The 72089-nt window shown below is 44.5% G+C and overlaps 4 protein-coding genes across 4 annotated transcripts; all 4 read left to right on the top strand.

Annotated features, from left to right (window-relative positions):
- Positions 1–29364: 29364 nt before the first annotated feature.
- LOC123427872 lies at positions 29365–30920 on the top strand. Its single transcript, XM_045112008.1, has 2 exons — positions 29365–29496; positions 30465–30920. Exon 2 carries the CDS (start codon positions 30493–30495, stop codon positions 30748–30750), a length of 258 nt encoding a protein of 85 aa, XP_044967943.1. The 5' UTR covers positions 29365–29496; positions 30465–30492; the 3' UTR covers positions 30751–30920.
- Positions 30921–36543: 5623 nt separating this feature from the next.
- On the top strand, positions 36544–39644 carry LOC123427873 (alpha-1,3/1,6-mannosyltransferase ALG2). The gene is made up of 8 exons (XM_045112009.1): positions 36544–36851; positions 37324–37440; positions 37738–37931; positions 38012–38117; positions 38237–38384; positions 38524–38654; positions 38785–38951; positions 39048–39644. The coding sequence occupies exons 1-8, from the start codon at positions 36761–36763 to the stop codon at positions 39339–39341; spliced, it is 1248 nt and encodes a 415-aa protein (XP_044967944.1). The 5' UTR covers positions 36544–36760; the 3' UTR covers positions 39342–39644.
- Positions 39645–42549: 2905 nt separating this feature from the next.
- LOC123430843 (E3 ubiquitin-protein ligase PUB23-like) lies at positions 42550–44301 on the top strand. The gene has a single exon (XM_045114679.1). It carries the CDS (start codon positions 42670–42672, stop codon positions 43924–43926), a length of 1257 nt encoding a protein of 418 aa, XP_044970614.1. The 5' UTR covers positions 42550–42669; the 3' UTR covers positions 43927–44301.
- A 6098-nt stretch (positions 44302–50399) lies between these two features.
- LOC123430844 lies at positions 50400–53320 on the top strand. Its single transcript, XM_045114680.1, has 4 exons — positions 50400–50501; positions 50626–50665; positions 50774–50892; positions 50991–53320. Exons 1-4 carry the CDS (start codon positions 50463–50465, stop codon positions 53073–53075), a joined length of 2283 nt encoding a protein of 760 aa, XP_044970615.1. The 5' UTR covers positions 50400–50462; the 3' UTR covers positions 53076–53320.
- Positions 53321–72089: the final 18769 nt, after the last annotated feature.

Consider the following 72089-nt stretch of genomic DNA (forward strand, 5'->3'; position numbering starts at 1 on the left):
TGAAAACTGGCGGCAACGGAGATGCCGATGCAATGCAGATGATTCGCATGATGCGATGATGATGCGACAAAAGAAAAATAGACACACGACGAAAACGGAAAGAAAGGAGAATCTTCTGGAACGTCGGCATCGGGCTGTCACAACTCTCCTACACTACAAGAGGATCTGGCCCCGAGATCCAAGAATGAAAGGGGGAGAGGATGAGAAAGCAAGAGGTAAAAATTTAGTCGCTTCTTGACAAACGAGTGAAACCAACGATCCTTGAAGGTTGCAAGGAGATGAGGAATGACATGGGAAAGAAGCAAGAATTCACGGAAAATTTCGGCAGCACTTCGGCAGGAAAATGGGACAAAAAATTCGATAAGAAGGTAGAAATAGACAATATTCACAACAAACAAGTAAATAGAACAAGGGAGCACCATGACCTTGATAGGATAACATGATTGACCCAAAGAGCAACGTCACAATGCCTCCGGAACAAGAGAATATTAACTAGCTCATACGGAAGAAGAGAATGAAGAAAAGAATGACAACTATCATCACAATAGAATTGAAGAGCCTCCGGACTGAGAATTGACGTAGCAATTGGAAAACCAACAACCAAAGGAACAAGATAGTAGTGGGCTTATGAAAATCATCTCAACAAATACGAAGTGACAACCAACCACTAAAGGAACAAGGATAGCTTGGGAGCAACAAGAAATGGACACTTCTTACACCAAGAGGGTACATTGAGAACTGGGATTAATGACAAACACCATGATAGCAACAATCCATAGGAAAAGCTATAGGTGAAATCCAAACCAAGATAGCTCAATGAGGAAATCATGGATTGAAATATCTCATGATCAAAGAATTGGTGGGCTTAATTATCTCATTCTTGAAAGGAAAAATCTTCGAGGCTCCTACACTAACAAGAATGCTATAATACCACCTCAAAGGATAAAGGAAGAACAATTGCACATATAAATGCAAGAGAAAGGATACTTGAGGTTCTCCAACAAGAATCTTGAAGAACACTTGAGAAAGAATTGAAACCTTGATGAACCACCATGAAGGACCTCCGTATACAAATGAACGATGCAAAGATATGAAGGTAGAAAAGAATATGATTATGACCTTGCCAAGATTAAGATGAAGCCTCACAAAGAGATACTAAAAAGAACTTGGAACTCCGGAAAAGAAAAGATAACAACACTTGAGAAAAAGGAATTGACATAATGAGCCACTCCGGAAGAAGAATTGAAATCTCTTGGAAGAAGGAAGAACAGGAATAAGAATTATGTTATGCTTATCCTTCATCAAGTTAAATTGATGACAAGCAACGAATTTAGCATACAGCTTATTCCTCTTGATAGAATCTTGAAGAGAGAGAGAGATATAAGCACCACTTGAAGCATAATTGAAGGAAGCACTGGTAAGAATTCACAATTGAATGGGAATACCAAGAAAGCATGGATACAGATGAGAATGAAGAGATCAAGATCCACCTGAGAGAGAAATTTAAACAAGACACCAGAATAATTGAGAGACGAACGAAGAGACAACAATTGAGAAGATTTGAGGATGAAAGCTGAAAGCTGAGAACGAAGAATCTTCAGAAATGATGGCCTTCGGAGGAACGAGAAATAAAAACAACTCAGAAATGCATCGGATAGCAAGAAAGAAATTACTCATGATTGAAAACAAATTCAAGATGATAACACGAAGCTGAGATGACAATCTTCACAAGAATGGAAAAAGACTGAGAGAAACACTCCTTCGAATTTGCAAGCTAAGAATGATGACGAGGAACACCACCAAGAATAGCTGAGACCTCCGGAATAAAGAAGAATGCAAGATTGAGCCAAATATGAGAATTAACTCCAATTGATCTTGAAGAATGAATATGACTGATGAAAATCATACTTACGTCATAGTTGAAAAGAATTAAAGATCTCCAGATGATTAAAAGAGCGAGACAAGATCCTGGGAAAACCTGTGGGTTATGGGCCCACTCAAAGAAACCACCGTTAGAAAAGATTGCTTAGAAGAGAGATATTGCACCGGTATAAGAGAACTAGATGAGGTTAGCACCTCGAAATAATTAAAAGAATTGAAAACAAGAAACTACTGAAATATGAATAAAGAAACAAGAATGAATAAAGATGAACATGAAGCTCCTAAGAATCTTCACGATGAATCACCGGATAGGACACGGAATAAAAGATAGCTGAAGCACAATGAAATGAATGCGCTTGGATGAAATCCAATCATCGAAGAAAAAGAGCGGGAGGGCGGGGAAAAACAAAGACGACTTGGGACAGATGAGATGAACTCCGGATGAAATGAGAGAACGATCTAGCAAAATTAAAGAGGATGGAGTACACTTGAAGAGGAGCACACAGGTTGGAAAAAAATTAACATGACGACTCTCGTTGACAAGAATTAACAAGAGAATTGATTAAGCAAAAGGATTTGCATTCTCACATAAAAAACATGAGAACACAGATTAGAAAAGAACTGAAATCACCACTTTACATCGAAGCAACACGAATTACCACATTCCAACAAAACAAAGGGTGAGGCTTATGAAACAAGCCAGAACAACTCATGAGGAAGATTTCGTCCGATATTTTCGTGGACAGGATCGCACGGGCTCGATTTGACAGTAGCCATCAAGTGCAAGGCAGTGCACCCGACATACGAAGTGTCCCCGAGTCGTAGCAAGCTACAAGGACTCTTTAAGACACAACGTGTACCGCTATAAGTCGACCGTGAACAAACGAATCCACTAGATGTCGAACCCCAACCTAACATCATGCATTTGTTGGAAGATTGTCCTATAAGCAACTACTTGAATTCCCACCTATGAATTCCCGCAATATCTGGTCATGGAATCTGGTACACGGATACAAGGAGTAATAACACACAACTCCTATACTAACCCGTCACTTGTATCACATCCGTCAACACACGACCAGAATCTCGGACCTTCATCTACAACACACCCTCGTGATCACAACGATACAAAGTATGGCAGTACTCCTGAACAATCTGCACCAATACTGGGGACATCGGGGTTATCTCGCCACTACTAGTATTGAAGCAATTACGAACATCCTGTTGGGGAACGTCGCATGGGAAACAAAAAATTTCCTACGCGCACGAAGACCTATCATCGTGATGTCCATCTACGAGAGGGGATGAGTGATCTACGTACCCTTGTAGATCGTACAGCAGAAGCGTTAGTGAACGCGGTTGATGTAGTGGAACATCCTCACGTCCCTCGATCCGCCCCGCGAACAATCCCGCGATCAGTCCCACGATCTAGTACCGAACGGACGGCACCTCCGCGTTCAGCACACGTACAGCTCGACGATGATCTCGGCCTTCTTGATCCAGCAAGAGAGACGGAGAGGTAGAAGAGTTCTCCGGCAGCGTGACGGCGCTCCGGAGGTTGGTGATGACCTTGTCTCAGCAGGGCTCCGCCCGAGCTCCGCAGAAACGCGATCTAGAGGAAAAACCGTGGAGGTATGTGGTCGGGCTGCCGTGGAAAAGTCGTCTCAAATCAGCCCCAATACCTCCGTATATATAGGTGGGAGGGAGGGGACCTTGCCTTGGGGCTCAAGGAGCCCCAAGCGGGTCGGCCGAGTCCAAGGGGGGAAGGCTCCCCCCCAAACCGAGTTGGACTTGGTTTGGTGGGTGGGAGTCCTTCCCTTCCTTCCCACCTCCCTTTTTTTTTTCTTTATCTTTGATTTTTCTTTGTATGGCGCATAGGGCCCTTTTGGGCTGTCCCACCAGCCCACTAAGGGCTGGTGCGCCACCCTTATGGCCTATGGGCTTCCCCGGGGTGGGTTTCCCCCCCCCCCCCGGGTGAACTCCCGGAACCCATTCGTCATTCCCGGTACATTCCCGGTAACTCCGAAAACCTTCCGGTAATCAAATGAGGTCATCCTATATATCAATCTTCGTTTCCGGACTATTCCGGAAACCCTCGTGACGTCCGTGATCTCATCCAGGACTCCGAACAACATCCAGTTATCAAGCAACAACACCTTGTTCATAGTCAGAAGACACTGACTATCTTTGATCAACTGGCTAGCCAACTAGAGGCTTGCTAGGGACGGTGTTTTGTCTATGTATCCACACATGTAAATGAGTCTTCATTCAATATAATTATAGCATGGATAATAAACGATTATCTTGATACAGGAATTATAATAATAACTATATTTATTATTGCCTCTAGGGCATAATTCCAACTGTTTCCCACTTGCACTAGAGTCAATAATCTAGCCCTCACATCATCATGCGAATTACATTGTAATAAATCTAACACCCATACAGTTCTGGTGTTGATCATGCTTTGCCCGTGGAAGAGGCTTAGTCAGTCGGTCTACTACATTCAGATCCGTGTGCACTTTGCATATATTTACGTCCTCCCCTTCGACGTAGTCGCGGATGAGGTTGAAGCGTCGTTTGATGTGTCTGGACTTCTTGTGAAACCGTGGTTCCTTTGCTAAGGCAATGGCACCCGTGTTGTCACAGAACAAGGTTATTGGATTCAGTGCGCTTTGCACCACTCCAAGATCCGTCATGAATTGCTTCATCCAGACACCCTCCTTAGCCGCCTCCGAGGCAGCCATGTACTCCGCTTCACATGTAGAATCTGCTACGACGCTTTGCTTGGAACTGCACCAGCTTACCGCACCCCCATTAAGAATAAATACGTATCCGGTTTGCGACTTAGAGTCATCCGGATCTGTGTCAAAGCTTGCATCGACGTAACCTTTTACGACGAGCTCTTCGTCACCTCCATACACGAGAAACATCTCCTTAGTTCTTTTCAGGTACTTCAGGATATTCTTGACCGCCGTCCAGTGATCCAAAAGTCCATCGGCATGGAGTTTCTTCATGCGCTTTACATCAATATGACCTAAGCGGCAGTGCCACAAAAATATGGCACTATCATTGTTAACTCTAACTCTTTTGGTCTCAATGTTATGTATGTGTGTATCGCTATCAAGATTCAATATGAACAATCCTCTCACATTGGGTGCATGACCATAAAAGATGTTACTCATAGAAACAGAACAACCATTATTCTCTGACTTAAAAGAGTAACCGTCTCGCAATAAACAAGATCCAGATATAATGTTCATGATCAACGCAGGCACTAAATAACAATGATTCAAGTTCATAACTAATCCTGATGGTAACTGAAGTGAAACTGTGCCGACGGCGATTGCATCAACCTTGGAACCATTTCCTACGCGCATCGTCACTTCATCTTTCGCCAGCCTTCGTCTATTCCGCAGTTCCTGTTTCGAGTTGCAAATATGAGCAACAGAACCGGTATCGAATACCCAGGCACTACTACGAGAGCTGGTTAAGTACACATCAATAACATGTATATCAAATATACCTGATTTTAATTTGGCCGCCTTCTTATCTGCCAGATACTTGGGGCAATTGCGCTTCCAGTGACCCATACCCTTGCAATAGTAACACTCTGTTTCAGGCTTAGGTCCAGCTTTGGGTTTCTTCGTCGAATTGGCAACAGGCTTGCCGCTCTTCTTTGAATTACCCTTCTTGCCTTTGCCGTTTCTCTTGAAACTAGTGGTTTTATTCACCATCAACACTTGATGCTCTTTACGGAGTTCAGACTCTGCGACTTTCAGCATCGCAAACAACTCGCCAGGAGAATTGTTCATCCCTTGCATGTTGTAGTTCAACACAAAGCCTTTATAGCTTGGCGGCAGTGATTGAAGGATTCTGTCAGTGATAGCCTCTTGCGGGAGTTCAATCCCCAGCTCAGCTAGACGGTTTGAGTACCCAGACATTTTGAGCACATGTTCACTGACACACGAGTTCTCCTCCATCTTGCAAGCATAGAATTTATCGGAGGTCTCATACCTCTCGATCGGGGCGTTCTTCTGAAAGATAAACTTCAACTCCTGGAACATCTCAAATGCTCCATGACGCTCAAAGCGACGTTGAAGTCCCGGTTCTAAGCCATACAAGACTGCACATTGAACTACTGAGTAGTCCTCCTTACGTGCTAACCAAGCGTTCTTAACATCCTGATCAGCCGTAGCGGGTGGTTCATCTCCTAGCGCAGCATTAAGGACATAATCCTTCTTCCCAGCTTGTAAGATTAGCTTAAGATTACGAGCCCAGTCTACAAAGTTGCTTCCATCATCTTTCGACTTAGCTTTCTCTAGGAACGTATTAAAATTCAGGGTGACTGTCGCGTGAGCCATGATCTACAACACAAATATATTCAAAGTGGACTTAGACTATGTTCAAGATAATTAGAGTTTAACTTAATCAAACTATTCGCTAAACTCCCACTCAAAAAGTACATCTCTCTAGTCATTTGAGTGGTTCATGATCCACTTACACTAGCTCAAGTCCGATCATCTCGTGAGTTGAGTATAGTTTTAGTGGTAAGCATCCCTATGCTAATCATATCATCTATATGATTCATGATCGACCTTTCGGTCTCATGTGTTCCGAGGCCATGTCTGCACATGCTAGGCTCGTCAAGCTTAACCCGAGTGTTCCGCGTGCGCAACTGTTTTGCACCCGTTGTATGTGAACGTTGAGTCTATCACACCCGATCATCACGTGGTGTCTCGAAACGACGAACTGTAGCAACGGTGCACAGTTGGGGAGAACACAATTTCGTCTTGAAATTTTAGTGAGAGATCACCTCATAATGCTACCGTCGTTCTAAGCAAAATAAGGTGCATAAAAGGATTAACATCACATGCAATTCATAAGTGACATGATATGGCCATCATCACGTGCTCCTTGATCTCCATCACCAAAGCACCGGCACGATCTTCTTGTCACCGGCGCCACACCATGATCTCCATCAACGTGTCGCCATCGGGGTTGTCGTGCTACTCATGCTATTACTACTAAAGCTACATCCTAGCAAAATAGTAAACGCATGTGCAAGCACAAACATTAGTATAAAGACAACCCTATGGCTCCTGCCGGTTGCCGTACCATCAACGTGCAAGTCGATATTATCTATTACAACATGATCATCTCATACATCCAATATATCACATCACATCGTTGGCCATATCACATCACAAGCATACCGTGCAAAAACAAGTTAGACGTCCTCTAATTTTGTTGTTGCATGTTTTACGTGGTGACCATGGGTATCTAGTAGGATCGCATCTTACTTACGCAAACACCACAAAGGAGATATATGAGTTGCTATTTAACCTCATCCAAGGACCTCCTCGGTCAAATCCGATTCAACTAAAGTTGGAGAAACTGACACTTGCCAGTCATCTTTGAGCAACGGGGTTACTCGTAGCGATGAAACCAGTCTCTTGTAAGCATACGAGTAATGTCGGTCCAAGCCGCTTCAATCCAACAATACCGCGGAATCAAGAAAAGACTAAGGAGGGCAGCAAAACGCACATCACAGCCCACAAAACCTTTTGTGTTCTACTCGAGAAGACATCTACGCATGAACCTAGCTCATGATGCCACTGTTGGGGAACGTCGCATGGGAAACAAAAATTTTCCTACGCGCACGAAGACCTATCATCGTGATGTCCATCTACGAGAGGGGATGTGTGATCTACGTACCCTTGTAGACCGTACAGCAGAAGTGTTAGTGAACGCGGTTGATGTAGTGGAACATCCTCACGTCCCTCGATCCGCCCCGCGAACCGTCCCGCGATCAGTCCCACGATCTAGTGCCGAACGGACGGCACCTCCGCGTGCAGCACACGTACAGCTCGACGATGATCTCGGCCTTCTTGATGCAGCAAGAGAGACAGAGAGGTAGAAGAGTTCTCCGGCAGCATGACGGCACTCTGGAGGTTGGTGATGATCTTGTCTCAGCAGGGCTCCGCCCGAGCTCCGCAGAAACGCGATCTAGAGGAAAAACCGTGGAGGTATGTGGTCGGGCTGCCGTGGAAAAGTCGTCTCAAATCAGCCCTAAAACCTCTGTATATATAGGTGGGAGAGGGGGGGCCTTGCCTTGGGGCTCAAGGAGCCCCAAGGGGGTCGGCCGAGCCAAGGGGGGAAGGTCTCCCCCCCAAACCGAGTCCTACTTGGTTTGGTGGGTGGAGTCCTTCTTTCCTTTCCCACCTCCTCCTTTTTTTTCTTTTCTCTTTGATTTTCTTCCTATAGCGCATAGGGCCTTCTTGGGCTGTCCCACCAGCCCACTAAGGTCTGGTGTGCCACCCCCAAGGCCTATGGGCTTCCCCGGGGTGGGTTGCCCCCCCCCCCCCCCCCGGTGAACTCCCGGAACCCATTCGTCATTCCCGGTACATTCCCGGTAACTCCGAAAACCTTCCGGTAATCAAATGAGGTCATCCTATATATCAATCTTCATTTCCGGACCATTGCGGAAACCCTCGTGACGTCCGTGATCTCATCCGGGACTCCGAACAACATTCGGTAACCAACCATATAACTCAAATACGCATAAAACAACGTCGAACCTTAAGTGTGCAGACCCTGCGGGTTCGAGAACTATGTAGACATGACCCGAGAGACTCCTCGGTCAATATCCAATAGCGGGACCTGGATGCCCATATTGGATCCTACATATTCTACGAAGATCTTATCGTTTGAACCTCAGTGCCAAGGATTCATATAATCCCGTATGTCATTCCCTTTGTCCTTCGGTATGTTACTTGCCCGAGATTCGATCGTGAGTATCCGCATACCTATTTCAATCTCGTTTACCGGCAAGTCTCTTTACTCGTTCCGTAATACAAGATCCCGCAACTTACACTAAGTTACATTGCTTGCACGGCTTGGGTGTGATGTTGTATTACCGAGTGGGCCCCGAGATACCTCTCCGTCACACGGAGTGACAAATCTCAGTCTTGATCCATACTAACTCAACGAAAACCTTCGGAGATACGTGTAGAGCATCTTTATAGTCACCCAGTTACGTTGCGACGTTTGATACACACAAAGTATTCCTCCGGTGTTAGTGAGTTATATGATCTCATGGTCATAGGAACAAATACTTGACACGCAGAAAAACAGTAGCAACAAAATGACACGATCAACATGCTACGTCTATTAGTTTGGGTCTAGTCCATCACGTGATTCTCCTAATGACGTGATCCAGTGATCAAGCAACAACACCTTGTTTATAATCAGAAGACACTGACTATCTTTGATCAACTGGCTAGCCAACTAGAGGCTTGCTAGGGACAGTGTTTTGTCTATGTATCCACACATGTAAATGAGTCTTCATTCAATACAATTATAGCATGGATAATAAACGATTATCTTGATACAGGAATTATAATAATAACTATATTTATTATTGCCTCTAGGGCATAATTCCAACAGTCTCCCACTTGCACTAGAGTCAATAATCTAGCTCTCACATCATCATGCGAATTGCATTGTAATAAATCTAACACCCATACAGTTCTGGTGTTGATCATGCTTTGCCCGTGGAAGAGGCTTAGTTAGCGGGTCTGCTACATTCAGATCCGTGTGCACTTTGCATATATTTACGTCCTCCCCTTCGACGTAGTCGCGGATGAGGTTGAAGCGTCGTTTGATGTGTCTGGACTTCTTGTGAAACCGTGGTTCCTTTGCTAAGGCAATGGCACCCGTGTTGTCACAGAACAAGGTTATTGGATTCAGTGCGCTTGGCACCACTCCAAGATCCGTCATGAATTGCTTCATCCAGACACCCTCCTTAGCCGCCTCCGAGGCAGCCATGTACTCCGCTTCACATTTAGAATCTGCTACGACGCTTTGCTTGGAACTGCACCAGCTTACCGCACCCACATTAAGAATAAATACGTATCCGGTTTGCGACTTAGAGTCGTCCGGATCTGTGTCAAAGCTTGCATCGACGTAACCTTTTACGACGAGCTCTTTGTCACCTCCATACACGAGAAACATCTCCTTAGTCCTTTTCAGGTACTTCAGGATATTCTTGACCGCCGTCCAGTGATCCACTCCTGGATTACTGTGGAACCTACCTGCCATACTTATGGCCAGGCTAACGTCCGGTCTAGTGCACAGCATTGCATACATGATAGAACCTATGGCTGAAGCATAGGGGACGGCGCGCATATGCTCTCTATCCTCATCAGTTGTTGGGCACTGAGTCTTACTCAATCTCGTACCTTGTAAAACTGGAAAGAACCCTTTCTTGGACTGTTCCATTTTGAACCTCTTCAAAACTTTACCAAGGTATGTGCTTTGTGAAAGTCCTATCACGCGTTTTGATCTATACCTATAGATCTTAATGCCTAGAATGTAAGCAGCTTCTCCTAGGTCCTTCATAGAGAAACTTTTATTCAAGTAATCCTTTATGCTCTCCAAAAACTCTACATTGTTTCCAATCAGCAATATGTCATCCACATATAATATTAGAAACACCACAGAGCTCCCACTCACTTTCTTGTAAATACAAGATTCTCCAACCACTTGTATAAACCCAAAAGCTTTGATCACCTCATCAAAGCGTTTGTTCCAACTCCGAGATGCTTGCACCAGTCCATAAATGGATCGCTGGAGCTTGCACGCCTTGTTAGCATTCTTAGGATCGACAAAACCTTCGGGTTGCATCATATACAATACTTCCTTAAGGAAACCGTTAAGGAACGCCGTTTTGACATCCATCTGCCAGATTTCATAATCGAAAAATGCAGCTATTGCTAACATGATTCTGACGGACTTAAGCATCGATACGGGTGAGAATGTCTCATCGTAGTCAACTCCTTGAACTTGTGAAAAACCCTTTGCCACAAGTCGAGCTTTATAAACGGTCACATTACCGTCAGCGTCCGTCTTCCTCTTAAAGATCCATTTGTTCTGAATAGCCTTGCGGCCCTCAGGCAGTACCTCCAAAGTCCACACTTTGTTCTCATACATGGATCCTATCTCGGACTTCATGGCTTCTAGCCATTTGTTGGAATCTGGGCCCACCATTGCTTCTTCATAATTTGCAGGTTCATTATTGTCCAACAACATGATTGATAAGACGGGATTACCGTACCACTCTGGAGCAGCACGTGGTCTCGTCGACCTGCGTGGTTCGACAGAAACTTGAACCGGAGTTTCATGATCATTATCATTAACTTCCTCCTCAACCGGCATCGCAACGACAGAGGTTTCCCCTTGCCCTGCGCCACCATCCAGAGGGATGAGAGGTTCGACAACCTCGTCAAGTTCTATCTTCCTCCCACTCAATTCTCTCGAGAGAAACTCCTTCTCGAGAAAAGCTCCGTTTTTAGCAACAAACACTTTGCCTCGGATTTGAGATAGAAGGTGTACCCAATTGTCTCTTTTGGGTAACCTATGAAGACGTACCTTTCCGCTTTGGGTTCCAACTTTTCAAGCTGAAGCTTTTTGACATAAGCATCACATCCCCAAACTTTAAGAAACGACAACTTTGGCCTTTTGTAATACCACAGTTCGTATGGTGTCGTCTCAACGGATTTTGATGGTGCCCTATTTCAAGTGAATGCAGCTGTTTCTAATGCATAACCCCAAAACGATAACGGCAAATCGGTAAGAGACATCATAGATCGCACCATCTCTAATAAAGTACGATTACGACGTTCGGACACACCATTATGATGTGGTGTTCCAGGCGGTGTCAACTGTGAAACAATTCCACATTGTCTTAAGTGAGCACCAAACTCGAAACTCAGATATTCACCCCCACGATCAGACCGTAGAAACTTGATCTTCTTGTTACGATGATTTTCAACTTCACTCTGAAATTGCTTGAACTTTTCAAATGTTTCAGACTTGTGCTTCATTAAGTAGACATAACCATATCTACTCAAATCGTCAGTGAAGGTGAGAAAATAACGATATCCGCCGCGTGCCTCTACGCTCATCGGACCACACACATCGGTATGTATGATTTCCAACAAGTCACTTGCACGCTCCATTGTTCCGGAGAACGGAGTTTTAGTCATCTTGCCCATGAGGCATGGTTCGCACGTGTCAAGTGAATCAAAGTCAAGTGACTCCAAAAGTCCATCGGCATGGAGTTTCTTCATGCGCTTTACACCAATATGACCTAAGCGGGAGTGCCACAAAAATATGGCGCTATCATTGTTAACTCTAACTCTTTTGGTCTCAATGTTATGTATGTGTGTATCGCTATCAAGATTCAATATGAACAATCCTCTCACATTGGGTGCATGACCATAAAAGATGTTACTCATAGAAATAGAACAACCATTATTCTCTGACTTAAAAGAGTAACCGTCTCGCAATAAACAAGATCGAGATATAATGTTCATGCTCAACGCAGGCACTAAATAACAATGATTCAAGTTCATAACTAATCCTGATGGTAACTGAAGTGAAACTGTGCCGACGGCGATTGCATCAACCTTGGAACCATTTCCTACGCGCATCGTCACTTCATCTTTCGCCAGCCTTCGTCTATTCCGCAGTTCCTGTTTCGAGTTGCAAATATGAGCAACAGAACCGGTATCGAATACCCAGGCACTACTACGAGAGCTGGTTAAGTACACATCAATAACATGTATATCAAATATACCTGATTTTTCTTTGGCCGCCTTCTTATCTGCCAGATACTTGGGGCAATTGCGCTTCCAGTGACCCATACCCTTGCGATAGTAACACTCTGTTTCAGGCTTAGGTCCAGCTTTGGGTTTCTTCGTCGGATTGGCAACAGGCTTGCCGCTCTTCTTTGAATTACCCTTCTTGCCTTTGCCGTTTCTCTTGAAACTAGTGGTTTTATTCACCATCAACACTTGATGCTCTTTACGGAGTTCAGACTCTGCGACTTTCAGCATCGCAAACAACTCGCCAGGAGACTTGTTCATCCCTTGCATGTTGTAGTTCAACACAAAGCCTTTATAGCTTGGCGGCAGTGATTGAAGGATTCTGTCAGTGATAGCCTCTTGCGGGAGTTCAATCCCCAGCTCAGCTAGACGGTTTGAGTACCCAGACATTTTGAGCACATGTTCACTGACAAACGAGTTCTCCTCCATCTTGCAAGCATAGAATTTATCGGAGGTCTCATACCTCTCGATCGGGGCGTTCTTCTGAAAGATAAACTTCAACTCCTGGAACATCTCAAATGCTCCATGACGCTCAAAGCGACGTTGAAGTCCCGGTTCTAAGCCATACAAGACTGCACATTGAACTACTGAGTAGTCCTCCTTACGTGCTAACCAAGCGTTCTTAACATCTTGATCAGCCGTAGCGGGTGGTTCATCTCCTAGCGCAGCATTAAGGACATAATCCTTCTTCCCAGCTTGTAAGATTAGCTAAAGATTATGAGCCCAGTCTACAAAGTTGCTTCCATCATCTTTCAACTTAGCTTTCTCTAGGAACGTATTAAAATTCAGGGTGACTGTCGCGTGAGCCATGATCTACAACACAAATATATTCAAAGTGGACTTAGACTATGTTCAAGATAATTAGAGTTTAACTTAATCAAATTATTCGCTAAACTCCCACTCAAAAAATACATCTCTCTAGTCATTTGAGTGGTTCATGATCCACTTACACTAGCTCAAGTCCGATCATCACGTGAGTTGAGTATAGTTTTAGTGGTAAGCATCCCTATGCTAATCATATCATCTATATGATTCATGATCAACCTTTCGGTCTCATGTGTTCCGAGGCCATGTCTGCACATGCTAGGCTCGTCAAGCTTAACCCGAGTGTTCCGCGTGCGCAACTGTTTTGCACCCGTTGTATGTGAACGTTGAGTCTATCACACCCGATCATCACGTGGTGTCTCGAAACGACGAACTGTAGCAACGGTGCACAGTCGGGGAGAACACAATTTCGTCTTGAAATTTTAGTGAGAGATCACCTCATAATGCTACCGTCGTTCTAAGCAAAATAAGGTGCATAAAAGGATTAACATCACATGCAATTCATAAGTGACATGATATGGCCATCATCACGTGCTCCTTGATCTCCATCACCAAAGCACCGGCACGATCTTCTTGTCACCGGCGCCACACCATGATCTCCATCAACGTGTCGCCATCGGGGTTGTCGTTCTACTCATGCTATTACTACTAAAGCTACATCCTAGCAAAATAGTAAACGCATGTGCAAGCACAAACATTAGTATAAAGACAACCCTATGGCTCCTGCCGGTTGCCGTACCATCAACGTGCAAGTCGATATTATCTATTACAACATGATCATCTCATACATCCAATATATCACATCACATCATTGGCCATATCACATCACAAGCATACCGTGCAAAAACAAGTTAGACGTCCTCTAATTTTGTTGTTGCATGTGTTACGTGGTGACCATGGGTATCTAGTAGGATCGCATCTTACTTACGCAAACACCACAAAGGAGATATATGAGTTGCTATTTAACCTCATCCAAGGACCTCCTCGGTCAAATCCGATTCAACTAAAGTTGGAGAAACTGACACTTGCCAGTCATCTTTGAGCAACGGGGTTACTCGTAGCGATGAAACCAGTCTCTCGTAAGCGTACGAGTAATGTCGGTCCAAGCCGCTTCAATCCAACAATACCGCGGAATCAAGAAAAGACTAAGGAGGGCAGAAAAACGCATATCACCGCCCACAAAAACATTTGTGTTCTACTCGAGAAGACATCTACGCATGAACCTAGCTCATGATGCCACTGTTGGGGAACGTCGCATGGGAAAGAAAAAATTTCCTACGCGCACGAAGACCTATCATGGTGATGTCCATCTACGAGAGGGGATGTGTGATCTACGTACCCTTGTAGACCGTACAGCAGAAGCGTTAGTGGACGCGGTTGATGTAGTGGAACATCCTCACGTCCCTCGATCCGCCCCGCGAACATTCCCGCGATCAGTCCCACGATCTAGTGCCAAACGAACGGCACCTCCGCGTTCAGCACACGTACAGCTCGACGATGATCTCGGCCTTCTTGATCCAGAAAGAGAGACGGAGAGGTAGAAGAGTTCTCCGGAAGTGTGATGGCGCTCCGGAGGTTGGTGATGATCTTGTCTCAGCAGGGCTTCGCCCGAGCTCCGCAGAAACGCGATCTAGAGGAAAAACCGTGGAGGTATGTGGTCGGGCTGCCGTGGAAAAGTCGTCTCAAATCAGCCCTAAAACCTCTGTATATATAGGTGGGAGAGGGGGAGCCTTGCCTTGGGGCTCAAGGAGCCCCAAGGGGGTCGGCCGAGCCAAGGGGGGAAGGTCTCCCCCCCAAACCGAGTCCTACTTGGTTTGGTGGGTGGAGTCCTTCTTTCCTTTCCCACCTCCTCCTTTTTTTTCTTTTCTCTTTGATTTTCTTCCTATGGCGCATAGGGCCTTCTTGGGCTGTCCCACCAGCCCACTAAGGGCTGGTGTGCCATGCCAAGGCCTATGGGCTTCCCCGGGGTGGGTTGCCCCCCCCCCCCCCGGTGAACTCCCGGAACCCATTCGTCATTCCCGGTACATTCCCGGTAACTCCGAAAACCTTCCGGTAATCAAATGAGGTCATCCTATATATCAATCTTCGTTTTCGGACCATTCCGGAAACCCTCGTGACGTCTGTGATCTCATCCGGGACTCCGAACAACATTCAGTAACCAACCATATAACTAAAATACGCATAAAACAACGTCGAACCTTAAGTGTGCAGACCGTGCGGGTTCGAGAACTATGTAGACATGACCCGAGAGACTCCTCGGTCAATATCCAATAGCGGGACCTGGATGCCCATATTGGATCCTACATATTCTACGAAGATCTTATCGTTTGAACCTCAGTGCCAAGGATTCATATAATCCCGTATGTCATTCCCTTTGTCCTTCGGTATGTTACTTGCCCGAGATTCGATCGTCAGTATCTGCATACCTATTTCAATCTCGTTTACCGGCAAGTCTCTTTACTCGTTCCGTAATACAAGATCCCACAACTTACACTAAGTTACATTGCTTGCAAGGCTTGTGTGTGATGTTGTATTACCGAGTGGGCCCCGAGATACCTCTCCGTCACACGGAGTGACAAATCCGAGTCTTGATCCATACTAACTCAACGAACACCTTCGGAGATACGTGTAGAGCATCTTTATAGTCACCCAGTTACGTTGCGACGTTTGATACACACAAAGTATTCCTCCGGTGTTAGTGAGTTATATGATCTCATGGTCATAGGAACAAATACTTGACACGCAGAAAAACAGTAGCAACAAAATGACACGATCAACATGCTACGTCTATTAGTTTGGGTCTAGTCCATCACGTGATTCTCCTAATGACGTGATCCAGTTATCAAGCAACAACACCTTGTTTATAATCAGAAGACACTGACTATCTTTGATCAACTGGCTAGCCAACTAGAGGCTTGCTAGGGACAGTGTTTTGTCTATGTATCCACACATGTAAATGAGTCTTCATTCAATACAATTATAGCATGGATAATAAACGATTATCTTGATACAGGAATTATAATAATAACTATATTTATTATTGCCTCTAGGGCATAATTCCAACACTATCATGGTGATGTCCATCTACGAGAGGGGATGTGTGATCTACGTACCCTTGTAGACCGTACAGCAGAAGCGTTAGTGAACGCGGTTGATGTAGTGGAAGGTCCTCACGTCCCTCGATCCGCCCCGCGAACCGTCCCGCGATCAGTCCCACGATCTAGTGCCGAACGGACGGCACCTCCGCGTTCAGCACATGTACAGCTCGACGATGATCTCGGCCTTCTTGATCCAGCAAGAGAGACAGAGACGTAGAAGAGTTCTCCGGCAGCGTGACGGCGCTCCGGAGGTTGGTGGTGATCTTATCTCAGCAGGGCTCCGCCCGAGCTCCGCAGAAACGCGATCTAGAGGAAAAACCGTGGAGGTATGTGGTCGGGCTGCCGTGGAAAAAGTCGTCTCAAATCAGCCCTAAAACCTCCGTATATATAGGGGGAAGAGGGGGAGCCTTGCCTTGGGGTCCAAGGACCCCTAAGGGTTTCGGCCGAGCCAAGGGGGGCAGCCCTCCCCTTCCAAACCGAGTCCAACTAGGTTTGGAAGGAGGAGTCCTTCCCTCTTTTCCCACCTCCTCTTTTTTTTCTTTTCTCTTTGATTTTCTTCCTATGGCGCATAGGGCCTTCTTGGGCTGTCCCACCAGCCCACTAAGGGCTGGTGTGCCACCCCCAAGGCCTATGGGCTTCCCCGGGGTGGGTTGCCCCCCCCCCCCCCCGGTGAACTCCCGGAACCCATTCGTCATTCCCAGTACATTCCCGGTAACTCCGAAAACCTTGCGGTAATCAAATGAGGTCATCCTATATATCAATCTTCGTTTCCGGACCATTCTGGAAACCCTCGTGACGTCTGTGATCTCATCCGGTACTCCGAACAACATTCGGTAACCAACCATATAACTCAAATACGCATAAAACAACGTCGAACCTTAAGTGTGCAGACCCTGCGGGTTCGAGAACTATGTAGACATGACCCGAGAGACTCCTCGGTCAATATCCAATAGCGGGACCTAGATGCCCATATTGGATCCTACATATTCTACGAAGATCTTATAGTTTGAACCTCAGTGCCAAGGATTCATATAATCCCGTATGTCATTCCCTTTGTCCTTCGGTATGTTACTTGCCCGAGATTCGATCGTCAGTATCCGTATACCTATTTCAATCTCGTTTACCGGCAAGTCTCTTTACTCGTTCCGTAATACAAGATCCCGCAACTTACACTAAGTCACTTTGCTTGCAAGGCTTGTGTGTGATGTTGTATTACCGAGTGAGCCCCGAGATACCTCTCCGTCACACGGAGTGACAAATCCCAGTCTTGATCCATACTAACTCAACGAACACCTTCGGAGATACCTGTAGAGCATCTTTATAGTCACCCAGTTACGTTGCGACGTTTGATACACACAAAGTATTCCTCCGGTGTCAGTGAGTTATATGATCTCATGGTCATAGGAACAAATACTTGACACGCAGAAAACAGTAGCAACAAAATGACACGATCAACATGCTACGTCTATTAGTTTGGGTCTAGTCCATCATGTGATTCTCCTAATGACGTGATCCAGTTATCAAGCAACAACACCTTGTTTATAATCGGAAGACACTGACTATCTTTGATCAACTGGCTAGCCAACTAGAGGCTTGCTAGGGACAGTGTTTTGTCTATGTATCCACACATGTATATAAGTCTTCATTCAATACAATTATAGCATGGATAATAAACGATTATCTTGATACAGGAATTATAATAATAACTATATTATTATTGCCCCTAAGGCATAATTGCAACACTCTTCTTCTCTCTCTATTTCTCTTGCAACGACTAGCTCTGAACAACGAAGTGTTGGGATCATGAAGCATGTACGCGTGCAGTCCATAGAGAGGTCCTGCTTTCGGTCTTCGGTTCGAGGGATCGTTCGTGTACGGTTCAAGTGACTTCATCAACGATCTACACCAACTTTTCTTCTGCTGCAACTCGGATTTCGTAATATCCGATCCAAACCCATTATGCTTCCTCATAGTGTTCCTGGAATTGTGATCGTAGGACGGATTTTTTTGTTTCTACTACATTTCCCAACAATTATATGCAACATGTTTCAAAGGAAGAAAGGGTGGTTTAGTGGCACAAGCACTAAGGATTCCACAAAGACACGCTACAACTTGTGTCTATTAGACATAAGATAAGAGATCACATAAAAGTAATGGAACATGCATCATCTACTCTATTCACCTAGCTACCTCCACAAATATAATGCAACCTTATTGTCCACCTCGCGTCTCCCACAAGGAACAAACTGTTGGGGAACGTTGCATGGGAAACAAAATTTTCCTACGCACACGAAGACCTGTCATGGTGATGTCCATCTACGAGAAGAGATTAGATCCACATACCCTTGTAGATCGCTAAGCGGGAAGCGCTAAGAAACGTGGTTGATGTAGTGGTACAGCTTCGTGATTCAAATCACCGCCGTCCCACGATCCGTTCCTATGTAGCGCCGAACGGACGGCACCTCCGCGTTCAGCACACGTACAGCTCGATGACGATCTCGGCCTTCTTGATCCAGCAAGAGAGATGGAGAAGTAGACGAGTTCTCCGGCAGCGTGACGGCTCTCCGGTGGTGGTGATGATCTACTCCTGCACGGCTCTGCCCGAGCTCCGCAGAAATCCGATCTAGAGGAAGAACTACGTGCTATAGGTTTGAGTTGCACGTGGCAAAGTTGTGTCTCAAAAATCCCTAAAACACCAATATATATAGGAGGAGGGGAGGGGATAGCCTTGGGGCTCAAGGGAGACCCAAGGGCGCCGGCCGAGTGGGAGGAGGTGGACTCCCACCCCAATTCGGTTTGAGGAAGGAGTCCCCTCCTTCCTTCCCACCTCCCTCTTTCCTTGTTTTTCTTTTTCTTTTGGTTTTTTTTCCACTTGTGGCGCCATGGCCCTATTAGGCTGGCCTCACCGTGCGCCACCCTAGGGTCACTGGGCTCACTCCCGGGTGGGTGTGCCCCTCCCGGTGAATACCCGAAACCCATTCGTCACTCCCGGTACACTGCCGGTAATGCCCAAAACTTTCCGGTGACCAAATGAAACCATCCTATATATCAATATTCGTTTCCGGACCATTACGGAAACCCTCATGACATCCATGATCTCATTTGGGACTCCGAACAACCTTCGGTAACCACACATATAACTCAACTATACTAAAACATCATCAAACCTTAAGTGTGCAGACCCTGCGGGTTCGAGAACTATGTAGACATGACCCGAGATACTCCTCGGTCAATATCCAATAGCGGGACCTGGATGTCCATATTGGATCCTACATATTCTACGAAGATCTTATCGGTTGAACCTTTGTGCCAAGGATTCATATAATCCCGTATGTCATTCCCTTTGTCCTTCGGTATGTTACTTGCCCGAGATTCGATCGTCGGTATCTGTATACCTATTTCAATCTCGTTACCGGTAAGTCTCTTTACTCGTTCCGTAATACAAGATCTCGTGACTTACACTTGATTCACATTGCTTGCAAGGCTTGTTTGTGATGTTGTATTACCGAGTGGGCCCCGAGATACCTCTCCGTCACACGGAGTGACAAATCCCAGTCTTGATCCATACTAACTCAACGGACACCTTTGGAGATACCTGTAGAGCACCTTTATAGTCACCCAGTTACGTTATGACGTTTGATACACACAAGGTATTCCTCCGGTGTCAGTGAGTTATATGATCTCATGGCCATAGGAATGAATACTTGACACGCAGAAAACAATAGCAATAAAATGACACGATCACATGCTACGTTCATAGTTTGGGTCTAGTCCATCACATGATTCTCCAATGATGTGATCCAGTTATCAAGTGACAACACTTGCGTATGATCAGAAAACCTTAACCATCCTTGATCAACTGGCTAGCCAACTAGAGGCTTGCTAGGGACATTGTTTTGTATATATATCCACACATGTATCTATGCTTTCATTCAATACAATTATAGCATGGATAATAAACGATTATCTTGAAATAGGAAATATAATAATAACTATTTTATCATTGCCTCTAGGGCATATTTCCAATACAAACCCACAAGGCACTCACACGGTTGGCAAGTTTTAATTATAAAGTTGACGATGCACTATGATCAAGAAACAACGTCCAAGTAATATACTCACACGACTATTCAAATTGATCCCAACGGGGTTTACAGTAATGTACCCACACGTTGTCCCTCATTTATAGCCCAACCAAGTGCATTTTATGTCCAAAGTGGTGGATACAGACAACAAGACAGTCCCGTAGTTATATCCAAGTCTAGAAAAAAAACACCAGGAGAGATGACATCCAACTCAAGAGTCCAGTCAAAGCTCTCTGACTCAATCTCGGTCGTATGTTTATATGGTAAGGATGGCTATCACCCTAGTACAGGGATAACCACTTAGCGATTGGTCCACAAGCTTACGAGCCACTTGGGACCCCCCCTAATGGCCCATCGTTAGTAAGGCAAATGGAAAACCAACTTGTGTCCCCTAAAAATGTTTATTTTGTTACGAGTACCGGTCGAGAGGAGAGAGCCCATAAACCATCCCCACATACGGTTAGCACGGCCAGTCTTGAATCAGGTTCCCAAGAACTCGGTTCATAGTCGACTCGAGTGGAACAAAACACCAAGGCTTCCGCCTGGCCTCCCACCATTACCATCTTACTTAATAGCACATTCTATTGCACATCACATAACTTCACCTCCATAAGCATGGCATGATTAAGCATGCATACTACAACAAGCACATTTGGGAGCAACATACAAAGCAATGTGGTATGCTAGGTAATAGGATATCAGGCCATATGTGAAGCTCAACAGGCTATGCAGGATATAGGTATCGCAACACATATAGGCTGAAAACAGTATATCATGTCATATGTGGAGCTCAATAAGCTATGCAGGATATAAGCCAATTATCTCTTCTTTTTGTTTTTAACAAAAGAAAAGTTAAGCATCGATTGAGCCTAATCCCAATTTTAGTTGAGGTAAGCATGCTAAGAGTCACATAAACGGAATCTAGGCATGATTCTGACCAACATGGTATATTTACACATGTAATTATGAGCTAGGATTAATTAGTTATTGAGTAGACATGTTAATTATTACATTAATGCAAATTACATGATAACAGAAAGTTAAACAACTCAAACAAGGATGCAAATTATGTAGTCATGATTTACACATTAATTTGACCAAATTACATATATAATACTTCGCAACCAAAGCAACGGTTGAATTTACATGAGTTATGCAAGTTTGTTAATTAATCTGTAAATAATAAATAGTGCAGAGATATTAATTAGCTATGGACCGAACGACGAAGAGCTATATAGCGCGAGGGCAATTTCTGGCTACAGTATCAGGCCAGCCCGGGCACTGAAGCAGACTGATCGTGGATACTGTAGCAGAGCTTTCTTTAAGAACATTGTATCAAAAACGCAAGTAATATAAGTGGTTTGTAATGTTTGTTGAAAAACCTGAACATTTCTAAAATACGAAATGATTTTCAAATATTAATATTTTTCTAAAACATAAAATGTGAACCACTTTCAAACAAGAAAACATATATTTTTTTAATTTTACGTACAATTTTTCAAATTTATAAAAAAATAATCAAATAATTGCAATCGTTTTATAAAAACACGAAGATGTTTCAAAATAAAATGCAATTTCCTAAATTTATAAACATTTGGTCAAATTTCTGAAGATTTTCTAAATTGCACGAGCATTTTTCGCAAATACAAACATTTTTTACAAAATTGAGAACATTTTTAAAAAGCGCAATCATTTTTGAAAACATATAATATTTTCCAAAATTGCAAATCTTTTCCTGCAACCGTGAACAATTTTTAAACAATACCATACTTTTTGAGAAACCGAACATTATAGCAAATATGAACTTTGCTTACATTTTTTCGAAACATGAACATTTATAAAAAATTGCAAACATTTTACAAAAAATTCTGAAATCTCGAACATTTTTACAAAATATTAACATTAATTGAAAATCTGAACATTTCTTCCTATTTGCGAACAATTTTCAATTATTATTTTTTAATTTGCACAAAAATATTGAAAGCAGTAATATTTTTGAAATTCTGGATTTTTTTTTTGAAAATTCGTGAAAAATTACATAAAAACATACCAAACAAAATTTGAAAAAATGATCGCTTTTTAGGGATTGTGAATGATTTTTGAATATATGATCCAAAATTTATACAAATATTTATACATTCTTATATACATGATAAACATTGTACATATTTAACATTTTTCAAATTCTTGGTCAACTTTTTTCAAATGTTTTTATATAGTTTATTTTATAATATAATGATTATAAATTTGAAGTATAAACAAAAATAACAAATGAAGCAAAAAACAAAAACATAAAACATAAAGAAATGGAGATTGTGACCTTCAGGCCCCAGGGCCTATCCATCCCGGTCTTCCCTTCAACGAGGGCTCCAACCTTTTTACTAAAGGCGAGATATAGGGGGGAAATCCCTATTTGTGGCAGGTTCGCATCGGAAGATCGAGCAGTCGTCCGAATTGGACCGGCCCGTTTAACTGTCTCAGTGTTTTCGGTTTTGGAAACCTTCTTTCCAGCCTGTTTTTTTTCCTGTTTTCGAAATTTATATAAGATTCCCTAAACCGTTTTTTCTTTGTTTCAGTTTTCTTTATTATTTTTTGTTTTTTCTTTTAAAAAATAATTGCATTTTTAAAAAATGTTTCGGCAATGGAATAAATGTTTTTGAATTTCAAAAAATGTTCCGTATTTTGGAATATGTTCGAAATTTGAAAAAATGTTCCAAAATGTAAAAAAAATGTTTTGGAATTTTAAAAAATGTTTCGGAGTTTGCGAAGTTTCTGTAATTTGAAAAAAGTTCTGGTATTTCAAAAAATGTTCCGGAATTTGGAAAAAAATTCCGAAATTTGAAAAAATGTTCGGGAATTTGAAAAAATATTCTGGAATTTGAAAAATGTGCTGGTATTTTAAAAAATGTTTTAGAATTTGGAAAAATGTTCCGTAATTTGTAAAAATATTCTGAAATTTGAAAAAATGTTTCGAAATTTGAAAAAATGTTCTGGAATTTGAAACAGTGTCCCATAATTTGAAAAATGTTCCGGAATTTTAAAAGAATTTCCGGAATATGAAAAATGTTTCGGAATTTCAAAAATGTTCCGGAATTTGAAAAAATGCTCCATAGTTGAAAACATGTTATGGAATTCAAAAACAAATCCGGAATTTAAACATATGTTCCGGAATTTGAAAAAATGCTTCAGAATTTGAAACTTCTCTGGAATTTTATAAAATGTTTGAGAATTTGAGAAATGATTTTGCACATATTTTATAAAAATGTTCCTGTTTAAAAAAATTTGTTCTCATAATTCAAAAAATGTTTGTGCTTAAAAAATGTGTTTGCGCTTTCAATTTTGTTTGGGTTTTTTTTAAAAAAATCTCCTTTCCAAAATTTTGTTCTCAAGATTCAAAAAATGTGCATGGTTCCAAATTTATTAACTTTTTTGAAAATTGTTTTCTTTATATACGAAAAATGTTTGTGCTTTAAATAAAAAAACAAAGGAAAAAGAAAAAAACGAAACCAAAAAATAAAAAGAACAGTGAAGCAAAAAGATAACATAAAAAAAACTGGGCCGGCCCATTAGGCCCCCGCCCTATGCCGCGCTGGAGCTCCGTGCCGCAATGAGCAGCAGGTAGAAGCTCCCATATAGGGGTGCCTGCTATACAGAGCTTATGAGCGTTGGGCAGCGCGGTTCCTAAAGGCCAATCCAATCCCACTACATTGCGAGCGAGAAGAAACTATCCAGTGTTGACGCATGCCGCTAAGGAGCACAAGATAATGGGCTAAACCCAAGAAACAGAGTAACTAAACGACGCATGCAAGTGAGGATTAGAACGGAGGGGAAAATTTAGCCTGAGATAGAGCCGTGAGCGAGTAATATAAGCGGTGGCCGACGCAAGGAGTAAAAAAATTTAGGGGTTATTAGATCGAATAAGGGCTTGACAAGGCCCGATTTAACTCTTAAAAACATTTTTTTTCTGAAACAATTTTGAAGGATGGGCTAAAGATGTTATTACACCCCTTGACTTTGCTTCGACGTGAGGACAATCCGTCCAAATGAAGCTTCAGAACAGGCAATCAAGATCCAGGACAACACCCCCCAAGTGTAGCCTTCGGTTATGATAGGTTAGTTGCTAGGCACGCAGTGGCATGAGTGCAATATGCACGCGGATTGCCCACCAACTCTCCTCTTGTGTGGCCTCTTCTTCTTCTTTATCTTAACGGGAGTTAAGTTCTCTTCAGATTCAGAGATTTATTCCTCTCTCCTGTTTGTTCTTCTTTTTGTTATGTTTAGGATGATAGACCAATTGCACACTAATTACTTGGGTCATTGTCTCTTCTTCTATCATGTGGTCTTTTATTGTTATATTTGTTATGTCTAAGCACAAGTTATACAAAATCTAATATTCTTGCTTGTTTAAAAATTAGAGGTGGGTCGAGTTAAAAGTTTATTTGTACGTGTAGAAAGCTTAACCTTTCCTAAAAACTATGAGTTGGGAGTGAAATTTTTATATTTGAAGATAAAATATATTGAATTGAGTTATCGTAATTGTCAAGCTCGGAACTTTAATTTTTTGGGTTCAAGCCCTGGTATTATTTGATATTTAAAATGTGTTATTTATTTGCAACATGAAACCAAAACCAAGTTTGATGGATGTGTATAAAATCCTAAGAGAGCATTGTCACATCGAAAATATGAGAGCGACATTTTCCTAAAGGAGAGGTATACGTTTCTTTATTTGATTTGGACTCTCCGACGCCAAAGAAGCACGCTAGTTCAAAGCACCAATCGACATCGGATTTTCAATTTTTCTGGACGGACATGTACAAGTTGTTATAAATCGACAAAGCACGCTAGCTGACATCCTTTTTTTAGCTTTATTATCCCAGTTGTCACACTCCCCCTACTACTTGGTTCTCGAGTATCCCTTCAACCATCTTTCTTCGTGCTATCAATACCGGGAATTTATATACACGAAGTAGAAAAATTACTATTACACAATTGGAAGTGTTTCCAAAACTAAAAATAAATAAATCTCACTTTTTGTTTCTTTTTTGTTGTTTTGTTTCCCATACAGCTAACAATTCATGTGCATTAGTGGTGCAATTTTATCGGGTTTGATGGTACAATTATTTAACACCCCAACTATCAAAACTACTTACATGCTTATGATTACTTAGTTTTGCCTGGCAGAATTCGTCACCTTATCGTCCGCAACATAGAATTCGAATATCATGGAATTTGAAACAACGAATCGGTCCGTTCACAAGCACGAACCAACATTCTAGTGTGAGAAAAGTATACATTTCATCTCCTAACTCTCGGCGAAGTCTAGATGTGGTCCCCAGACTTCGGAATCGAAGAACTTTGCACTCCAAAGACTGAAACATACAACATTCGTCCCTGGTCACAGTTTTGATCGGGTCTCGCTGCTGTCTCACCCTGATTTTAACCGTGCCCACTCAAATTTGGGTACTTTTTTTCAAATATGTGTACGTTTTCCAAGTTCGTGTGATGCTTTCCAATTCAGGCACTTATTTCAAATTTGTAAACTCTTTTCAAATTGGCATACTTTTTCAAATTTGTGTACATTTTGAAATCTATGTACTTTTGCGAAGTACACAAAGTTTTTTCAAATTATTGTATTTTTCAAATTTCACATGCATTTTTTGAAAAAACATGAATTTGTAAAAATTACACGAACTTGTAAAAAGCACGTGAATTTGTAAAAAATATGTGAACTTGAAACAAGAACATGGATTTCAAAAAATTACACAAATTTCAAAAAAAATACATTTCTTGCGTGGTTCAAAAAAATACATTAACTAGAAAAAAGTACATGGATTTCAAACAAGCACGTGAATTTAAAAAACACATGGATCGGAAAATGTACACAAATTTGAAAAAAGTGAACTCGTAAAATGGATGTGGACTTGAAACAAGTGAATTTCAAAAACATTTAACGGATTTAAAAAAGTACACTGATTTGATAAGATTACATGAAGTTGAAAAAAATATGTGGATTTGAAAAAAGTACGCAAATAGAAAAAACATGGCTCGAAATAGTATGTGAATTTTAAAAAATTATGCTAAATTTTAAAGAATTACGCGAACTTTTAAAAAAGTACACGAGTATGATTTTTATTAAAAGAGTATCTAAATTTCAGAATAAAAAATATGGACTTGAAAAATATACACGAATTTGAGTCAATTGCGAGGTGAGCCAACATCAAACCGGCCAAAACCGAGACCGGGACGAACCTTATTCGGTTTCGATAGTTGGGGGTTGCAACTTATTCGGCTTCGGAGTTGAATGACTAAATCTAGACTCCTTCAAAAACTAAGAGACGAAAAATATATTTTTATCTTCTTTTCTAAGAGCAACTCCAACGCGGCGACCCATTTCGTCTGTCCGCGTCTGTTCGGGTCGCCCCGGACGAAAATAGGCGCCCAACGCGCCGACCCAGTCCCAAATCGCGTCCGTTTCGCGTCCGCGCCGATCCATTTCAGGCTCAAATTTAGGCCGGATTTGCGTCGCCACGGACGCCGAGCGGACGCGCCGCGCGTCCCCATCGTGTCCACCTCGGCCCCACTTGTTGGTCGGCCAACGACCCCTCGGTCGTATTAAATGTGACCACCTACCTACGGGTCCCGCGTGGCAGTGGGTGGAAGGTGGTCGTGGATCGTCCTTTTTATTCCAAAGCGTGCGTCGAGGCCGGCCTCATCCACTTCCCCCTCCCATCCACATATGACCACGCTTGCTCCCCCGGCGGCGACCACGAAACCCTAGCCATGGGCTTCTTCGGCAAGGGCAAGGGCAAGCTCACCCCCGGCGCGAGCTCGTCCAAGTTGTCGGCGCCTCCTCGCCGCTGCGCGCCGCCACGGGAGCGCCTGTACATTCCAGTCCACCAAGCTCGGTGGCACTGGCAGTACAGGCAAGCTCTGCCCTACCCAGATGTCAACCTCCCCCATGGTTGGCATTTGGAACCCGACCGTGTCCCTATCCCAGCAGTGTCGCGGTCTGCGCGCGCACACGTGGAGGAGGTCCGCCGGCGGCGTGCGCTCCTCACTCCGGAGCAGCAGCGTGATCCGACGTACACGGCCGACTCCCCTGAATGGGAGATTTGGTTCGCCGTCGAGCACGGGCGGGAGCGCATCCACGGCGCCTAGTTCGATACGGCCATCCCTCCACCGCCCCCTCAAGTGAAGTCAGAGGAGCAGGAGGAGGAGGCCGCCTACCAGGCCGCCCTCGAGGAGACAACGGCCTACGCCATCGAGGAGAGCAGACGCGAGGAGGATGCGCGCTGGATAGGTCTCGAAAAGGCCCTCGCGCTGTCTGCGGCAGGCGACTGCGTCGTGCCCCCTCCTCCATCTCCGCCGGTCGCTGAGGCCGAGGCGCGCCAGCCACACACCTACCAGTGGACCGGCCAATTCCTGGAGTGGGTGTCCGCGCCTCCCGTCTGGTATGGGTGCACGGAGGAGGAGGAGAAAGAGTACCTCATGCACCATAAGTCGCTGGCACTGGCGAGGGAGGAGGCCGAGGCGGCGGAGCAGATGAAGCTCGAGCACAGGTGCGAGGAGGAGGATGAGGCGGAGCGTCGGGAGCGGGAGGAGGAGGATGAGGCGGAGCGTCGGGAGCGGGAGGAGGAGGATGAGGCGGAGCGTCGGGAGCGGGAGGAGGAGGAGCGAGCTCGTCCGCCTGCGCTGCCGGGCAAGGACGCTGCTCAGGCGTGGGAGGCAGCGTTCCCTTGGGTTGGGCCGGCCCCGGAGCTCATCGACCTCACCTCCCCCGACGACGACGAAGACGATGCGTAGGGCGGCTGAGGGCGTCCGCGTTTTTATGTTTAATTATGTTTTATGTGGACTTGAGTCGGCCTTTTAATATTTAATTGTGTTTATCGTTGTTTTCGTCCGAGCCTGTGTTGAACGGTCTGGCCGACCCATTAAAAAAATCGGACACCAACGTCTGCTCAGCCGACCCAAATGGACGAAAAGCGGACAAACTGCGCGAAGTAGCGTAGCCAGACTTGTGTGCAGGGGTGGTCCAATAATATAAATATTTACATATATTTATTTATTTTCAAAGAAATATATTTTTAACTACACTATATACATGCTTTGGAGAAATTCCACGATGGTCTGTCCACCCCTAGCTACGCCACTGACTGCGCGTCCGTTTGGATCGCATCGTTGGAGTTGCTCCAGCGTGCATCCAAAGAAAAGAATGATAACAATAACATGACAATGCAACTCTGCTTTTAGAGTATGGCCTGATTTTTTTTTTTTGAGGGGATAGAGTATTGGCCTGATGATGGATGCCGACGAGGCATGCATACGTTGTTGACGTACCATCACATAACCACGATGGTTTTAAAGACCAGCAGCGTGTTGAGCGGTTTCGGCATCAACGGCAGGCATGAGCTGGGTACACGTCGGAGATCAGATTCCGGGGCTCCACCACATCCGTCGCGACTCCCATAGACTGGTAGGCCCCACAAGGCAAAAAAAAACGCGCTGAGTGGGCGGGCCCCGCGGCACCGAGAATTCCAGCACCTCCCCTCGCCGACCGGTAGGCCCCGCACCCCGCACCTTCCCCGGCGACGAGCGACGACACCGCGTGCGTTTCCTTCGTGCTACCTATTTGACTCCAGCTCACGTCCGACTCCGCACGCGCTCCCCCGCGAACCAAACGCGAGGTCCATGGACCGGAGCCGATCCGCGGCTGTCCGTCGAAGAACGGACGGCGGATGCGGCACCGGTCCACGGGGCGACCGGCGGGGAGAAACGCCCACGGCTATAAAGGGCCAGCGGCCGCGCCCCGTCAGCCCATCCGGTTGGTCGGTCTTCTCCCTTCCCTTCCCTCCCTATCGCCTGCTTCCTTCGGCCGAAGAAAAAAAAAGCTCCTCCTGCTCTGCTCCTCGTCCTCGTCCCCGGCCTCCGCTCCGCCTGGTAAGCGCCCCGAATCACACACGCACGCCTCCCTCCTTCCCCGGCGCGCGCGCGCGCTCGTGTCTCGGGGTTCGGGTGCCTCGCGCGGTTCTGTTCTGGGTTTGAGCTCGTCCCCTGGATCTATGGATCCTGGTAGCACATATATATGCTTGTGGGCTTGTGGCTCCTAGTTCTTGCCCGAGATGGGAGAAGATCTCGTGGTTCATGGGGTTTAGAGACGCGCTGATTATGGCCTGGAAAAGGTTAGGGAAAGATGTGTGGTTCTTGGTTGAATCTGTCGATAAAAAACAGGGAGTCCTGCTAGGCTCCTAGCTGTATGCTCTAAGTACGTACTGCTGTTTTAGCAGATATTGACATATTGCTAGAGTTGCTGTTGGTTATAGCGATTGTTGATGAGTATTCAGGACATGAAATATTTTCCTGGTACGCATGCCATGGTCTGTCCATTCCACGGAGCTGTTACTGAATGAAAATGGTCCTGCCGCTGTCTTTTCGTGATGAAACACTTATTACTTCTATTAAGAGTCAAAAATCGGGGCAACACTTCGGTGAAGTTTTGCTGTCTCGTGAATTTGCTTTCAGTTAACCGTTTACGGTTCATGAGACTAGCAGCTTGCAATTCTTACCAGTTCAGGATGAAATCCGTACGGGCAGTACGGAATCCGCAGGCCCGTGCTCGTCCCCCCTTGTCTCCGTCCCTGGTTATACGACGGAGAAGTGTCAATAATTATGCATCGCTTTCTTTCTTTCTTATAAATCAGAGTATTGGGTCCTAGATAGCACGAAATTTATATATGATGGATCCACAACGCTTCCCGTACCGTCCCCAGAGCCCTGCTCATGCAAAACTCGTGTACGCGTCACCCACCTAATCTAAGCCACCCTTGGCTACTGCCCATGTGACCCGCGATCCAAATTTCCACCACCTACTTGTCTCACCAACCTCCGGGATTTACTTGTCTTTGCAGCTCTCGGTGACTGGATATATATATATATATGGCCTCGCCCGCGACGCCGACGAAGTCCACCGGCGCCCAGGAGGAAGCCGCGGCCCGCCAGTCGCTCATCGGGATCTCCCAGTCCAGCCCGGCGGCGGGAGAGGCCCTGAGCGCCAAGTCGCCGAACGGACGCACGGAGCACGGGCAGGACGACAGCGGGGCGGCCGACAAGTACAGGTCGATGCTCATGTCCATCTCCAACCAGTCGCCGGAGGCGCGCCAAGCCACGCCGTGCCCGCACAGCAACGCCGCTTGAGCTTAGGCTTAGCTTGATCTTAGCCCCTGTAATATTACTGATCGGTGATAGTATTGATGATCAGTCCTGCAGCTGCAGCTGTCGATAATATGTTGCGGACCCTTGCGTGGCGCCCTTAATAATCGCCATGTTCCTGGGTTTTCGGTGAATGATATGCAGCATTACGTATATATACGTAGTTACGTGCATGCGATGCGAGTCTCGCATGGCGTTGCTCCCATCTTGGTGTGGAATTTTGTCGTGCATGATCATTGTCGCTCACCGGTGGATGTCTGGCCTCCTCGGGACCTCCTTCATTTCATAGTTGACAACAAGCTATTGTGATCAGTCGATTTTCAAGGAAGGAGGCCGGAGGGATTAGGATGGGGATGGGGGCGGAAGAACAGCGGCGGTGCAAGCTTGCCGGGGAAAAAAAGGGTCATCAAGGGATACCCGCACGGGGAGGGGGGGCGGGGGGGAGCATAGCAGTGGGAGGTTGAGGGAAAGGTTGCGCCGGAGCTTCGCCAGCCATGGGTGGTGGTGTCCGGTGGTACGTTTGGCGGTTAGGGAAAGAAGGGGGAGAATATCAGGTGCTCCGGGAGCACACGATGATGAGGTGCTCCCGGTACATCTCGGTCGTTGGATCATGATCCAATGGACAGCATTCTCGGAATGTGGATCCATTTTGAAAATGTTTCTTTTTTTTGTAAAACTTGAGTTGACCAAATGTTGTCCATTCGATCCACGACCTAACGACGGAGGTGCACCGGGAGCACCTCATCATCACGTGCTCTGGGAGAACCTGATATTCTCCCGGAAGAAGGGGTCTCGAGATTCAGGAAGCAATTTGCGCCGTCTGTTTTCCATCCAATGGTTCAAACGAAATCGACTGATCCATATTTGTTTTTCACGCGACTTACATCTAACCATTCTCGATTGACATGTATTGATCATCGTACAATCCACAACCTCATTATGTGGTTGTTCAGACGTGGGCCTCCACCGCAAATCTCGTTAACTCCGAGTAAAAAGCATAAGACACCAGAGCTGCACAACAAATACCATTTGCCATCACTTTTCAAAAAGTTAATACAATGCATCAAACGTAGTTCTGCAAAAGGTTAAAGTTGTGTTCGGTGCATTCCTGTAATAATTCTTTAAAAAGTGGCGGTGGTTGTCGTAATTATGGTGGTTTCATGCTTTTTCCTCCTCCGATGCAGATGAGAAAAAAGGGTTCTTCGCATGAAGCAAAAGCACCACGAGCATTGTCAATAGATGTCTACTATCACACTATTTTTCTAAGATCCAAAACATGATCCACTCATCTAAAAACACGAATGGCAAGTGTTAACTATGAGCACATTCTGATTGTGCAATAAGATCCTCACCAACAATTCACTACCGATTTTGTTTTCTCATGGGGTGATTTGAACAGATTGACTCCAATGATGGAGATGCAGCTGCGGCAATGCCCCATCTGCTCGCTTGGGGGAAGAAGAAAATCCCACACCCCCACCCCACACTCCCTGTGTGTGGATCATGTTCAGTTACCAACATACCGGGACACCAGGGTTCCTTTGAGGCATAGGGGTGCTTTTTCTGTCCGATCCCGCCACCGCCACCACAGCTATGCTAGGGGAGCGCGTGTGTAAGGGCATATTTCTTCCCCATTAGTTTTGGTGATTGATGACAATACATTTATGGACTAATCGTGTGCAATAAGCCTTTCAGATACTTCCTCTGTCTGCGCAAAGACGATTCATGCTCCTCACTGTATTGATATGAAGATGATTTTCTCTCTTACGTTTCGTTGTCGGTGGACTTGAGTCGTAGGAAAAGTCGTAATATTACGAGGGGATCCGCTTCTGAAAAGTCTGGTTGGAATCATCACGTACACTTTCCTCTCACCCTCTTTTCCTCTTCAATGAAGTTTTCTTCTCTGTCAATATCTCTATCCTAAAAGTCCCAAGCGGTAGTACCGCTCCCTAGAGCGGTACTACCGGTAGTACCGCTCCAGGGCGGTAGTGGTCATGTCGGTACCGCTGGCATGTACCGCTGCCCATAAGTTCGACCTTTCTTGGTCGGACTTTGCGGTAGTGTTGGGCGGTAGTACCGCCGGTACTACCGCTTGTTACAAGGGGATGAGGTATCTATGATGATTTGATTGCTCAAGTGCTTAGAGTTAGCCACCAAAAACTCTCATGAAATTCTCCCACAAATATTTTGTCCAAAGCATGACACTCAAATTCGGTGCCACCAATATTTCAAATCCAGCCCTATCGAGTTTTACCCTAGACAAAATCCATAGCCAACCCAACAACTTCGGTACCACCAAGTCTAGGTTTCGGTGCAACCGAAAAACAGTGAATGACTCCCTCGTTACAATGTGATGAAATTTTTACAAATTGGTGGCACCCAGTTTGGACAACTGCCTAGGTCAGACAAATCAGGCCCACCGAGATTTATATATCGGTTTCATCGAAACGCCAAAAGCTGCCACATTTTGCACTAGTCGGTGCAACCGAGTTTTGCTTCGGTTTCACAGAGTTGGGCAATAATGTTGTAAAGGTTGGATTTTCGAAGATGCCTATATATACCCCTCCACCTGCCTCTCATTAAAGAGGAAGGACTCAGAACAAACCAACACTTGCCCCATCTATTTTCTGAGAGAGAACCACCTACTCATGTGTTGAAATCAAGATATTCCACTCCAACCATATGGATCTTGATTTCTAGCCTCCCCAAGTTTCTTTCCACACAATCAATCTCTTCTACCAAAGTCAAATTTGTGAGAGGGTGATTGGGTGTTGAGGACACTATCTTTTGAAGCACAAGAGAAAGGAGTCCAGTATACTTACCACATCTATTACCTTTTGGAGAGTGGTATCTCCTATATTGGTTAGGTGTCGTTTGGGAGCCTCTCGTGTGGAGTTAAACCAAGAAGTTTGTAAGGGCAAGGAGATCGCCTAATTTGTGAAGATCTACCCCGAATGAGGCTAGTCCTTCGTGGACGTAAGCCATGTTGGAATAGACAAGGTTGCTTCTTCATGGACCCCTTGTGGGTGGAGCCCTTCGTGGACTCGTGCAACTCTTATCCTTCATGGGTTGAAGTCTCCATCAACATGGACGTATGATAGCACCACCTATCGAAACCACGCCAAAAATCTCTGTGTCATCTTTGCGTTTGATCTTCCTACCTCTACTCCTTACTTTCATGTGCATGTCCTTACCTTTCGCTGATATACTCATTGATTTGCATGTGTAAGGTGTGCTGGACTTATTAGAAATGCTAGAATATGCAACCATTAAAACTGGGAAAATGTTGGGTTTTAATTTGTCAAGTAGTCTATTCACCCCCCCCCCCCCCCCTCCTTCTAGACGTCCCTTCTAGTGATTCCACAAGTCGAGACGGTGTAGCTTCGTCCTGACCGCGATTTGCAAATAGGAAGAGGGGTTCGATGGTAGATGAGGATGAATTGGCAGACAGTTGGCAATGGCGAGGAGAGGGGAAGTGAGAAGGAGCATGCCACTAGTGAGGACGAGGAATTTGAATGGATATGAGGAGGAGGTCGGGGGAAAAGAAACAATTTCAGTTGGCGATGTCAATTCGACAATTATTTCTTCCAACTTCACGTTACCCAAATCCCAGATCTCGAATTTACCCATCCCAATTTTTTTTATCAAGGAGGTCATGGGATGTAAAATTTTAGCTCCTCTAAGCTAGGAAGTTCAAGTCAACTTCGCACTTGGAGCTTGTCATTTGAAGTCATAGGGGAGTTTCTAACGGGACTAAGTAACATGTTCTAAAGTTGGAAGGAGGGGAGGGAAAGGGAGGAGTGATTAATTTGTGATACCTTATGCATAGGGCTAATTGGTAAAATGCCTCCTTGTTTGCTTTGCTCGGACCGAAAAATACTCCAATCCCCCGACGTAAGTAACTTGCCCACATGTCAGCTATTGCTAAGTCACTGAATTAGGTGGTTAAATTAGTAACTTAACTTAGACTATTCAACAAAATGCTCCGCTTTTCTACGCACTTGATAAATTACCCCTGCAAATTCATAGATGCCTTGTATGAAGAGTGACATCAATAGGTTTTAGAGCAACCGTCTTCCCTAACGTAAGTTAGATGCACAATCGAAGCAAGCATAAAGGTAATTGACAAAAAGGCTCAGGAACATGGCCATTCAGGAATGGACACTCAGCATTGTGGGCAGAGACCCCCTGTAGAGAATGAAGAGGCGCCAATGATCTTACTCTCAAGAGTGCTTCGATAGGCTCCACTATCTCCAAGCCATGCTCGGTTAGCCTGGGTTTGAGACGAGGAAATGAAATACTTAAGGCATCGTTGCGTTTTTTTTATATTACGATGAAAACTTTAGTTCTTGTAAAGGATTCAATCCTTTCATCTCAATATCATATTGATAAAGAATATACATTCTGGGGATTTATATCCAAAGACTAAATTAAATTGCATCGAAAAAAAAATGGATTATGAGTATAGAGTCGTGAAGTATAATTTTGCATTGGATTAAACATTCCAAAAATATGAGTAAATGACATATAGATGAAGATACAAAAATGTTGATTTCCAATCGTAACTAAATCTTGTTTTGTTCAAATAATGGATAAGAAAGCCAATTAGCTAAAAAACGATAGTTTGGTTTACTCGATAACATCCACATATTATTTTAGCTCGGTGGAACCCAATTCTTTTCCTCGGGATCTCTTGAATGAAATCAAGCAATGGAGTAAGTATATTAGATGGATTTAGATAGAATTTACATCTCCTAGTCTACTAGGATGATCTAGAAAGAGGAGAGCCTTGGTTCCATTCAAATAAAAAGCTGACATGAATTTTTCGTGTGATCCAGCACATCAAATTGTTCATGCGTAAAGGAAAACCAAATAGCACCAATCAGTCCTCCATCGTCGAAAGTCTGGACCACCAACTATCGTCCGCACAGTAGTTCCAAATTGGAAAACACTACCTTTCAACTGGTGGATAACTTGTGCGTATTTATCACATTGATCGCCGTCGATTTGATTTTAATCATACAGTACGTCCACCCATCGAGACGGTGCAACAAGTTGCAAACACAAATTTGTAACAGAGACCATGTTACAAACATACGAAGCCCCAACAAGTTGCTATGGCTATATAACTTGATCATTATTATTATTTAAATCTATAACATTATCCTTGTCGTAAAAATCCTTTCGCAATATCATCTATGTTGGAAAAAAGTAAAAGACAAAAGAAGTTTCTATAACACAATCTTTGTTGCATTTTTTCTCTATAACATGACCTTTTGTTTCGAAAATAATACTTCAAAAACAGCGAGTTACTAAAAACACAGTTTTAGATGATTTTGTAACAAAGCCACTGCCGCAAAGTGAACGTCGCAACAGCTAGCTTGTTACAATTCACGGTGCACACGCTTTAAGAAGATCCGATGGCTATTTTCTGCGTCAACCGGATGGCCTTGGAGGCCGCCGATGTTTTTATTTTATCCGCCAACGAACACCTAGTTTGGTCTTTCAAATTTCAACATTAATACTAGTACTATCTCCGGCCGGAAATACTTGTCAGATAAATAAATGTATTCAGATGTATTTTCATTCTCGATACATTCATCTTTATTCATTTCTGCAATAAGTAATTTCAAACGGAGGGAGTATTTTTTAAAACACCATCAACCTTTAGTTAATTACTCTTTTTACAATACACCTTTAGTTAATTCTATCTCGATTAGAGATAGTTTTTGAAATAAACCTCAAATAGAGATGAAAAAGGACAAATTTGCCCCTGGCTGAAAACAACGCACGCACGCACGCACGCCGCCCCGCTTTCCTTGGCCCGCTCGACTGCTCCTCCGCCGCCGGAGCTCCGCCCTCCCGTCCGCTGATCGTCCCCAGCCCCCCTGCCGGCCATCCACAGCCCGACCCCATCCCTCCCTACCATCTCCTCCGCGCGGCCCCGTCTCGTCCCGCCCTGCCTTCCCCTGCCGCGCGGCCGTCCTTGGAAGCGATGACGGCGGCGGCAGGAGTCACCGGCGAGTCGTCGGGGACGAAGACGAAGAAGCTTAAGGTTGCTGTCATCCACCCCGACCTTGGAATCGGTACGGACCCCTCACCCTCCTCCGCTCACCACATCCGATCGCTAGATGCAGTTCGTCTGAATCTGACGCCATGGAGTTGGGAGGATCGAGTGGATCACGTGACCTCTTAAATTCTCACAGCTAGAAACGTTCCTGATCTGGTAGTGTCCATGGATTATTCAAGGGGGACGATATCACTGAGCTTCTCCGCATGTCTAGGAGATCCCCAATTTCTGCACTACCATATTCGAATAGACTGGTGGTTGTTCAGGTGTAGCATAAGAGTATGGGAAGTGATGTTTCCTTTTCATACGTAATTGGTGTTTCTAGTGATAACTCGAGGAGACTAGGAGCAATTACACTACTTCAGTGTGGGATCGCACTTCAGCAATATGACACTTTCAGTTACAAAGCATTGTAGCAGGCGTGATATAGCATATGAGCAATGTATGATAACACCTGTAATCGGATTTAAAGAACACTTTTGATGTAGGTGGTGCTGAGAGATTGATAGTTGACGCGGCATGTCAGCTTGCTGCCCATGGGCACGATGTTCACGTTTTCACATCACACCATGACAGAAATCGGTGCTTTGAGGAAACTGTCTCTGGTAAATCTCTGAACTATACCTATGTTATATTTCGCTGAAAGCCTGATAGACCTGTTTCTAAAATTCATCCATTATATCTCTCCTTCGCATTGATGTTTTTTAAGTGTTTGTGGCAAACTTGATCTGGAGTAACTGTTCTACGATATTTGCATGCTGATTCAATTCCTGCAAAATGTCCCATCAGTATTCTTTTTTGTTTTAATATCCCACATGTATATCATTGGGTAGTATTTATAGTAAACAATGCTTATAGTGTTTGTATACTAGTTTTAATGGACTTCTCTATCTGTTTTCCAGGTCTATTCCCAGTTACAGTATATGGAGATTTCCTGCCTCGCCATGTGTTTTACCGCTTTCATGCTATCTGTGCTTATCTTCGCTGCATTTTTGTTGCCCTCTGCGTGCTACTTTGGTGGCCCTCCTTTGACATCATATTGGTAGACCAGGTTTCTGTTGTGATTCCACTTCTTAAACTAAAGGCATCATCAAAGGTACTTATCTCTTATTTGAAGTGCTTTAGTGTGCTCTAATTGCAGCTATGTACTGAGGTACTTTCTTGTTGCATTTTCAGACAATTTTTTATTGTCATTTTCCTGATCTGTTGCTTGCACAACATACAACAATCCTTCGAAGGTTATATCGCAAGCCAATTGACATGATTGAGGAAGCTACGACTGGTATCGTCTTGTGCATCTAGAACTGTATCTCTACTTATGTTTTGACTTTCCTTTAATTATATGTTGAGACATCTACTGGCATTCTAATTGTAGCAGTCGTTCCTTTTTGCATATATTAGGTATGGCAGATTTGATTCTAGTCAACAGCAAGTTCACCGCGGCAACTTTTGCTAGGACTTTTTGTGGTCTTCATGCTAGAGGAATCGAGCCCGGTGTTCTATATCCAGCGGTCTCCGTTGAGCAGTTTCATGAACCTCATGATTATAAGTAACTTCATGCTTGTATATCTCTTTGTGACTCATTTAGGTTTCATTCGTTCAGATTTTAGCATACAATTGCTAGCTGTCTCTCTTGTATTTTGTCCTCGTTCAGTTGTAGTGAAACTGAACTATCATCTTTCTGTCAGGTTGAATTTCCTCTCAATTAACCGGTTTGAGAGAAAAAAGAATCTTGGTCTAGCCATTTCAGCATTTGCTTTACTCCGGTCAGTTGTTTCTAAGCAACCTGGTGATGCAGAAGCAAGCTTAACAGTGGCAGGTGATGTTTGTTTATGTATTATTTTCCTTCATTTATTCACAGGTTTAATCTTATTACATCTTGGGTTGTTAAACAATACTCCAGATTATTAACCACTGGCCACTATTTTCTTACATTTTAAATACTTAAGGTGGGTATGATAAGCGTCTCAAAGAAAACGTTGAATACCTTGAGGAGCTCAAAAGATTGGCAGTGACCGAAGGTGTTTCTGAACATGTTAAATTCGTGACATCTTGTTCTTCATCTGAAAGAAACGAGCTTCTCTCCAACTGCCTTTGTGTGTTGTACACTCCAAAGGTAAATAATGCCTACCCCATTTGCGCAAGACTTTTATCAATCTAAGCAGATTATTCTAATCCAGCCCTGCATGTCTCACACTACTACCACGTCCAGGACGAGCATTTTGGCATTGTTCCTCTTGAAGCCATGGCAGCATACAAGCCTGTAATCGCATGCAACAGCGGCGGTCCAGTGGAAACAGTAGTGAACGAAGCGACAGGTTTTCTATGCGATCCCTCCCCGATCGAATTTTCCAAAGCCATGCTGAAGTTTGTGAGCGATCACGATCTAGCGGTCCGGATGGGCAAACAAGCACGCGACCGCGTGGTGCGGGAATTCTCGACCAAGACGTTCGGCGACCTCCTGAACGGCTATGTCCTCAATGTCTACCACCAGAGGATCGAGTGATCTGAATCCGGTGTCGGCAGCGCCAAATGGAAGCCTTTTGAGTAGCACATTAACTTTATCCTTGTGACTTGTGAGTTCTGACTTTGATGTCCACACTTGGAAGCAAGTTAGCATGGCACTGCATGGTGATGGCGACATTGCATTATTGGCCTGTCTGTGATGAACTGATTTCCTTCTCGATCTCTGTATTATTCTCTCGGATAAATAAGGGTTTGACTGGTCAAATCTGAACAGTCGGGATCAGTTCTCACTTGCAACTGGCACTGTGTTAAGAACAATGTTTGAATGGAATCTTGTTGGTCATGGTAGCTGTGCCAATTATTTCCTGATGGCGCCCTTTTGTTAATTCGGTGAAGGATTGTGATTCATCCAACCACCGTATTCGGTATTTCTCCACGGTCTTGGAAAAATGTAAGCATGTGTAACTGCTACTGCTTGGACGCGAAAACAAGAAATATGATACCACAATGTCAAAATGGTGTGTGCAAACTGATCGAAGGTCAAAATGCTATGTGCTGAACCAAGAGTTAAAATATGGTGGGTGTCTTCTCGAGGAGAAACTCTCGAGTGTGAACAAGCAAGGTAAAACCCATCGATGTGCGTTCGTCAATGCGGTTCAGTCTGTCAGCGGCAAAACGTTGCTTCCGCTGAGAGGGAGCTGGGTTTTGCAAGGTCAAAAACCGTAGGAAAAAAAAAAACCAAAGTCTACGGCTCGCAGTATATTTTACTACCACGTAAATTCCTTTCCTGTAACTCAACGGCGAACAATAACAAATGCCTGACAGTGTTATTAGCATAGTAAATAACTTTCTTAACCCCGTAGCCCTAGGCCGGTGACGGTGGTGACGAGGGCGCGTTCATTTGTTTTCCCATATCGGATTCGTCAACGGATCTTAGCAGCTTCTTGATTGATTGATGATCCAGGAGCAGCTGTATATACGTGCTGATTGCGGCGGTTCTTCAGAAAAACAGGGGAAAATGCGGGGCGGTCAAACCGATCGGGACGCGTCCGTTGGTTGGACGACGACATGCCCGAAGCATAGCATGTGGGGGCCGGCCAGCAGACGCTCAAAGTCGCCGGGCGGGCGACGGCGAGAAACAACGGGCTGGGTTGGACATCACGGCGTGCTGCACGTCGGATCGGCAAGTGCCTGCTAACTAACTAGTATTCCCTCCGTCTCAAAATAAATGTCTCCCTTAATGCAATTTTGTACTACTAGGATTGGTACAAAGTCGAGACACTTATTTTAAGATGGAGGGATCACGTATTTCAGTACGTATCGCGGGTGGTTATTCATGTGCAAGTTGGAGTAGCGGTACCATTTGTAGGCACGGATTTGGTGCGAGTTTTGGTCTACGCCTTTGAAAATCTGCGGATTTCGCTAGGTGGTGATGCAGTCATGGACAGCTTCAGGCCAACCGATTTAGTGCTTGCGTTTTGCAGGATAAATAAAGAAGCGAAGTAGAGCAGCCAAGCGACCCTTTGCATCCCAATACATTAAGCTCGGCCTGGCATTGTAAACGATAAATCGCGATGGTTAAAGGCAAGCGTTCTGCTTTGCAGATTGAGGTAAGCTGATGACGATCCACAAGAGACAGAGCACCTGTGAGCAAGTAGATCCTCGTGACCCATGCCCGAGCGTGGCAAGCATCGGCCAGCCAGTGTTTTGGTTGAGACTGCAGTGCACTTGTTGCTCGGCGTCTTGTTCTGGTTGCAATGGTTCTGGTTTCAACAGTGGGCAGGCAGACGGTGATGATCGGGAAAAGATACCGCAATGACATCAGACTCCCACCTAAACCGCGAAAAAAAAAGGAAAGAGAGCTCATGAAATTGGCTCGTAGCACCTTGGCATCCATCCTCAGAGCACATGGGGAATTGCTTGGGTGGAATTTGGCATCAGCAATTGTGGATAAACTTTCACCGTGGGTTACAACTGAACCTTCCTTCTTTTTTTACGCGGAAAACCGAACCATTTACGGCGCTACTAGTGGTTAACTTATGAATTAAGGTATATATATTCTTTGATGAACAGGGTGGACGCATATACATATATAGTTAACTTAGGCATTAAGAAATTTGAATTTTTCAAGAAACGCGCATCTTATAGTATATGGTATGCAGTGTGCCGCTCGCCATTTGGGAATCCGTGTTTAGAGGAGTTGAGGATCCGGCTGGAAAATTTGAATAGGAAAATGCCCGGTCATAGTCAAAGGAAACGCTCAACCGCTCTCTCGCCTCAACTTAACAATGAATGGAGCAAACATAAGAAGAAATGGAGCGGGGTTAGGAATAATTTAACACTAAAAAAACCCTGCTGTCATCACCGGCCACCTCCTCATCTTAACAGCTCCAACCTGCATCTAAAGTTTTCAACCCTAGGAAATAAAAATGAAGGATCCTCGAAAAGTAAAAAGATAAGCAGCAGCAGAAGAAGAAGAAGAAGTAAACCTCTCGTCTTCCTCTTGTTTCTGGCAACTTGGTGAGCGGCATCGATCATAATTCACTCCAAGTCGTTGGTAAATTTCCGCTCTAACCAACCGACGTGCTTGCTGATGGCCGGGTTGCTTCAGTCGACGCCCATCGAATCCATGTGGCTAAAAGTCATCGTCAAAACGCCGAAGGGTTAGCTCTGGGCGTGAGACGGAGTCTCTGGTTGCAGATCGTGGCAGCAACCCATATCGTGGCGCCACTTTTTTTGTTTTTGTTTTGGAGGGAGCCACATTTTGATGTATGTATAGATATTTGCCAACCTTGCACTCAATATTTATGTTTGTGTACGCATCGCCTGCCCTCTGACTATTGACTCCGGAGTATTATTATACGCGCATACGCATCCACAGAAATCAATCGGATAAGGTGGGGATACCGCGAGCTGTTTGGTTTATCTTGTTTTTTTCTATAGGGTTTCACAAGGACTTTAACCTGAGTTGTGCAAATTTAAAAATTACAAGTGTGACGACGCAGTACATACACAATTTATACAGTTTGGTTGGTTGAAGAGAGTAGACACTTAATTTATACTCCCTCCGTACCTAAATATAGGTCTTTTAAGATATTTCACTAAGTGTCTACATATGAAGTAAAATAAATGAATCTATACTCTAAAGTATGTCTATATACATTCGTATGTACTCCATTTGTTAAACCTTTAGAAAGAATTATATTTAGGGACTTACGCATGCACGAGTTGCAGGTATAAAACCAACCAACATCCCTGCTATGATCCCAGACAAACTGCATTTCATTTCAGGACAAGAATTTACTTGATTGGCTGGTCGCCACACTGCGTGATTTGGCGCGTCGATCGAAGGTCCGTTCTAGGAGGCCATGGCCACCATGGAGGAGTCGCCACAGCTGTTCCTCTGCCCGATCTCCATGGAGCTGATGGAGGACCCCGTCACGGTGTCTACCGGCGTTACCTACGACCGCCGGAGCATCGAGCGGTGGTTCTTCAAGTACGGCAAGACGACGTGCCCCGCCACCATGCAGCGCGTCGCCTCCCTCGACCTCACGCCCAACCACACCCTCAAGCGCGTCATCGCCTCCTGGCAGGACCGCGCCTCCACCTCCTCCTCCCCCTCCAGCCCTTCGGACGCGCTCAAGCCGATGGCGCGGGAGCGGCTGCCGTCGGTGCTCGCCGGCATTGAGGGCACGCCCTTCAAGGTCACCGCGCTCAAGGGCCTCAGGCTCTGCATGGCCGGGGACCAGGCGGCGCGGGACGACTTCGTGGCCTACGACGGCATCCAGGTGCTCGGCCGCGTCATGGCGCAGGCGCTCGCGGAGAGCGGCGCCGGCGGGGACTTCTCGGCGTTCCGGACGTGCGAGGAGGCCGCCGCCGTCCTTGCCACGCTCCCGCTGTCAGACGAGGAGTCGGTGGACCTGGTGCTGCGGCCCGAGTGCATGAGGCCCATGGTCGCGCTCGTCCAGCGCGGCAGCGCCGAGGCGAGGCTGCACGCCATGTCCATCCTCGCCAAGGTCTCCGAGGCCAGCGGCGCCCGCAACTGGACCGACGACGTCGACGTCGACGACATGGTCAAGTCCCTCCTCGACCTCCTCTCCGACGGGGCCTCCTCCAAGCTCAGCTCGCGCGCGCTCGACGTGCTCATCGACGTCACGGCGCGCTCGCGCTCCAGGGGCGCACGGCGCGGCAAGGGCGTGGTGGAGGTGGGCGCCGTGCGCGTGCTCGTGGAGCTCCTCCCGGAGGCCGACCGCCACGTCACAGAGCGGGCGCTCCTCCTGCTGAAGCGGCTGTGCAAGTGCCCGGAGGGCCGGCTCGCGTTCGGGGAGCACGGGCTCGCCGTGGCGGCCGTGGTGCGGACGGTGCTGCGGGTGTCCGGCCTGGCCACGAGGCTGGCGGTCAACGTGCTGTGGCTGGTGTCGTGCGCGGCGCGGCCCACGGAGAGGGTGCTGGACGACATGGTGGCGAGCGGCGGCGTGGCGAAGCTGCTGGCGCTGCTGCAGGCGGACGGCTCGCCGTCGACCAAGGAGAAGGTGGTGAGGATGCTCAGGGTGCACGGCGCGTTCTGGAGGCAGTACCCTTGCATCCCCGCCGACCTCAAGGACTACCTCAAATTTCTCAAGTGATCTAGTATCTGCGTGCTCGATCTGCAAGTGTACAGAGAAGCGGGAGGATGGATTACTGTTTGATATAGGGAAAATTGAAATCCATGCGTTGAGCATGAGCATGTGTGTACAGATTGAACGTTCAAATTGAGTTGATACTTGATACTCCCTCCGTTCCTAAATATAAGTCTTTTTAAAGATTCTACTAGAAGATTACATACGGATGTATATAGACATAATTTAGAGTGTAGATTCCTTCATTTTGCTTCGTATGTAGTCAGCTAATGAAATCTCTTAAAATACTTATATTTAGAAACGGAGGGAGTACTTGATAGTGTTTTTTTATCCATCCAGGGTTTCATCACTGATCAATTCGAGTTTGGCGGCATGTCCATGATCTGTATATAGTTGTATATATCTAGTGGTTATTCAAGTGAGTAATGACTTTGTTTGCTCAAGGCAAGGAGTCACATAAAAATGTTGAACAGTACTTTCTCCGTCCCAAAATAAGTGATTCAAAAATGATTCAGTTTTGCACTAAATTTAGTACAAAGTTGAATTTCTTTTGAGGCACTTACTATAAAACGGAGGGAGTAACGTAATTTCGGAGACCTTGCTGTTTCGTACAGGTGATGGTAGGGTGAGATTTTTAGTTTACGTTTTGGTTCCCCGTCGTTGATGGTGAGGCGATGATGCCATCATCGGCATGGAATAAGTCATCTCTATCTCATGTAAGAATTATTTTACCTGGGGCATTATACGAGCCTTCTCTGGCGTTTTCTTCACCTTGCGACGATTTGTTACATAGAAGGCGGTCACCGACATCTTCTGATCTAGAGCGATGACTTTTTATCACTGTTTCTATAAGCTTCTAGGTTAAAACAACTTTGTTCTCCTAAGACAAAGACCCTGATGCGGCAACGAGCTTATCTCATTGCACACTGCTGATCGATGGGGGGGGGAGAAAACTTCGACATCTCGAATAATACGAATGTAATTTTTTTTATAGATTCGGAGTAGGAAGCTACCAATAATCCTAGACGTACAAAGCTTTACGGGGTTGTCACGGACAAGACAACCTGTGATTCGTCAATAATCTCTCCTCCCCCCTGATTTTCAGGCGGAGAGGCATCCTCAACTAATAGCATCTCTCCAAATCACCACCTCCATAATCTTGTGTAAAAAGTGCCCGTATATGTAGCATTACTCGGAAGCTACTCTGCTGCAACCACAAATTCAGAGGTCATAAGCTCGCGGAGGCATTCCGGCACGTCCGCAATCCTCTTCTGGTCTTTTGAATTCCTGGCTAAAGCCGCAAGCCCATGAGCAAGGGCATTTGCTCAATCTCCTCACGCAACTGATGCTATAGACCGAGAAGTCTGTAAGTACTTGATTGATGTCTCTTAGCAGTCCATAGCAAGGGGAGCGGGGTTGGTTCCCTGTCATCAATTCCTTAAACAGAATTTGGTAGTCAAGTTCCAAAATCACGAGGCCCATGTATCGATGCATAGGCCGGGGCTCAGCCTCCTTTTCTAAATAAAAAATGTAGACCCTCAAGAGTGCATGCAACCCAATGAGGGTTGCTTTTGCTTCGGCCTCCTCAACACTACAGCTTGGTGGCGTCTTCTGACATATGGAGATAACAACTTGCCCTTTGTTGTCCCTTGCGGCAACACCTGCAGAAGATTCACCCGTTTCCTCCAAGATAGATCGAGACGCCTCATTGATCTTTTACAAAACACATAACTTGATAAGATATTGAAGAAGTTCAATATGGATAAGTTCAAGAAGTGGTTCTTGCCTATATTGCAAGGTGTGAGATTGAGCACAGCTCAATGCCCGACCACGGTAGAAGATGGAGAAAAGATGAGTGTCGTCCCCTATGCCTCAGTCATAGACTCTATTATGTATGTCATGCTATGTACCAAACCTGATGTGAACCTTGCCATAAGTTTGGTAGAAAGGTACCAAAGTGATCCCGGAATGAAACACTCGACAACGGTCAAGAATATCCCATAGTACCTGAAAAGGACTAAAGATATGTTTCTCGTTTATGGAGGTGCCGAAGAACTCGTCGTAAAGGGTTATGTCGATGCTAGCTTCAACACAGATCCGGATGACTCCAAGTCACAAACCGGATACATGTATATTTTGAACGGTGGGGTAGTCAGCTGGTGCAGTTGCAAGCAAAGCGTCGTGGCGGCATCTACATGTGAAGCGGAGTACATAGCTGCTTCGGAAGCAACGCGGGAAGGAGTTTAGATGAAGGAGTTCATCACCGACCTAGGAGTGATTCCCAATGCGTCGGGCCCGATGACTATCTTCTCTGACAACACTGGAGCTATTGCCATTGCCAAGGAGCCCAGGTTTCACAAGAAGACCAAGCACATCAAGCGCCGCTTCAACTCCATTCGTGGTTAGAGTCATGATGGAGATATAGATATTTGTAAACTATATACGGATCTGAATGTCGCAGACACATTGACTAAACCTCTTCCACGAACGAAACATGATCATCACCAGAACTCTATGCGTGTTCGATTCATCACAATATAACTAGATTACTAACTCTAGTGGAAGTGGGAGACTCTTGAAAATATGCCCTAGAGACAATAATAAAATGATTATTTTTATACTCCCTCCGTCCCAAAATAAGTGTCTTGAGCTTAGTATAATTTTGTACTAGAGCTAGTACAAAGTTGAGACAATTATTTTGGGACAGAGGGAGTATTTCCTTGTTCATGGTAATTGTCTATTGTTCATGTTATAATTGTATTAACCAAAAACGGTAATACATGTGTGAATACATAGACCACACTATGTCCCTAGTGAGCCTCTAGTTGACTAGCTCGTTGATCAATAGATGGTCATTGTTTTCTAACCATGGACATTGGATGTCGTTGATAACGGGATCACATCATTAGGAGAATGTTGTGATGGACAAGACCAAATCCTAAGCATAGCACAAGATCATGTAGTTCATTTGCTAGAACTTTTCTAATGTCAAGTATCATTTCCTTAGACCATGAGATTATGCAACTCCCGGATACCGTAGGAATGCTTTGGGTGTATGAAAGTCACAATGTAACTGGGTGACCGTAAAGATGCACTACACGTATCTCCAAAAATGTATGTTGGGTTGGCACGAATCGAGACTGGGAATTGTCACTCCTTGTGACAGAGAGGTATCTTTGGGCCCACTCGGTAATACATCATCATAATGAGCTAAATGTGACTAAGGATTTAGACATGGGATCATTTGTTACGGAACGAGTAAAGATACTTGCCGGTAACGAGATTGAACAAGGTATAGGGATATCGACGATCGAATCTCGGGCAAGTAACATACCGATGGACAAAGGGAATTGTATACGGGATTGATTGAATCCCCGACATCGTGGTTCATCTGATGAGATCATCGTGGAACATGTGGGAGCCAATATGAGTATCCAGATCCCGCTATTGGTTATTGGGCGGAGAGGTGTCTCGGTCATGTCTGCATGTTTCCCGAACCTGTAGGGTCTATACACTTAAGGTTCGGTGACGCTAGAGTTCTAATGGGAATTGTATGTGGTTACCAAAAGTTGTTCGGAGTCGCGGATGAGATCCTAGACGACACGAGGAGTTCCGAAATAGTCCGGAGGTGAAGATTTGTATATGGGAAGTCAAGTTTCAGTCACCGAAAAAGTTTCGGGGTTTATCGGTATTCTATTGGGACCACCGAAAGGGTTCCGGGGGTCCACTCGAAGGGGCCACCTGCCCGGAAGACCACGTCGGCTGAATATGGGTGGGAACCAACTCCCTAGTGGGCTGGTGCGCCCCCAAGGGCCCAAGGCGCCTAGGGTTGGGAACCCTAGGGCATGGGGGCTCCTCCCACCAACTTGGGAGGCAATCCTCCCCCTTGACCGTCGCCACCCCCTCTAGAGGCATCTAGGGGGCTGCCCCCTCTCCCTTTCCCTCCTATAATGGATGGGGGTGAGAGGGCTACGACACACCTAATTCCCTTGCCCCTGGCACAACCCTACCCCTCCTCCTCCGTAGTGCTTAGCGAAGCTCTGCCAGAGAACCACGAGCTCCACCGCCACCACGTCGTTGTGCTGCCGGGGCTCTCCCTCAACTTCTCCCCCCTTGCTGGATCAAGAAGGAGGAGACGTCTCCGGGCTGTACGCGTGTTGAACACAGAGGCGCCGTTCGTTCGGTGCTTGGGTCGTTTCTTCCGCAATTTTAATCGTCGCGAGTACGACTCCATCAACCGCGTTTTTGCAACGCTTCCGTTTAGCGATCTTCAAGGGTATGAAGATGCACTTCCTCTCTCTCGTTGCTAGCATCTCCTAGATTGATCTTGGTGACACGTAGATTTTTTTTTGAATTATTACTACATTCCCAACAAAAGAAACATGTACCGACAAATATTTCTTTTGTTTTATCAAATTATGGTTTAGTGTTATGGTTCATACGAGCCAGAATTCTTCTATTTGCTATTTTTTCTTTACGAGAAGGCCAATGACTATATACGACATCTGTCAATACCGGAGTTCAAAAATAAAGTAAAATAAAGACTACAACCAAACAAATATCCTTCAGTGTTTTCATTGGAAGCCACCGCGTCGCTTCCAACCATTCATTTCTCCCCTTATCTCCCTTCTACCTCTGTTCCTCCACCACATCTTTCATCAACCCCTCTTTTTTCTTAGCGCCATGTCTCTGTAGTCTGGCTGGCAAATGCCTGAGCTACCACTCACCGATACTATTTTTTTGCAACGACCACACGGCTGCAACCCACGGATCTCGCCAGCGACCGCAGCGCTGCAGCCTGCATCTTGTCAGCGATAGACGCTGCAACGCAGTGTCACTCGCGGTGGTGACCACGGCATTGCAGTCGCCGACGAAGGAAGACATGCAACGAAACGCCGCGTGTTGTGATGGTGACCGTGTCGAGTGGCGGGGAGCTTTTTGGAACTTTGATGATGTTGGCTTGAAGCTGTTGGGAGCACCCGCAGAGCTACAATGGAGCGTTGTTGATGCTGCGTCAGCGTCTGCGTTCAGTGGCCAACGGAGGCGCTGCATTCCGACGATGTTGAAGGTTTTTGGGGGAGCACCTCCGGTGTTGCAATGGAGCAACACCGGGCCGTCGGAAGCATAGTCAGTTTTGCAATGGAGCTTTGTCGGACGCCGACGATGCTACGGTGCAGCTTTTATCGCGTCCCCGTCATGAGAGATGCATTGGAACTTCGCTGGGTTTTCATTGGTGCTGCATTGAAGCTGTTAGACGCTTTGATGTTGGATGGCATTGATGTGATCAGACGGTCACCTGTGTGCAGATCTTTTGGCTGACTTCCGGCTGACTTAGAGCATGGTTAATAATATAGCCAACTGCTGGCTATAAGCCATCTTATAGCTCATCTTATAGTTAGCTTGTACAATGGGGACTGCTACGCATCTACCGGTGGATATTTATTAAATATCCACCACCTGAATAGCCGTTCGATCTCGCGCGTGTAGCCGTCCGATCCGCTGCGTTTGATCTGCTCTGGACGCAATTCCTGAAACGATGCTCGAGTTGCAGAAACTTTCGCTTTATTGCAAAAAATAAACTTTGGATCCGTTAATTCCTGAAACAACGGTCGAGTTTCAGAAACAATTTGCTTGTTGCAGAAGCACTACCCCAGTCGGGATCCGGTCTGGCGCGGGGAGGCAGGGCCGACGCGAGTCGGCCGGCGGCAGGAACGCGACGGCGATGGCTGGGGGCTCCGACGCCGGTGGCTGGGGCTCCGGTGGCGGCAGGATCGGCCGGCGGCGGCGCACCACGACGGGGCGTGCGGGACCGGTGGCGGAGGGGGTGGCAGGGCCGCAGCAGGCCGACAGCGGAGGGGGCAACGGGGCTGCAGCAGCCGACGGCGGAGGGGCGGCGAGCCACAGCAGGCCGGCGACGCGAGGTCGTCGGGGCGGAGCATGGACTGGACAGTTTCTCTGAAACAACTGCCCAGTTTCAGAAACTGTGCCCCAGTTTCAGAAATCGATTGATACGCGGGACGAGGAAGCGGTGGACAGTTTATTTGGATCCGTCGGTGGAAGGTAAGAGTTTCCCTTGTACAATAGTTAGCTATAAAATAGTACTACTTTTATCATATATACCCACCTTTCATTCTCACAAAGCACCTAGAAGCACATGCTAGAGTTAGTTCTTTACGAAGAGCCCGCTTCACTTCTCTATCCTCTTCTCTTTCATCTAATTCAGTAAAAGTATAGTATTCTAATTCTTAGCCGCCCCCTCATTTTTAAAACAAGTCCAAACAGCCTTTCACATTATATAAAGATAACGGACATAAGTTTATCGGAAACTAGACCCAAGAAACCTTTTCTGGGCTGGGCGGCCCATTCAGTTTTCGCCGCCCGTAGCGGCAAAACAAAAAGTTCCCGCTCCGAAATGCGCGGGCTCTCCCTTTTTCGGGACCCCTTTTGCCCGGGTACTTCGGAAATTGACTCCCCGAACTCTGAAGCAAAACAAAAACAGACAACGGGTCGATCCCCGTCGCCCGCTTCCCCCTACCTCCGCCATGGCCGGCGTCCCCGACGAATCCGCCACCCAAACCCAGGTAAGCTTCGTTGCCAGGGTCTCCTCCTGTCCCCGCTCCTTGGTTCTGTGCCGCCGTTCCGTTTGCCCGCGCTGCGGCGCAATCGGCCCTTCGTCGGTCTCACCGGATCTCGCTCTTCTTGCAGGCCCAAGGGTGCAGCTCGTACCCCTTCTCGTTCCCTTCCCGTGCGTGCCCTTTACTCCCCTGATGAATTTCCGTTCTCTGTTCTGTTCTGACGATTCTAGATCTCTGAAGTGTGCTCATGTTTGTATGTTTTCGGTGTTTTTCGTCAGAGCCGCCGGACATCAGGAACTGGTTCGCGAGTTACCAGTACGAGTCGCCGGAGGTGCCGGAGCTGGCTGTTGACCCTCCTGGTGTTGACAACGGCAGCGAGGCCCAAGATCCATTGGAGGTTTTGACCAAATCCTACTGAAATTTCCTTTCTTGCTGCCTCGTACAACTTGTCTTCTGACCGATTGAATTTGCTGAATTGTGCATGCTGGGATCCAGTACCGGGTGGCTGGACATTCATTTCTGAAACATGCCCCTCGCGACGATGGCGGTATCGATTTGAAGAGGGGCTGTGTTGGGAGCCAAGCAGAACCTGCTGATGTTTCTGCTAGAAGAGACATCCTTCCGATTGGTACGAGCACGGTGGAACAGGGCACAAAAAGGAAGCAAAGTCTGCGGGGGCTGCTTGGGGAAGGTTTTCTGGATGAAGCTACTCAGACCGAGGGCCGTGTTGTGTCGCCTGCGCAGAAAAGTGCAGTGGATGCTCCGTGGAACCACAACTGGGTAGGCTTACAGAATAGAAAGCGCAGCCATGAAGGTATGGTTGAATACAGCGAGCTGCCGACGGATAGTGAGAGTACTTGTATAGCTGAGACTCAAGCTGAAAGTCGGGCGGCGTTGCCTGTGCTGAAAAGTGCAGTGGATCCTCCTTGGAACTGCAACTGGATAGGCTTAAGGAATGGAAAGCATATCCATGAAGGTGTAGCTGAACACAGCGAGCTGCCGACAGATACTGAGAGCACTTGTATAGCTGAAACTCAGACTGATAGTCGAGTGGTGTTGCCTGCACTGAGAAGTGCAGTGGGTCCTCTGTTGGACTGCAACTGGATAGGCTTAATGAATAGAAAGCGCAGCCATGAAGGCCTAGCTGAATACAGCGAGCTGCCGGTGGATAGTGAGGGCACTTGTGTAGCTGAAACTCAGTTAAACCCCCTGGGAGGTCAGGAGACCAAGCACAGTAAACGGTCAGTTAATTGTGGTGGTACTAGTTTAGCAGCAGATACTGAAGAAGGATTACCAGAAGATGGCACTGAGAGCGACCTGCCAGTTAATTTTCACAGTAAAGGCCTAGCAGATGCGGAGGAGACTAAACAAAATCCACGAGGGTTGTTTGTAGCAGATTTTCTTGACAACCGTGATGAAGCTACTCAAACTGAAAGCCGGGTGGTGTTGCCTGTGCTGAGAAGTGCAGTGGATCCTCGTTGGGACTGCAACTGGATAGGCTTACGGAGTAGAAAGCGTAGCCATGAAGGTGCGGTTGAACACAGCGAGCTGCTGACGGATAGTGAGGGCACTTGTATAGCTGAAACTCAAGTACATCCCCCAGGAGGCCAGCAGACCAACCACAGCAAGCATCCAGTTAATCTTGGTGGTACTAGTTTAGCAGCAGATACCGAAGAAGGTTTCCTAAAAGATGGCATTGAACATAGCAACCTGCCAGTTATTTTTCCTAGTAAAGGCCTAGCGGGTAGTGAGAAGACTAAGCAAAGTCTGCGAAAATTGTTTGGGTCAGGTTTTCTTGACAACGGTGATGAAGCTAATGAATCTGAAACTCAGGTGGTGTTGGCTGTACAGAGAAATGCTGTACAGCCTTTGACAAACTGCAGCGCTGTAGGCTTACCTCATATTGAACAAATCCATGAAGGCGCATCCGGATACAGTGAGCTACCGGCAGATTGCGACGCCATCAGTACAGGTGAAACTCAAGAAAACCCCCCAGCAGGTCAGGCGATGGAACATAACAGGCTGCCTGTTTACTGTGCTAGTACGAGTTTAGCAGGGGGTACTGAAGGTGGTTTCGTAGAAGATAGCATTGAGCACACCAGACTGCCAGTCAATTCCCCGAATAAAGTCCTAGCTGATATTGAGAAAACTGCCATCGAGCATCTCATACTGCCGGTTAATCCTAATGGTATTGGTTCAGCTGTCACAGAAGAAAGCTTTCCTGGAGATGAAATTAGACGAAGCAAGCCTAAACTGGAGCATAAGAAAACAGAAGAAATAGCTGTGGCCGATGGTTTTGTTGCCATCAGGACGAAGAAGAAGCCAGCTGAGGATCGCAGGAAAAACAAAATTCCTAAGCTCTCAACACAAAGAGAGAACATAACATTGCAAGAGAACCGCTGCATTTTGGGGACAGGTAGCACTAGAAGCCCCTTGTCAGATATGACCAATATTTCAGAAGTTGCTGGAGCTCCAGCACAGGAGGTCAGCGGCAAATGGAAGTGCCCTCGCAAAGGCAAGCCCTATGTTGGCCCTCCGATGAAACAGCTGCGGTTGGAACAATGGGTGCGCCGAGTGTAACAGTTTAACATTGTTAGCTTTGTTAAGGAGAGTTTGCATCAGGGTGAAGCCTGGAGTTTTCACCTGACAAATTAGGTGTCATGTTTAACTTTGGTGTTCCTGCCCATCCTACAGTAGAAGTGTATCTCCTTTGCATAGACCAGAAGATCCTTCGCACCTGCTGCTACATTCATCTCTCTGTTATGGCGTCGTGGTATGTGCAGCTGACTGAATGTAGTAGACAAAATACAAAACTTTACATTGGATGTTCGGTTGTCATTGAACTAATTGGGATGTGTTGAACATGTACGGACTACTTACTAGCTGCTATTCAGCCTTGTGGCACCACATAACCTGCTGCTCCCACCATGATCAACTGGTAATTTTTCTAGTCGAAACTAAACCCTGATCAGTTCCTTTTGTTGGTAAGAACCTGTGTGATTTATTATGAAATATACAAGCAACTAGATCGGGCAGGTGCCCGTCCCTCTATCTCTATGCATATGAAGTATGAAAGGATTACTGATAAATAAGATAGAAAGAGTGGTATATGGTAGATCAAATGCCAACACTTTTTTGTTGGCAAAACAAAGTGAAGTCCATTATTATGTACGTTAACCTACGAAGCACCGATACGGCGACACCTATACGGCGATACGGGATACGGCAATTTTTAAAAACAGCAATTCGGCGATACGGCAAGCATATATAAATAATGATAAAATAACATGCAATAAAAACTAACATAATAAATGTATGAGATGATAACAAAATGCCGACCCACTGGTTGTCTAATTACTTTCGTACCTTATTGTTTTTCATTTTAAAATCTCACTATCATCAATGAATAATACGACCAATCGGTCATAGACTGTGACAGTACGATTTAGACTGTAATATCTATTAACATGACAATATAAAATTAATAAATCTTTTAAAATTAAAAACTTGAGATTGTCAAATGACAAACATATATAAAGAGCAACTTTGGATTGCACGAGTGGGCCAAATAATGAATTGCACAAGTAACATCCTTAACAAAGCACTTTTATCCAACTAGTACATTAGTACAGTCCACGTGCACTAACTATATGAACAGATCAACGATACATCAAGACATGGACAATACACAACGGCGATACTTTGAGGATACGCGTATCACCATTTCTTTTAAATTAAAAATGACGATACTTCGGGGATACCCGTATCGAAGGCGTATCTGAAGTATCGGAGTATCGGTGAAGTACTGAACGGCGATACACAAATTTCTGAAGTATCGGTGCTTCGTAGACGTTAACTCCATCATAATATGTTTGACAATCAGAATACGTGCATATTACATGATCAATAATTGGTGCTAGTAAAATTCCAAAATATGTAGCCATGTATGTTGGTTAAACTTTTTTTCCTGCCATATCTAGAATATTGGTTAAACTTTGAGCAAATGATGAAGAATGTTGTTATGCACCTCCCCCCCCCCCTGCGGCAAACACCAGAGGACGATCACCCACGTGAACATGGATGATTACAGCAATATAGACTCACACAAACACACAGGTTGCACAGTTGGCCTTTGCCCTAGTGCTTTGGCTAAGAAAAGCTAAAAAAGGGCCAAGAATAAATAGACTGGATAAAAGTATGTTTCTATTTTTTTCTGAGGGAAAAGCTTTCAACCTATTTATCAATAGATTAAAAAGAACACCAGAAGTGAAAAATACATCTTGGTCCATGGACCACCTAGGGACAACAACAATCACTGAAGCGAGGTGTAGGCGCGCCGTCGTCATCGCCCCTCCCTCATCAAATCTAAAGAAACCATGTTATAGTAGACATTTAGAAAGTTGTTGTACTCAGGCCCCATAGGACCAGCACACTAGGACAACAACCGATGTCGATGAAGAGAAGTGTAGATCGAAAGGATCCAACATGTAAATACACAAACACAGATTGGATCCACATGAATCCACTGAAGACAAACATCAGCTGAATCCCACGAGACCCGGCAGAGATAAACCTCCACGTGCCCACTGATGATGCTAGAATCACCAGGATGAAGGCCAGGTAGGAGAGCCTTATTCCATTTTAAGAGAGACGCAGCCGCCTCACTAGTGGAAAACGGGCCTTTGGCCGGGACCATTTAGTTAGTCCCGGCCACGTCGCCCCAATTCTCAATGCCTCCCTCGAGGCTTTAGTCACGACCCGTAAGGAGCCCTTAGTCCCGGTTCGTGTCCTAAACCAGGACTAAAGGGCTACGCGGCGGGCAGTGGTGGTGGCAACCGTTCGTATCCCCCTTTAGTCCCGGTTGGTGGCTCAACCCGGGACTAAAGGACTAACACGTGGCCTGCCGTAGTGGTGGCGACGGTTGGTATACCTCTTTAGTCCCGGTTGGTGGCTCAACCCGGGACTAAAGACCCAAACGGTTTGCATACCGCGTTGTTTCGGGCGATGAAAAACACGAACCGAAGCACAGTCGCCATTTCTCTGTTTCTTCTTCTCTCTCGCTCTCCCTCTCTGTTCTTCTCATCTCTTCTTCCCTTCTCTTCTTCCACCATGCCAACTAGCTTTCATAAGGTGCTCGCACATGGCACGACCATGCTCGATGTCGTGTACACGAACCTGAGCAGCGAGGTGCCGTTTTTTCTTCAACAGTTGAAGGAAAAATGGTTTGACAACGCAGTGGATCATGAGAAGTTCTTGGGGCTTGATCTGGAGTACACGGCCGATCAACGCGGTGTTGCCGTCATCCAACTATGCTTCGCACGCCATGTCTTGATCTTCCAATGGGCGAGGTAAGTTTTGAGGCTTTCTTTGATCCAAGATAATGACATTGTAAGTTTATTTGTTTCAATCATAGTTGGTTCCCTTCAAATAGTTGTAGTGAAACAATTTTGATTAGTTGAAGGGGAGCACAATCTAATTGGAATAGTGTTCCATAATCTGAAAAATCGTATTAGAATCAACTAGTGTTTAATATGTTCCATTGGAATCATAGTTGGTTCCCTTCAAATAGTTGTAGTGAAACAATTTTGATTAGTTGAAGGGGAACACAATCTGATTGGAATAGTGTTCCATAATCTGAAAAATCATATTAGAATCAACTAGTGTTTAATATGTTCCATTGGAATCATAGTTGGTTCGCTTCAAATAGTTGTAGTGAAACAATTTTGATTAGTTGAAGGGAACACAATCTGATTGGAATAGTGTTCCATAATCTGAAAAATCTGATTGGTTCAATATGTTCCATTGAAATCATAGTTGTAGTGATACAGTTTTATGCGGTGTTCTTTGATCCAAGGTTATGAAAATTGAATATAGCTAGTGATCTCTCTAGGTTCCATTGGATAGCAATATGATATGTCATAGTCATGAAAATTGCATATAGCTAGTGATCTCTCTAGGTTCCATTGGATAGCTATAGTGATGTCTCTAGGTTCCATTGCATATGTTCTATTTGAATCCTAAAGATAATTTTCTCTTTAGTTGTAGTGAAACATGTTTCCTTATTGCAGCAATATGTAACATTTGTTCCATTTTAATTTGTTTCTGTTGCAGGAGTGACAAGCATTGTCCAGAACTCATGGACTTCCTTCGCAGTTGCATCACTTTTGCTTCCGTTGACATAAGGAACGACAAGCTGAAGATGAGGCACAGCTTCGGTATTGAGATACCAGCTGGTTGCCTCGTTGATCTCCAAACGATATTCAGGCTTCGACATGACAGGACTTCGATGGCTCATATGGCAGTTGCCTTGATCGACGATTCATATGCTGATATGAAGACCAGTTTCCCAAAGTCTCAGCACAAACTTTGGAAGAAGGACCCACTTGATGATATCAACATTGAGTATGCAGCAAAAGATGCATACGTTTCATACGAGTTGTACCGCAAGATTCGAGTCGTCCACTATGGCCAGCGTCACCTCGAGGAAGGTGGACATTCTGATTTAGATGATTCAGACGAGTAGCGTTCTGAACGTCGACACTTGTATATATATCTATGGTAGCTATTATTATGTACTGTTTAGACTAGTATCATGTACTTCTTGGACCAATTTATATATGTCTAGTTTTTGTTTGTGCCATTATAGTTTCCAAATTTGAATGGTTTAGCCCTTTCTAACTTCATTTGCTACTTTTGAATGGTTTAGCCCTTTCTAACTTCATGGTATCATGCATTTCGACCACATATATATACAAAAAGTCTTCAGTTCAAATAAGTTCAAAAAATGAAATCCCTTTTGTAACAAATTTGTTTTTTATTTAAAACAGTCATTTAAAAATGAAAGACCATTAGTCCCACGTGGCGTGCAGCGGAATGGTGCATTTAAAAATTCAATCAGTCATTTAAAATTTTTGTAATGCTTTTTAATTTCAGGGTCAACTAGCTCAAAAAAAAGTAAATGCACGAAATATACCAAATGAAGTCAGAAATTGTTGAAATTTTGTGATGTGCCTTACAATGGTGCATTTTGAACACACAAAAAGTATGGAGTTCAAATAAGTTCAAAAAAATGAAATCCCTTTGTAAGAGATGAGTTCTCGTTCGAAACGCTCCTACTTCGAGAGAGATTGTCCGTTCTGTACACGAACTGCATCCAGTTTTTGTCGTAGCCCTCTCAAATTTTTAACACATGCTATGTGGGTGAAATGATGATAGCATGCCAACTTTCAACATTTTCAGAGTTCATTTGTAGTGCTTTTCAATTTCAGGGTCAACTAGCTCAAAAAAAAAGTAAATGCACGAAATATACCAAATGAAGTCAGAAATTGTTAAAATTCTGTGATGTGCCTTAGAATGGTGCATTTTGAACACACAAAAAGTATGGAGTTCAAATAAGTTCAAAAAAATGAAATCCCTTTGTAAGAGATGAGTTCTCGTTCGAAACGCTACTACTTCGAGAGAGATTGTCCGTTTTGTACACGAACTGCATCCAGTTTTTGTCGTAGCCCTCTCAACTTTTTAACACATGCTAAGTGGGTGAAATGATGATAGCATGCCAACTTTCAACATTTTCAGAGTTCATTTGTAGTGCTTTTCAATTTCAGGGTCAACTAACTCAAAAAAATAAATAAGTAAATGCACGAAATATACCAAATGAAGTCAGAAATTGTTGAAATTTTGTGATGTGCCTTTGAATGGTGCATTTTGAACACACAAAAAGTATGGAGTTAAAATAAGTTCAAAAAATTGAAATCCCTTTATAAGAGATGAGTTCTCGTTCGAAACGCTCCTACTTCGAGAAAGATTGTCCGTTTTGTACACGAACTGCATCCAGTTTTTGTCGTAGCCCTCTCAACTTTTTAACACATGCTATGTGGGTGAAATGATGATAGCATGCCAACTTTCAACATATTTAGAGTTCATTTGTAGTGCTTTTCAATTTCAGGGTCAACTAGCTCAAAAAAAAGTAAATGCACGAAATATACCAAATGAAGTCAGAAATTGTTGAAACTTTGTGATGTGCCTTTGAATGGTGCATTTTGAACACACAAAAAGTATGGAGTTCAAATAAGTTCAAAAAAAATGAAATCCCTTTGTAAGAGATGAGTTCTCGTTCGAAACGCCGCTACTTCGAGAAAGATTGTCCGTTTTATACACGAACTGCATCCAGTTTTTGTCGTAGCCCTCTCAACTTTTTAACACATGCTATGTGGGTGAAATGATGATAGCATGCCAACTTTCAACATTTTCAGAGTTCATTTGTAGTGCTTTTCAATTTCAGGGTCAACTAGCTCAAAAAAAAGTAAATGTACGAAATATACCAAATGAAGTCAGAAATTGTTGAAATTTTGTGATGTGCCTTTGAATGGTGCATTTTGAACACACAAAAAGTATGGAGTTCAAATAAGTTCAAAAAAATGAAATCCCTTTGTAAGTTCAAAAAAATGAAATCCCTTTGTCAAATTCTCAAATATGCAAAAAGAATTTTTAATAAACATAGTTTTTAATTGAAAATAACAAAATAGATAATAGTTTGGATAGTCAAAATTATTAATTATGAAAATAAAAAATAGTTTTGCATTATTTATTCAATTTGAAACACTTTTCATTATCATAGTTTTGTCAAATTCTCAAATATGCAAAAATAATTTTTAATAAACATAGTTTTTAATTGAAAATAACAAAATAGATAATAGTTTGGATAGTCAAAATAATTAATTTTGAAAATAGAAAATAGTTTTGAATTATTTATTCAATTTCAAACACTTTTCATTATCATAGTTTTGTCAAATTCTTAAATATGCAAAAAGAATTTTTAATAAACATAGTTTTTAATTGAAAATAACAAAATAAGTTAATAGTTTGGATAGTCAAAATAATTAATTTTGAAAATAGAAAAATATTGAAACTATATGAGAAATCATGGACAAAATTCAACCTGAATTCAAAGTGAACTCACTTTGAATTTAGATTGAATTTTTCTCCACAATTTCGAATATAGTTTCAATTTTCAGTAAGTTTAGTCCCGTAAGGCTGCTTTAGAGAGGAGCTTGATGGACAAGCTGCGACGGGGCTTATAAACAAGTGTTAGCCCCCCTCGCTGTCGAGGTGGGACTAAACTTATCGTGCAGCCGAGGAGGGGCTTTAGTCCCGGGTGGAGCCACGACCCGGGACTAAAGACACCCTTTAGTCCCGGCTCGAGCTAAGCACCGGGACTAAAGACCCCCTGCTTCCCGCCTCTTGGTCTGCCCGAAAAGAGGCCTTTAGTCCCGGGGCGTGGCTCCACCCGGGACTAAAGGGGTCTTTAGTCCCGGCTCGACCCACGCACCGGGACTATAGATCCACCTATATAAGCGGGACTTCGAAAATTTCCAACCCAAATTGTCCATTTCTCTTCTTCTTCCTCTCGTTCTCCTGCCCGGCGCGGCACAATGACGAACTCGACGACGCCGTCAGGCTGCCCGCCGTCCTGCTCGCCGCCGCCTGCCGTCCTCTTCGCCGTCGGCCGTCCTCCTCGCCGCCGCGCCGTCCTCCTCGCCGTCGCGCCGGCCGCCGCGCCGTCCTCCTCGCCGCCGCGCCGTCCTCCTCGCCGCCGCGCCGTCCTCCACGCCGTCCTCGACACCTCCGGCCGGTAAGCCCCCCGCCCCCTCCTCCCCAACACTCCGGCCAGTAGAAGAAAAGAAGACAAAGGAGAAGAGAAGAAGAAAAAGGAGAAGAAAGGAAGAAAAAGGAGAAGAAAAGAAGAAAAAGGAGAAGAGAAGAAGAAAAAGGAGAAGAAAGGAAGAAAAAGGAGAAGAAAAGAAGAAAAAGAAAAAGATTTTTTTTGTCATTTAATTCCTATTGTTATTAGGTTTGTGCTAGATTATTAGGGTTAGTAATATTTAGAATTAGGTTAGGGTTACAAGAAGAAGAAATATGAACAAAAATAAGAAAATAAGATTAGGAAAAATGAAAATAAGAAGAGGAGGAGAAGAAAAGAAGAAAAAAGGGAATAATAAGAGGAGGAGAGGAGAAGAAGAGGAAAAATAGAAGAAGAGGAGAAGTAGAAGAAGAGAAAAAATTAGAAGAGGAGGAGAGGAGAAGTAGAAGAAGAGAAGAGGAGAAGTACTACAAGAAGAGGAGAAGTAGAAGTAGAAGAAGAAGTAGAAGAAGAGGAGAAATAGAAGAAGAGGAAAAATTAGTTTAGGGTTACAAGAAGAAGAAATATTTTTTTATCATTTAATTTTTCTATTGTATAGTGTATATGCTTAAGTGTTAATAGTGTTTCTTAGATTATTGCTTAATTTTGCTATTGTATATGCTTAAGTGTTAATAGTTTAATTTTGCTATTGTATATGCTTAAGTGTTAATAGTTTATTTTTAGCAAGAAAATTAATAGAACTAGTTTATTTTTTTAGTTCATTTTACGATGCCTATCCCGCATCCTCGTCGTCGACTCGGCGCACGACACCTGCTTGATCAGAGGGGCCCTGTCCGGGACTGGGTTCCGCGTGGCTGGTATTGGGAGGTGCACCTTCCGGGGGGGGGGGGGGGGGCGTAGGTTGGTGAGGAGCCAGCCCGTGGTTGACCCGATCCTTATTTGGTGGCGGTCGCGTGGGCCAGTGAGGGTGCCGAGGCTTCCGGACACCGCGGAGGTGGTACGTCACCATGTCAGCGAGGAGGATGAGCACGTCCGTCGCTACATGGCTGCGTTGGAGGGCAGGTTCGAGCATACCTGGCAGGTTCTTCGGGGATCTCACTGGAGCTATGATCCTGTGATGGTTCCTTCTCTTTGGGTGTCCACCGCTCGCGCCGATACCCGTCGGGCGCTACGGTTCTAGATGTATGAGTGATGCTATATGTATGATAGTATTCGAGGAGTATTAGTGATAATATTCGACGATGTACGGACAAAAGTGATGATGTATTAGCTTATAATTGAATGCATGCTAATTTGAATACTACTTTATTTTACGATTTGGTTTTGCTTATTGAATGCTCAAATTTGAAAAGTACTCCTACTTTGAATACTATGCAGAAATCAAGGAGTCCCGGGTGGAGCCACGACTCGGGACTTAAATTGTTTTGGAACGGAGTTCCTGATAGAATAATTCTTTTTTGGTACAAAGGTTAAGAGAATCCGTTTTTTGCAGAACTATGGATCCACATATCAGGACCCAGATAAAATACATATAGCGACGCTAAGTGACAAACCCAAGGAGACGGAGGAAAACCTTCTAAGGTTTCTAAGAGATCAAAATTTCTGTGACCACATACTGTTTCCATACAACTTCAGGTGATGGTCTTTACTCTGTTGTGTCCATTCACTTATAAGTGTAATTGATAAGTTACTGACACACACACACACACACACATATATATATATATATATATATATATATGTGTGTGTGTGTGTGTGTGTGTGTGTGTGTGTGTATGTGTATATATATATACATGTACAGCTTCCATTGGATTCTGTTGGACATTCAAATTGATAAGGGAAGAGTTGATGCCTTCGACCCATTATCGAGACCCTTGGAACAGTTCCAAAGCCTGCAGGACATGCTCCAAGGGTAATTTTAATCATTCTTGCGCTCTATCGGTCTCTTTCGATGATTTTCTGATATATCAATTAATGAAAAACTTAGCAAATCATTATCCTTGTCGGGCAGGGTTTGGAAGCGGTTCAAGTGCGTGACTCCCGGTAACTTTCCTGAGAAGCTGACCTTTAGAGCGGCTCAGGTAAGTAGTAGTATGATATACTTCTATTAATTTTCAATACATTTATGATGCTAGATTGTTATTTTGATTATATATATTCTATTCTCGTAAAATGCGACCAGCAGCCACGGGGAACGCATCTATGCGGATACTATGTTTGCGAGACCATTCGCACGTTTACCTGTGAGTTCAAGGATCACAGATTCGACGTAAGCAATGAACATTCACACCTCTATTTTTACCCGTCATTCTTTGTTATCATGATTGATATTCATATTCATCTCCTCTTCTTATATAGCACACGGCCATGAGGACGAAGGTCCTACCAGAGCAACGCGCGGTTGCTGTTGCAGAGGAGTTTGTGGGATTTCTGAGGACGGAAGCTATAGAAGACAAAGGACGATTTAGTGTAGCTAAGGACCATTACTGATGTTCGTCCATGTAATCGAATAGACGGGGTCTAGTCCCGATAATTCAGATCTCCATATAATTGTATATATATATGATCGCTTGTAAGATAAGTTAATCTTATATATATATGCATAATTATTTCTATTTAAATTATATGAAAACTAATTCCCGAACACCAAACGAGGCATCACGAATCTCCCGAACACCTAAACCCTAAAACCCTAAAACCCAAAAATAATTTCATTCAAAAAAAAACCCCCCAAAACCAGCAAAATCTGAAAATCTTTAGTCCCGGTCCGTGTAACGAACCGGGACTAAAGGGCCTGCCCCTGGGGCGCTACGAGGCGCCCACGTGGAGCACCTTTAGTCCCGGCTTGTAAGAGAGCCGGGACGAAAGGTTAGGCCTTTAGTCCCGTCCCTTTAGTCCCGGTTGGTGAACCGGGACTAAAGCCCCTTACGGGCCGGGGCTAAAGGCCCCGTCCCCACTAGTGCCTCGACTCTTTGAGAATGACACACAACTTAACAAAACTCAAAAAGACATCTTAGAATGAAGCCCTTCCATCAAAAAGGGCCAAGATCCATCGCGCCTCTACGATCCTAACACCACAAGAGACGAGGTAGATCAGTGATGGCCCGGTGGGAGGCACAAGAAACCCTAGAGCTTGGGTGCCCTGCTTGTGTATGAGCGTGAAGGGGTAAAGTATATTTTTATTTGGCTACATAAAATACGGCGAGATACAAAACGGACGAGAGATTTGAACCCTAGTGATCTCTACGTCACATCGACATGCAAATCGAAGATAACCTGAGGCTTGATCGGCTGCCATGCATGCAAAGACACGACGCTCATGTCTCTATGGCGAGGAACAATGTGTGTTATGATCGTGACTTTTCGGGCACCCGTTGGCCCCCTTGTCCTCCAGCTGAGATAGCACACGTCCACGCCAATGCATCGGCGACGGCAGCACAATGCCGATGGAACCGCCGGCGGGTGGCTCCCAGGCGTGCACTTGATCACCTTGCAACGGCCTAGCTGCCGCCCGGGCCGATGAGCCGGACGTCGTGGCCATGAGAACCAGGAGCATGGTCACCACAAGCTTACACATCATCGTGGGCATGCAGATCGAAATGGTGGCACTCACAGCGTTGGTCTCCTTGGAGCTGTTGCTTGCGTGTGCTGCGTAATGCGTATGTGAGCCGTGAGCTTCTGCTCCAAGGTCTGGTCGGCTATTTATAAGGGGCTCGACAAGGTAGCTCTCATGTGTCATGCTCTCATCTCATGCATGCCAGCTTGAATATATTCGCACGAGCTTGAAGCGGCTGGCAAGCTGGCTCCAATTTTTCTACGGCGGATTTTGCTCTCGGCCGCTTCGTCTGTGCCGTGATCGCGCCTCTCACCAAGTCAAGGCCTGCATATGGATGGACGAGCGACGAACTTAAATAAGCGTGGGTGGGCGCATGCATTGTTCCAAGCGAACACAAAAAGAGCATGTGTATATGCCGGTACATAGGGCCGCCCCTGGTTGTACACAACCCTAGCACGTGACAGTTTTCCTACGTTGAAAAGCAGAAAGTTGCGAGAGAAAGGGCAAGTTATTTGTCTCGTCGAAGAAAATCCAACGGAAACCTCAACCAGCTTTTTTGCAAAATCAAAGAGGAAGGTAGCTCCACGCGGGAGCTACAATTAGTGCATGAAATTGAGTTTCTTACTCACGGACGATGATCGTTTGGCTAGCATGCATGAACCAACGATGATCGTTGCGAACTAATTAAGCCTACTTTAGATAGTTAGTTTTTTTGTGTGATAGAACCAGCCCATCCAGGTTCAAGTTGACATGGGTGCTTTGCATATTTCCTTGAATTATTACAAGCTCCCGGATGCTATTTTTTCAGTGGTATGGTGTGCCCGTCGCAACTTCGTCAATCTCAAGATCTGTCGATTCAGTCTTTTAAAGGTGTTCACATGGATATGGTTGTGTGTGTGTGTTTATAGCGATGAATGTGCGTGCATGTTGTGACCATGTGCGTATGCATTGTGTTTCTAGAAAAAAGGTTGTTTTTTTAGGGACATGATCTTTTTCATTTGATATTAAAAAGTATAGCCTAATTCCTGTAACATAATCTATTACTTACACTATGTTTATACTATATCAGACTACATTAGTAATATATATGTTGATGCCAAGCGGAGTATTAACACTTTGTTTATACCTGGAGAAAAGATCTATTGATGCCATGAAGGATGGTGCGCAGAGATCAGGGGCGACCATCGCAACATCACTCCTTGCTCGAGTTTGGTGTTTAGAAGATTTTTTTAAAAGAGAACTCCCTCCTTGATTTCAGTATATCAGAAATCATTTTTCTTTTCCTTACAACCGCCCCTAGGGGCACACACATAGACGATGCACGGCTTCAACCGATATCTCACAGGCTATTTCTATCATCCCAGCAAGATCCCAAAAGGAAGACGCCTACACACCAACAGTTTAAACGAAGAAGACACGCTTTTTCCTAGGCGAGCCACAGATCGGCACCTCCAGAAAAAGGCCACAAACTAAGAGGTTTTAACCCACATCACAGGGGCATAACGACTAGCCACAATGCATCAAACTACCATAATAGAGAAAGACATAACAAGAGCGTAGCAAAAAGAAATGAACGCCCAAACTGAAACCATGGAGTCTTTTTTTTTGTCTCCTTAGCACATGCCTTTGATCAGGGCAAAAAACCTCCTCAACCAGCAGTGATTCGGTGCCTTGTCATCCATCTCAACCGAGCTTTAAAGACTTCCCCGGCAAGCCATTCAACCTTTTTTACGCCCTCCGTCATTAGCCTTTTACTTCTTGGGTTTATCTGCAAAATAGTCCAATCACGTAGCTACTTATTACTCCATTAAGTTCACAGGCACACGAGGTTCGGAGACCTTGTTTTTGTTGAAAATAACACCATTTCTCAGCTTCCACAGTGTCCAACAAATGGCAGATACCCCAACAGTTACAAGTTTATTTTCTTATGTGTTGAATCTAGGCAGCCATTCCTTAAACAGACCGTGCATATAATTGGGTATATTACTCAAGCCAAAAGCACATTGTACTATAATGTCTACTATACAACTTTATTCTTGTAAACTATGTTGGACCTCTAAGCGTAGAGATTTTTAGGATAGTATCAATTTTCTCTCAAGTAGGTGACCTAAAGTTTATCAATCCGTGGGAGGTGTAGATGAAGATGATATTTCTCAAACAACCCTCCAATCAAATATAAGAAATCTCTTGTGTCTTCAACACACCCAATACGATGGCAAACTATATAGGTGCACTACTTCGGTGAAGATATAGTGATACAAGTGTAGTATGGATAGTAGATATAGATTTTTGTAACAATATAAAAACAACAAGGTAACAAGTAGTAACGGTGAGCATAAATGATATTGCAATGCCTAAAAATAAGGCCTAGGGTTTCATACATTCACTAGTGCAATCTTTCAACAATTCTAACATAATAGAATCATATGATCATCTCTCAACGTGCGACAAATAATCACTCCAAAATTCATAAGTAGCGGAGAACATAAGATAAAATTGTTGTAGATAGTAGAACCACCTCAAAGTTATCCTTTCCATCAATCTATTGAGCTATTTCTATCGGTGTCACAAACAACCTTAGAGTTTGTAATAATGGCTCGTATAGTGATGTGATAGTTTGATTAGCCTGTATTTTTTAAGTTTTTCTTTTGAGAGAATGTATTTTTTTAGTTCGTACTAGCATGTACTTTGTCCCGGGCAGCCTGCTTAGCCTGGACAGAGACGTCCAGAATAGCTCGCGTGGACCATTGCCTACCTGGCAGCTAATAGATGTTACTAGCAAAAGTGCTGGTGTGTTGCACCGGGAGATAAAGCTCCTATATGCAAAACGACAAAGTCGAACGGTGAGATTTTGATGAAGTCGGCAAAACAGCAAAATCAATGTTGAGCATAGGAAGCAATAGATCAGGGGTTTTGGCTGAGAGAGTCGGGGCATTCTTATAGCCAAGACGATATGAAGCAGTTTTTGTGCTTTAATTTCCTGCTTGCTTATATTGCTGTCAATCTATCGCCATAGCTTCCCTTGCGCAATCTTATGAAGGTCCCAGTACCAAGTGTGCTGACAACATAGAATTTGTCTATCTATGCATCGAATCCAACTGAACAAATTTTGGATTAAAATAATAATATTAGGACGCAATCTTTGGACTACATAAACCTTCATGTACAGAATTTTAACCGCTTCTTCATTTATCTAGATCAAGAACTAAAAATAGCAAGAACAGAAGTTATGGAAAATCACAAGAAACATATACGGTGGTGCATAAAGGAATTCATAATGAAAAGATAGAGCGCATGAATATTACTCTAACAATGCGCATCAAGAAAAACAAATCTAAGATTCTAAGTCAGTCAGATACATACCTACATATCTTTGACCAGTAGCACAAAAACCTAACCTGGAAGAAGTAATTAGAAGATCAAAATCACCTCCTGGCCATGAACAAAGGTGCATATTAATTGCTAAAAAAAGGCTATTTTCTTTTGAATCTTTAGGCACTACTTGATGATTCACCACAAAAATAAGATTAACTAAATAATTAATCTGTACGAGAGCACATCATGTAATTTACCGAAGATTAGCATGTGATTGTGCTGAGATGATTGTAGTCAAAAAACTCCGACCCTACGTGATTATAAATAATCAATCTGTACAGAAGATTACCATGTGATTTTGTTTAGATAATTGCAGTCAAAGCATGCTGTGGACACAAGCATCCACCTTGGTCAAGACGTGGCCAAGGCCGATGCTTCATGCCACTTGATGATGGCCCGCTGTTGCCTCTCCCCCATTCACTTCCTCTCGTCCAGCCTGCACTCAAAGCTGACAGTTTGTGTCATCTCTTACTAAGCTCAACACTTTGGAGACAAATTCATAGGTCTTTAGAATTATTTCACAGTTGGGCTTCTTCCAGCTTCAACTCTTCATCGACACATTCAAATGAAAATGAAGCAAAGAAACATCTCTCTAGAAAATGGAAGATGGCGCAGCAAATTCGGCATCAAGAATCTGAGAATAAAGGCTTCATCCTCGTGCAGAGGCGGGCAAGGACAGGCGGCGGCGGCGCTGCAGGTCGAGCAGGACGATCCTCCGGTGGCGACGACGGCGGAGGCCCGGTCGGATTCGGGAGGATCTGGCTGGGGTGGATCCATTTTCGATGGATTTGGTGTGGATGCGGGCAGATCCGGCGAGATTGAGGGCCGGCGGTGCCATGGCCCTCCTGGAGGTCCCTGTTTTGTGAGAAAGAGAGAGAGATGAGAGAAGATCGAGAGGAAGGAGGAGAAGGGAGAGGGGCGAGGCGGCGGAGCGGTCGTGGGTCCGGCGGGGCATGGCGAAGGTGTGGGGTCACCGGCGAGGCGGCTTGCGGGCGCGAGGGGAGCTTGGGCAGGAGGGAGCTCGAGCGGTGTACAAGCCGATAAAATACAGGGTTTTTTTTCTTTCCAAAAAGCGAACGTTTTTTCCCACTTACAAAAGGACTGCTGGTTGATTTATAAGAAACATTGTTTTTTTTTGCAAAAGCGCCAACGACGGACGACAAAAGCCATCAGTGCTTTATTATTAGGGAAATATTTTGTATGCCTTTACTAATCCTAGTTATGCTTTGCCAGGCCAGGTAACCAACAAAACAAATTCTTTTTCCAGGCCAGTCTGACCAGACGGAAAACTTTGAAATACCAGCTCAAACCGGCCAGGTCGGGAGCTCAAACCCGCCGGGCCGGCCCAGTTTTGTTTATTTTTTCTATTATTTTCCCTTTTCTGTTTATTTTCTTTTTTGTTTCATTTTGTTCTGTTTTATTTTTGAAATCATGACAAAATTTGGAAGCACGAATAACTTTTTAAAGCATAAACATTTTTTGAATCTTGAACACAAAATTTTGAAAAGAAGAACAATTATGAAAAACCCCAAACAAATTTGAAAACGTGATTTTTTTAAAGCACGGACATTTCTTGAATTTTGAGAACAAATTTTAAAACCAAGAACAAATTTAAAATATCATGATTTTTTTTGAAAATACAAACATTTTTTTAAAGCACGAGCATTTTTTGAATCTTGAGAACAACATTTTGAAACGGAGAAATTTTTGAAAAACCACAAACAAATTTGAAAGTGTGAACAAATTTTAATAGCACAAATATTTTTTGAATTTTGAGAACAAATTTGAAAACCGAGAACAATTTTGAACAATCGTGAACAAATTTGGAAGCGCAGACAATTTTTTAAAGCATAAACATTTTTTGAATCTTGAGAATCAAATTTTGAAACGGAGGACAACTTTGAAAAATCCCGAACAAACTTGGAAGCGCGGACAAATTTTTAAAGCACGAACATTGTTTGAATCTTGAGAACAAATTTTGAAACGGAGAACAATTTTGAAAATCCTGAACAAATTCGAAGCGCAAACAATGTTTTAAGGCATGTACATGTTTTGAATCTTGAGAACAAAATTTCGAAACGGAAAACAATTTAAAGAAAACCCAAACGAATTTGCAAGTGCGAAGCATTTTTTAAAATATAAACATTTTTCGAATCTTGAGAACCAATTTTCGAACCGAGAACAAATTTGAAATTTCCTAAACAAATTTGGAAGCACGAACAATTTTTTAAACCACGAACATTTTTTTAGTCTTGTGAACAAAATTTTGAAAATGTAGAACAATTTTAACTAAACCTAGACAAATTTGGAAGTGCGAATAATTTTTTAAAGCACGAACATTTTTTGAATCTTAAGAACAAATTTTAGAACCGAGAACAAATTTGAATATTTTGAATAAATTTTGAAACCGAGAACAATTTTTGGAAGATACAGAACATTTGTTTTAAATCGGGATTATTTTTGGAGAAGCCAAAAATATTTTTGCAAATCTAGAACATTTTAGAAACAGGAACAGAAAAATAAAGAATAAAGAAAAATGAAAAAAAGGTTCAAAAAACCTTATAGAAGTTTCCCAAGACCGAAAAAAACTAGGACGCTGTAACCCCGTTAAATGGGCCAGCCCATTTAAAATCGACCCTTCTCTCACTCCGTGCGAAGCCTGGACACCGCTTCGCACAAACGCCGAATAGGGTTTTTCAGCAGGGTCATTCTGCAGGAATGAAGCCTAGGCAACTGACTGAACTGGGCCTTAGTTTTTGAAGGCCTGCACTTCGATGACAAGTTTGAAAGTTTTTTTAGTCGTAATGACAAGTTTGAAGGTTTGCACACAATCCAAATATATATGGGCAGTTGGGGGCCTCTGTTGGAGAGGTGTTTTGGGGGAGCTTCTATTCGGCGCTCTTCCCTGACTCCCCGACGGTTACTAGTTAGCGAGCGTTATTTTGAGAGACTTCCAGCAAGCACTCCCGTGTGCCGTCATTTGACGCGTTCTCAGCCACCGCCCACGTATCGGGCTTTGAGTGTTTTTTTGGATTTTTTTTTCTTTTTTTGCACGTGTGTTTGGGTTTTATATTGATTTTTTTCTGTGTTTTTGGTGTTTTGGTTTTTCACCGGTCTTTCTTAGTTTTTTGACGAATTTTTTTTTGCGAGAGGCGCAGTTTTGTTTTCGCGAGAGGCATGGCCGTGCCTCTCAGATACGAAAAAAATGCATTTTCTATTTTTTTGTAAGAGGCACGGTTTTTCTTCCGCGACGGGCACGACCGTGCCTCTCGGAAAGGAAAAAACTCGTTTTTTCACGAGAGACAGAATTTTGCTTCTATGAGAGACACGAAAAAAAAACACTTTTTTGTTTTTTTTCTATAACGAGAGGCACGGTTTTTTGTTCAATTTTTTCGTAGAAAAAAAGTTCGTCGAAACCTATCAACATGGGATCTAGTTTTTAAGACCTCGACACGAGAAATCCAACGGTGAAAACGGTTCGAGATTTGAATACACGATTTACGAGATAAAATGTTTTAAAAATAGAAATCTACGAAAAAGAGAAAAATTCCAGGTTAAGACAAATGGCACGCATGCAGTGTGCCACTAGTCACACCCTAGAAAGGTGGCAGTGATCTTTGAAAGAAGTATTCCCTAATAAGTGATTTCATGACGCCCCACGTAAATGCGAGCGTATTTTATTTTCCTCAGATGGGCTGGCCCATGTAGATCACATTTGGGAAAAAAGAAACAATTCCCCAAAAGGGAAAAATGTGAATTCAAATTTTTTCATGTATTCTGATTTTTTTTATGATTTAGAAAAAAACATTAATTTTAAAAAGTTTGTCAAATTTAAAAACAGATCGCCCAATTTGGAAAAAGTTAGTTGAATAAAACAATCATCAAATTTGAAAAAAAAAATCTAATTCTAGAAAAACATTGCTCTGAAAAAATTACGAATTTTAAAAAGCCACGCATTTAAGAGAAAAAAGAACAAGGTGAACTGAAGAATAAACTAAAAGAAAGAAACGAACTAAGAGCATCTCCAACCACCGTGCTAAACAAGGGCCGCGCCGCAAATTTATCCATTTTAGCGCGCGCGCAATCGGCAGATTGTCTCCGGCGGGCCTGCAATAACCGCGCGCGCGGCATATATAGTTGGGCGCGCGGTCCGAATCGCCATCGCACGCTGCGTATTTGGGGTGTCTACTTCCTTGCGCGGCACACACGGGCGCTCGCGCCGCACTCTCTTCCATCCCGCACCTTCGCCCCGCACGCGCCGGCGCCGACGAACTGACCTGATGGATGCGCGCGCCGGCTCCCCCCTCACCCCAACCTACAGCCGCGAACCCTCCGGCGCCGCTGCCGTCGCAAACCCTAGCGCTGGGAGCGTTGGTCTCTCCTCCGCCTTTGCCGGAGCTCCTCCGACCGTTAGCCACGCGCGCGGCCTCCTCATGCCGTCGCGGATGACCTCGGTGGCTCGCATTGTTGCGCCGGTGCCGGCGCCTGCCATGATGAAGCCCTCGGACCTCCCAAATGCGGCGCAGCCGAAGAAGAGCAAGAAATCCGTGAAGAAGAACAAGGTGGCGGGCGGCTCCGGCACCTCGAAGGCGTCGAGGAAGAAACTTGGTTGAATGATGTTTGGGATTCAAATTATATGTCATATGTTTTGTGTTGAATGAAATTTGTGAAATTTATGTCCAAAATGAAGAAATATGAGGCGTCGGCTGCGCGCGCGCTGCATTTTAGCACGGCTGCTGGAGCCAGCGTTGCGCGTCGCGCCAAACCTGACGATGGGCGCGCTGTAAATCAGTTTTTTGGGCGCCGGACGAAGCGCGCTTGTTAGAAATGCTCTAAGAGAAACTCTAGTAGATCCCGCATAATGCCGGCCCGCAAAACGCGTTTGCAGTTTGCGCAAAACCCCTTTTGCGGGTCGGCGCGGGCTGGGCATGGATGCAGACCCCCCAAACGGACCCGTATAAAAGTATATTCGCCGAATATGCTTTTATACGAGTCGACTTTTGCGGGGTCTGTTCGGACACGG

Source organism: Hordeum vulgare, chromosome 2H, assembly GCF_904849725.1.
Source record: "Hordeum vulgare subsp. vulgare chromosome 2H, MorexV3_pseudomolecules_assembly, whole genome shotgun sequence".
In the NCBI taxonomy this organism is placed as follows: domain Eukaryota; kingdom Viridiplantae; phylum Streptophyta; class Magnoliopsida; order Poales; family Poaceae; genus Hordeum; species Hordeum vulgare.

Bases quoted from the DNA above. Each gene is read 5' to 3' on its own strand.
- LOC123427872 (XM_045112008.1), top strand. From the start codon at position 30,493: ATGGCCTCGCCCGCGACGCCGACGAAGTCCACCGGCGCCCAGGAGGAA.
- LOC123427873 (XM_045112009.1), top strand. From the start codon at position 36,761: ATGACGGCGGCGGCAGGAGTCACCGGCGAGTCGTCGGGGACGAAGACG. The intron at 38,118-38,236 runs GTATCGTCTTGT...TGCATATATTAG, and splicing joins GATTGAGGAAGCTACGACTG to GTATGGCAGATTTGATTCTA. The intron at 38,952-39,047 runs GTAAATAATGCC...TACCACGTCCAG, and splicing joins GTGTGTTGTACACTCCAAAG to GACGAGCATTTTGGCATTGT.
- LOC123430843 (XM_045114679.1), top strand. From the start codon at position 42,670: ATGGCCACCATGGAGGAGTCGCCACAGCTGTTCCTCTGCCCGATCTCC.
- LOC123430844 (XM_045114680.1), top strand. From the start codon at position 50,463: ATGGCCGGCGTCCCCGACGAATCCGCCACCCAAACCCAG. The intron at 50,502-50,625 runs GTAAGCTTCGTT...CTCTTCTTGCAG, and splicing joins AATCCGCCACCCAAACCCAG to GCCCAAGGGTGCAGCTCGTA. The intron at 50,666-50,773 runs GTGCGTGCCCTT...GTTTTTCGTCAG, and splicing joins CCCCTTCTCGTTCCCTTCCC to AGCCGCCGGACATCAGGAAC.